The 72089-nt window shown below is 44.5% G+C and overlaps 2 protein-coding genes across 2 annotated transcripts; one reads left to right on the top strand and one right to left on the bottom strand.

Moving 5' to 3' along the window:
* Window positions 1-20927: 20927 nt before the first annotated feature.
* ND-MWFE (NADH dehydrogenase (ubiquinone) MWFE subunit) lies at window positions 20928-31976 on the bottom strand. Its single transcript, XM_075682054.1, has 3 exons — window positions 31768-31976; window positions 28821-28907; window positions 20928-21038 (listed from the first exon to the last, which is right to left on the bottom strand). The coding sequence occupies exons 1-3, from the start codon at window positions 31864-31866 to the stop codon at window positions 21000-21002; spliced, it is 225 nt and encodes a 74-aa protein (XP_075538169.1). The 5' UTR covers window positions 31867-31976; the 3' UTR covers window positions 20928-20999.
* Window positions 31977-32216: 240 nt separating this feature from the next.
* On the top strand, window positions 32217-64191 carry LOC142572735 (metallo-beta-lactamase domain-containing protein 1). Its single transcript, XM_075682053.1, has 6 exons — window positions 32217-32544; window positions 32814-32978; window positions 33300-33462; window positions 42466-42629; window positions 51627-51741; window positions 57379-64191. The coding sequence occupies exons 2-6, from the start codon at window positions 32835-32837 to the stop codon at window positions 57597-57599; spliced, it is 807 nt and encodes a 268-aa protein (XP_075538168.1). The 5' UTR covers window positions 32217-32544; window positions 32814-32834; the 3' UTR covers window positions 57600-64191.
* Window positions 64192-72089: the final 7898 nt, after the last annotated feature.

The following is a 72089-nucleotide window of genomic DNA, read 5'->3' as shown; positions in this document are numbered from 1 at the left end:
CTATAGCTGAACCCAAAGGCTTCAAGGTGGCCACAGGTGCCTAAATCGATCACCGGGCAGGTATTTTCACATTATATTAAAACATGCTCCGTCGTTTCCTTAGCTTTACAGCAGCAAGCGCATGCTTCTTCTTCCTTGTTGTATCTCGCTTTATAATTAAGTGCGTGTTCTAAGGCATCCTGATCTCGCTACGAAAAGTAATGAGCTTCCCTTTGAATTATCATAAATTGTTTCTTTCCTGATTTCGTTTTTTTCTCTCTTATGTAGTTACTCATGGCAGGTTTCTTTTCCACTGCCGCCACCCAAGAGGTCATTTCAGCCTCTCTGACTTTCCGCTTAACGTTGTTTGTTGCTGTGTTGCTCACCCTAAAAGCCGCATACTTGCTGGTAAGCTTCCTAATTCTTTTTCTCCACTATGAATCAATGTTTTTTTTTTTTCTTTACAAATATCAGAGCACTCTCCCAGTCCGTTTACTTTCTTCCATATTCCTCAGTCGTTCTTCATAATCAATTTTACTCTGAGCTTCCCTCACTTCAGAACTAGTCCAGCCCATATCACCCTGCACAGCTTCATTTGTAGTCTTCCCGTGAGCGCCCAATGCGAGGCGTCCCACTGACCTTTGGTTGCCATCGAGTCCTCATTGTAGCCTTGATTTCAAGCAAACAACGGCATTTCCAAAAGTAAGTCCTGGAACCACTACGCATTTCCACATACCTCGGAGCACCTCGTACCTATTGTATCCCCATAGCGCTCTGTATTTCATCATGGCCGCATTTCTCCTCGCTTTGCTATTATTGCTTTTTCCTGTGTTTCCATATGTCTATTGCCTTCTTTTATCCATATATCAACGTGTTTATATTATTTTACCCGAGTCATTTCCTGGCCCTGTACTGACACTGTCTGTTCACTGTTTTCATTGAATACCATAACACCTGATTTTTTAACGCTAAATTTCAGAACTATGTTCTCGTTTTCCTGTCCACGGATATTAGCCAGACGTTGCATACCTCTTTGCTTGTTAGCTAGCAACACAATGTCGTCTGCATAAAACAAACCTGGAGGCTGCTGCTGTGTACCCGCCTGTTTCTATGAGAGATTAAATCCGATATGACTTTCGTCTAGCGCTCTTTCCATCCTTACCATGTATGTACATCATAAACAGCAGTGGGGATACAGGGCACCTCTGCCTCAGTCCCTTGTTGATCTCAGCTTTCTCCTCGCTCCTCACCCCTTCCCATTAATTCACTGCAAACGGCATTTTCTAGTTAAATCTATCTCAAACACTGTATACAATCGTCGCCTAAGCCTTCCGCTTACAGAATATGCCACAAAATGTTGCGGTCTACTATGTCATATGCTCCTGATGTGTCTAAAAAATAGCCACATATAACATTCTTCTTTTTACTCTTGATATTTCAATATACTGAGTAAGGATATATATATATATATATATATATATATATATATATATATATATATATATATATATATATATATATATATAAGAGAAATTAAGGAGGGGTGGTCGGAGCCCCCCAGTCCAGGGTCCCACGGGCCTTTGCCGCCTGCCTGACCTAATTAAAGGGACAGTAAAGTGAAAAATGATTTCTTCTGCATCAGTAAATTACCGTTCTACAACACCAAGAAAACCACTCTTACAACGATAAGACGTTTGGTAAGCCAGAAGAAGCGTAGGAACGAAATACGGGGGGCGACACCCACTTTAGTTTCCGCACCTGGGGGCCGTGACGTCTTGGATTTTGATGGCATCTTCTATGGCCTACTAATTATATATAGTGGTTCAGATTGGCTACATTGTGTTCTAAAGGAACCAAATATTAAACATGGCAAGTTTCGGGAACCTTTATTCAGCCAACGCGGCCCAAATGCGAAAACATTACTTTGGAATCCCTGAAGTCACGCTGACTTACCGGCGCTGCAGTTTCGGCGTGTTGCGTTTCGCCTGCGACACGCGGTTTTGCCGGCGCGACTGCGGCGGGGCGGCAGACATTTTGGCCCGATCGTCGTCGCCGCAACGCTCCCCGCCAGGTGTTTCCAGGCGTTTCCAGGCATGTTCCGATGCCACGTGTCTTCATGTGCGTGTGTGAGTGTATGTGCCATTGTGCCTGAACCAGGCGATGCGAAAGCAGGGATCACCCTCTCATTCCAGTCATTGTGCCCGACCGGCAGCGCTACGACAGTGTGCGTCACCATTAGCCCATTGTACGTTCACGTGCTCGTCTATTGAGGGGTTCCTTCTTGCCCTCAACTGCGAGAGTATAAAAACAGCTGCCCCCGGACGCCAAAAAGAGGGCTCCGATTTCTTCTGTTGAGTGAAGTGCTCTCCCGTCTCTCTACTTCGGTCAACCTGACCGCCAACTCTTTGCGATGTTAAAATAAACAAGTTGTTTTGTTGTTACCAGTCGACTCATGCTTTGCCGGGACCTTCGGATGCTTCCAGTTGTACCCCAGGCCGCCAGGCCAACGCTACCCTTGGGGCTTGCGACCCAGGTACAACCACGGGCGTCAGCGCCGAGTTCCCAACAGATCGTACCAGCGGTGCGATCCAAACAGGCGCGAAATTCAAATACTGATATTTGGACCTTCATTTTCTCATATAATAATCAACCTTTTTTTTTTAAATGACTGCCTACAGGGTTCTGAAACAATGCTTCATTAGTCTGAACTGATTTATTGTTTCGCTTTAGTTTCCCTTTAAGGACTTTTGTCCTGCCAAGTCGGAGCGGGCGAGCTGTGCCTCCCACTGCTCCATTGTGTCATTGCTATTTGACCTATGAGGGCGCTTAGTGCACTCCCAGGTAAAATGTATTAGGGTGGTCATGCCACCGCACCAAGGGCAGTTGGCCCTACAGCGAGTGGGATACATGGCGCTTAGCAATTCTATACGGGGGAATACCCCAGTCTGTATTTTGCGCCAGTCGGCGGCCTCTTCCCCGCTAAGTTGTGGATTAGGCGGCGGGTATATTCTGCGTACTCCGCGCTGATGATCAAGGATGTCTTTGGCATTTACATTTATGGGATTTTGCGAGGGATAGCGCGAGTGGTTGGGGTTAGAAGAGGGCGCCGTCGCTGGGTTGGTACACCCTCGAGCTAACGCGCTGGCCTGTTCGTTCCCTTGTACCTGCGCGTGTCCCGGGCACCAGAGTAGGCGATGACGGTGCTTGAAAGATTTGGGAATTATCGCGAAGCTGGCAGCAGTCACATGCCCCTTGAGAAACATGTGACGTGTCTTCCGGGAGTCCGTGACCACAACCGAGTCTCCTTGCGAGCGCTCTGCGTGAGCGAGGGCGATCGCCACTGCTAACAATTCGGCCGAGGTGGGGGCTCCCGCCGTGGCCGACGCGGTTATTTGCTGCTGGCAGATCGCGTTCACGACTGCCACGGCGTACCTGTTTTGGTAGCGCTTCCCAGTCGCCTCTGCATACGCAGCTGCGTCCGTGTAGTACGTATAGTAGCTAGGGTTATTAGAGTACATCGATTGAATATGTTGTGCGCGTGCTTTGCGCCTTTCCTTCTTGTACTCGGGATGCATGTTCTTGGGAATTGGAGCTACTGTAATTTTGGATCTCACCGAAGGAGAGAGAGGTACGGCCTGTTCGGTGAGATAAATGGGGTATGCTGGCATATTGAGTCAAGCCAATATTGCCCTACCAGTTTTGTGAAGCTAAGACGTTTCCTCTGTCGCATCAGAGTGGCCTGTCTGAGTTTATCGAAAGTATTACGCACTCCCAAAGCTGGCATGCGCTCCGTGGAGGTACGTTCAGGCAGGCCCAGAGCCGCCTTGAAAGTGGTTCGAATTATCGTGTTGACCTGCCTTTCCTCTTCCCTGTTCAAGATTTGGTAAGGTAAGCCATACGTGGTTCGACTAATTACTGATTACTTATTACTAAGATGGGCATGCGAGAAGACGACACCCTGAGGCTCGTACAGTAAGGACAAATAAGTTATTATCCAGACGCCTACCGATTCTGAAGCCATTCTGAAGTTTTCCCAATGTGCCATTTTCATCTGGCCATGCTTGCAGCTTTAATTTATTCGCCTGCATTGCTAACCTTTATATTACAGATGTAATTGTCAACGGTCTATATGAGTGAATTCCATCTCTTTCCCCCTTACCTTTATAAATTAAATTCATTCTACTTTGTCGCCAACTGTCTGGTATTCGTGTATAATTTAAGGTATTTTTCTGCTGCTTTCAACAGAGCTTCCTTACTTCTTGGTCCTAGTTCATTATTCAGCCTAACGGGAACCTCGTCTAACCCTGCGGCTGGCTTAGGAATTGTCTCTTCGGCTTTCTTCCAGTTTAAATTTGACAGCACCGGCTCATTTTCCATCTGGTTCCCTTTCATGCTCGTTTTTCTCAAATACAACCTCGTCATTGCCTTGGAAAGATTTGGCTGTTATTTTTCAGATTTAATCTAATGCTGCGTCTCCTTCCAGTTTGTTTCCATCTTCGTCTAGGCTATGTTGTATTGTTCCAGACTTCCTGCCTAATAACTTTACCTGATTCCAAAATAAGTGCGGTCTTCTTTCTCTCACGTATTTCTCTGACAGCCATTGCAACGTTCCCTTTCAACTTTTATCTTTGCTTGAACCAGTATTTGAATTATAGACTTTTTTCTGCCGGTATATTTCTCATTTTTCTGGCTACTTCATCTTGTGACAACTGCGCCTTTTTTTGCACTGCCTGTGCTCTCGTGATGTTTTCTGTCATTCTCGTATTTCCCTGTTCCACCGGTTCTTTTTCGGTTTCTTTTTTTCCTTTCCTACGAACTTGCTGCTTCTCTTTCCGTATTTCTGTCGTACTTCAGTCATGACGAGTGGCGTAGCCTGGTGGTGGGAATATGAACCACTCGCAAGATGGCTGCCACTGGACCTTAAAGGAGTACTGACACAAAAAATTTGAAGTCGAGATAACTTGTGAGATCGATTTAGTTGGTCACACACACATCGTCTATAAAAATATCAGCGGCGAATATCGCTTAGAACATATTTAAAATCAATTTTTAAGGTACGTGCGCGCAGCCAACCGCAAAAACAGAGCACCTCGCGACATTGACATCACCCGGGATTGTAAATAGCCAAGAAAACGCTACGTCATGTGGCTACGTCACGAATTTTCGTTGGCTGCCATGCGGCTTACGCGTGCTCTTCTCCTCTGTTGCTTGTTCTAGCTGTTGTAGTGGGACGCTCTCCGTGTCGCTGCAACTGCAGTTTTTTGTCGTGTCCGTCGGGATATTTCCCACACTATCAGCTTGACTGCGCTGCACTGACCACGCACCAATTGCGAGTACAGCACCATGCCGCGTACATACTGCTGCGTTGACTTCTGCGGAACATATTCAGGGTTGGGTATAACTATGCATTGTTTTCCCCACGATACCCTTCACTGGCAGAAGTGGACCGAGTTCGCGACTCCCACATGCAGGAAATCGTCGCCGCTGGACGACGAAAAACGAGGGCGACGACGACGATGATGGCGAGGACATGGCAAACCACGTGCAGTCGTAGCAGACGACTAGCAAAAACGAAGTTCGCGTGCCGGCGCGCCGCACGCTGGCTGCGCGCCAGAGCATACGTCATGACTTTTAGCGAACACGTGGCCACTTTGTTTACACTCCCGTTTGGCCGTCTCGTTGCTCTCTGAAACCGAAACTTGGACTGGTCGCTACAAAAAAGACTGCAAATAATTACCTGTCGCGCTCTGAAGTAAATGAGGTCTCGTGCCGTGATTACTGGGTCATTAACTACTTATTAAAGCAGAAAAAACCACGTGGATTTCTTTTGTGTCAGTACTCCTTTAACGTATTCATACGAGAATTTCGTTCAGTGACAACGAGGTCCGCTCACATACACAAATGACGTACGAGAACGCGTTCAGTCTACGAATCAATAATCGCGTACAGAAATTCTTGTACAATTCCCATACAAATCTTTCTCAATAAGGCAGTATTGTTTGAATGTTATGTTACGCAGCTTTGTAGGGTCGGTGCGTCAGACTTTTCTAATCTTTACTTCACATCGCGAGACGAGCCCTAAGTGTACTACATACTATACGCTGAGCCACGACCACAGCAGGTAGCCTGCTTGTACAGCCTGCTTCTTAAATACACAGCATTAAAAAAATCGGTTTCCTTTGCAGTTTCTTGTATAAGTATTTCGCCAGAGAACGGTGGAATGCGGATCATTAGCAATACGACTCTTGGTAATGCAGAGAACCCAACACCACAACTTCTACGTTCATTCCCACTCAGTGCAAAGATTGACGACACGGAGTTTGTTTGTTTCTTTTACATTAGGGCGCCGGCTTGCGCAAATGTAGCTTGGAAGTCATGTCGGAAATAGGTTCAAATACCTGTAAAATCTCTCTGCAGTAGACATGCGGCTGGCACTTCGTCCCAGACGCATACTTCACGCAGTGTCGCGCGATGTGACGGTGCAGCCATTAACATGGCGGCATGTAGTGACAACTCTAAACGCAGCAGTATTTTCGTTCCTCAAAAGAAGACGTAATGGACGCAAAATAGGACATGCGTACACAGTGCAACCTCACTACACAAAAGTGGAAAGGGGAGCTGAAGTTAAGTTCGGTAGCTTCAGCTCGAGTCAACCTCTGATTTTCGTATTCAAATACGTAGTCAAATATATATTCAAATACGTATTCACGTACTGCGTGACTTCTGCGGTTAAAAGAAGTTTCCACGTCCGCCGCCTTCGCCGCCAGCGGCGTTGGCTGACACCCCCAGGGATAGTTTTGTAGCACACAAGTACCGAAGAAAGTGTCCGGGGAGATAGCGCCGCGGTAGCTTAAATGGTGATGCATCGTACGCGGAATGTGGAGGCTGTCGCCCCGACATGAGGAAAGTTATCTTTTCGTCCACTTTTATTGCCATTTACCTGATTATTGCTGCATACAACAATTAGCTTTCAATACGCCTTCTGGGTCCTTCATATTCTCTCACAGAGTGTGCTTATGACTAACATAATATCGAGCCCCTCGGATTGCGTTGTTATTCTTGCTTACTTCATAGGCAGCCAGTGAGTCGATTTGAGTTGGACTTGTGCAAAAGGAAGAACTACGTCCTACAGTGACTGTTTGTTTCAATTAGAACGTTCAACAAAATGTGTTGATGAACATGGGAAGGTTTCAAAATAACTTTAAGCTTCAGGTTTACACTTCCGTTGCCCACGATAAATTCAGATATCGCAATTCTGCAAGCAGCAATCAACAGAAGGCTTTTAAAATACTGCCAAACTCAGCAGACTGATTAACAACTTACATGCAAAAAATAATTTCGGTTTCGAGAGTTTTGTAAAAGTCTTGCTTACAAAAGGTCGACATCTTGAATGCATGGTCATATACAAAATATAATAATTTTGTCTAATGCTCTAGCAGCGGCAGTTTACGAATATATCTTCTCTTTTTGTTTTTTTCGTGGACTCTCACAGTCTCAAACTTGAAATTTACATTCTTTTAAATTTGCAGACATTTTGTCGACCTTCCTTTAGCATAGGATGAGGGTCGAATTCGTACGCTCAAAAGTCGTTATAATTCAACCTTTTTTTTCTCTTAAATGTCGCAATTGTTTTCGAGTTTCGTCCTGTAATTGTCACGTGAGCGCACTTCTACGTTTTACAGGTTATGTGAGTGCACGTGTACAGTCAAACGCCTTTATAAAGAAGTGCTTGGGGCCTCCGAAATCGTTCGTTATACGGGTCACTTCGTTGTAGGTCACAATAGAACTGAGATAGAATTATTCCTTCGTTATACAGGTCATTTCGTTGTATAGAGGCGTTCGCTTTAGAGGCGCCAAATTGTACCGTGAAGGCCAGTGCTAACCTTTCCACCTGATCAACAGCATAGCTCCGACGCCTCCACAACGGTATTCTCCATTGCGCATGCGTATGAGCTTGCCTCCTAGAAAACTAATGTAATAGTCCTATTTAGAAACAAAGAACCCAGAGAAACTAACAGGGCATAGGACATACGCGCTCACTCGCAAATTTTTTTTTTTCAGTGCAAAAGGAAGAAATCATATTTTGCAGCCACAAAACCGAAAACACAAGTTATATCATAAGCGAAAATTGTTCGCAGATTGTTATAGACAGCTTCCGACTTGCCCCCAAGCGTGCTGTCACTTCTGTAATATTCTTTCATATCTAACATAGATCAACTAAGTCTGAAAAAGGAACGCACCCAAAGGAGCGAAAAGCACAGGACGGCGGAAATGGGTATTTTCGGCACCGCTTTCCCGCCATTGTTCCATTCAGTTGCGATGTCCTAATAGCGGCCGCGGCGTGTACTTCGCCACATAAGCGTCATACATCCACTGTGCTGCCCAACAACTTTCCATCGTTTTACCCGCAGAAGCGTATTGAACGTGGCCGGGCATGTATATGTATATTCAGTGATGACTAAGTGTTCTGCTACCACTTCTAATGAGCAGAAGTAGAAAGGAAAAAAAGAAATAAAGCCACTAAACTCAGTGCAATTTTGTAGAATAACGACCCAATTTCCAGAGAAGCTGTTAGTGTGCCACCTTCGGTGTTTACGTCCACTGTTTCTTGCGCCTCTATACTGGTCTTTATTCCGAAGACATACGCACATGTTACTTGAGATGAATACGAATTATTTAATTACACCTTTGACCACCCGAACTTCTTTGCTACCCGCCGTGGTTGCTCAGTGGCTATGGTGTTGGGCTGCTGAGCACGAGGTCGTGGGATCGAATCCCGGCCACGGCAGCCGCATTTCGATGGGGGCGAAATGCGAGAACACCCGTGTGCTTAGATTTAGGTGCACGTTAAAGAACCCCAGGTGGTCAAAATTTCCGGAGTCCTCCACTACGGCGTGCCTCATAATCAGAAAGTGGTTTTGGCACGTAAAACCCCAAATATTATTATTAACTTCTTTGCCGTGCACGGAAGCTTTGATCAGCGTGCGCGGATTTTAATTTTAAGCAAGCTTTCTTCCTTCGGATTTCTTTCTGTCGGATTTCTTTTTTTTTACAGCGAAGCTGTTTATGGGCGGGCCCTGTGCCGTCGTTGTCGGACTTCGCTAAAACTATAATCATCAGCAATGGCTCGAGCGTCGTCTTCTTCCACAGCTGGCTCGTTGCCACTCGTCATTCCATCGTAGAATTTCACTTCTCTTCTATCATCGTAATGGGGAGGCCGCGTTTACGGGGGCATGAGCCATTCATTGTCTTACGTGACGGGCAGATTTAATTTCGAAGCAATTTAATTTCGAAGAATCGCAAGCGGCAATGCCGGGCGAATGCTGCTAACCACGCACCCAGCAAACTCGAGACATCGAATGCAAGCGACAGCGGCGGACTGCGGGCATACCGTCACTGACGTCGTTCTCGCCGTCGCAGCCGAATGCATGTGTAACCTCATTAAGAAACACCAAAGACCTCAATCGTCAAACCAATCCAAGCAATCGTCAAAACGATTGCAGTGCCCGCACCTCCAGTGTCCGCACGCCTTGCGCCCAATTACGGAGCTTTGGATTAGTGGTTCCGCCCGTTGCATCCCAGCTATACGACTATGGGAAGACCACGAGTAGTGCGTATACTCCTGAGGAAGAGGCAGCCTACCGAGAGTGTCAGCGAGAGTTGGCTCGTGAAAGATGTGTACGATATAGACTGCTTGCGAAGTTTGATTTGCATGGTGTAAGACTCGGTGCATATATATATAACTTACACACAGCTTCGTTGTTCGACCATCTTCACGGACTGGAAGGGCGGACATCTTTTTTCTTTCCTTGGCTCCTTACTTAAAACTGTCATGCACTGAAAATAAAAAAAAAAAAAACGAGATTTGTGAATAAAGTGCTGTTCATTGCAGGAAGCATAAGTCGATCCGAAATCGAAGAGACGAAATCTTACAGAAGCGGTAGCTTCTGGCATGCAGGAAACGCGTCATCAAGGCCAAAATAGCAGTAATAAAATGACATGTATGTCGCAAAACCGGCCTCCGTTCCCGCCATCCCCGAGCGCATCGGCTCACTCTTCTGCACCCTCAGTGACTCGACTCGCGGTGCGACATGTGCGAATCGAGCAGCTAGTTGAAATATCGCACGCAGTATACCCGATGCACTCGGTATCTCGGGCTCGCAATCTCGCTCAATTAAAACGAACGTGTTCCTTGTGGTGAAATCACTATGTAGTGCAAGATACACCTGCGTCGTCGGTGCGGCGGTGCGGCGTTCACCCTCAACGCAGCAAGGTTGGTGCGCGCTTACTTTCCTAGTGGCGCAGGCCTTGAATGCACAATGACAGGGCAAAGTCTTTGGCCCGGCTAAGTTCGCGCTTCGCATTGAAATGAGCAAAAAAGGCGTACACGCACGGCAGCTTCTGGCCAGACTGTTCAAACAGAAACAAGTTACAGGATTGTGTACGTCAAACACGAACACGAAAAAAAAAAAAGTGCTAAGCTTGCTCCACTTGGGCACCGCTTTAGCAGCGCTTTAGAACCTTCAGTTAAAATGTACACTCTCGTTCACGCGATTTGTGGGAAAGGAAAAAGAAAAAAAAAAGAAGAAACATCCACGAATGTCAAGTCGTACGTGGGTCGATTGGTCCCTCTCCTTATTTCCCAGCGTGGTTCAGTTTACTTTAGACTGCAAAGTATTGCTGCATACACACTTTACTAATGACACTATACGATGTTTTATGGGATGGTAAAGGATTATCAATGGTCCATAGGATTAGTTTTTTTCTTTCCTGTAAAGCCTGCAGCAAATAATTAACTTCTGCGTGTGGTTAGAGCGGATGGTTCACGTGATTTCATGAGGGGCGGGGGAGGGGAGGGGGGGGGAGGGGGAGCGCGACGTGACTGACTGCGCACTCAACGGAAATTAACAACTTACAAGGGCCTGCTATTACTATTATAAGGTGCAGGGCCTATCACAACGGCCTACTAGAAAGTACACAAGAAGTCATACTATTTCGACTATCGTTTAATGGAGCCTACATCACTTTCCAGTAAAATTACTCTATTTACCAATAGTTACTCTGTTTACCATTGACTCTTCTCGACAATCGAAGCTCGCCAAGTCATAGAAACTAACCTTTTACTAATTATTATAATTATTCTTTAAGCCCGTATGTCTGTGCAGAGCCATCATGCAACGCGGTCAGCCGAGACCTTCTGCGTTCACCTCGTCTCGCGACCGCTCAAAGTTGCCAAGCCTTCTGAAAGCCGGCCCTCCCCACGATAGACAATCCGCATGAGCGATATGGCCTTCCCCTATGTATGCGGCTCGAGTATATTCTTGGCGTAAGTTTGAGACCCCTGCCAGTGTGCTGCTGCACTTCGCTTATCGTCGTATTTATCTGCAGTAAGCCACACGCAGAGTTGTTTAACGGGGCGATCACGTCATCTGCAAATTGTAGGTTGATCAGACATATTTCCCGTTCATTTACGGGCTTTCTTTCTTCCTTCCTTTCTTTCTTTTCTTTTTCCTCGTGTAGCGTTGTTCTCGACACAGCTCTCGGGCATGCCGATTGAAAAACAAGGAAGAGATTGTGTCTCGCTGTCACGCACGTCCTTACTGATCTGTATCTATCCTTCTGCACCGTGCCTGCGCCGTGTACACTATTTATTTACGCGTACACTGCAACGCACTGATTACGAAGTGCCGACGTGAACGCTGTTATGTCCTTTGGGTAATATATGAAGGTCCTGTGACAGATTAGGAAAATGTCTCGCGTTCTTGCCTGTCACAAGGCGAACTCACGAATGACTTCAGTACATATAGCTAACCGTTCTAGTGGCTTGTTAATTTATATGCTTTGCTTTCTGGCTTTATTTATATTTGCGAAACAATTGTCTAGAATTTTTGTCAAGTGGTCGAAGGCATCACGTCACTATCATAATTATTGTCGATCTCTTATCATTTCATTAATTTTCTTACCCCTTAATCCTTCCTAACAGCTTTGTGCAGACAAAGCTATACACATGAGATCGCTCAGACATTTTTCCGTATTTATTTGCCCGTTTATTTGAGCAGACAAATAAATTATCGTACATTACGCACAGCGAGCTGTACAGTTACCCCGTGCAACATATCCACTGTGTCTCCGCTAATAGAACCGAATAGACTGACATCGATTCGAACTGACACGCTATCCCTGCTTCAGCCCCAGCACTTCTGAATTAAGATCTCTGCCCTGACCTTTAACGCGCACGAAACACGCAGGTATTACGGGCGGACTACTTACGGTTCTATTCAGGTACGTAACGCGAATACCTCATACACGTGGACGTATAAAAACGTTCGTTCGTTCGTTGATGTCGCTTAGAGCCCTAAGGCAATGCAGGGATAGAGTTACTTTATATGGATCCTCAAGCCATACACAGGAACTCTACAGAGGGGTAGGGTCCGTCGATGGGTGCCTTGGAGGAGGACATCGAGGCATCCTAGACGATGGATGGATGGATAAGGCTAGATCATTTAAATCGGGCGACGGCACACGCCACCTAGCCGTGATTAAAATATATTTGGTACGACTATGAGAGGCGGCGTGTATCGGTGGACTGCGTAATAATTTGGATCATGTGAGTTTCTTTGACGCACATCCAGCCATTGTTCGTTACTCGAGCGTTTTTCCATTTCGTACCCGTATATGAATGCGGCCGCCGCCGGGAATCGAACCCGTCGACTTCCTGGTTAACCCACAAACGTAAGCAACTGCGTTCATGGACTGTATATGTCACCCGCCGTGGCATTGGCGTTGCGCTGTTAAGCCCGAGGGCGCGTGATCGAATCCCGGCCGCAGCGGCCGCATTTCGATGAGGGCAAAATGAAAAAAAAAAAAAAAGAAAGGACGCTGGTGTATCACGCATTGGGTGCACGCTGAAGAGCCCCGCGTGGTCAAAATTAATCTGGAATCCCCCACTACGGCGTGCCTCATAATCACATCGTGGATTTGGGACGTAATACCCAAAACATTTATTTGGAAGTATATATGTTATTGCGGCTCACTCTATGTAGTTCGTTGAGCTTGCGCATTGGGATGTCGGCTTTCTTTAAGAAAAACAGGGTGGGGGGGGGGAGGCAGCATCTTTTTCCAGGGACGGCTGTTGACACATCCAAGGACGACCGTTGACGCATCTGCGTGCCTCGAAGAAGCATGCTCGATGTGAAATCAGACGGCATAGCATGAGTGACCCGACAACAAAGTGGTTCACAGTGGTAGAACAAGGAATGTCGCTGGCAGCGACATTCCCAGCTCTGCCACCGTTAATCACTTCAACTGCTCCATCTTCCTGAGAACCTCTCTCTCTCTCTCTCTCTGTTGTTTCTGACAACAACTTCTCAGAGGGTGCCGGTATAATTGTTCTTTCATTTACAAAGGGGGCTCGTCTTCATTCGGTGAGCGCGTTGTTGCGGACTCAAACGCACTGTTGCAATGCGTAACCTGCGTACACATTACAAAGGCAACTGGGCGTACAGCGCTAAATTGATGCGTGCTGGTATGCTGCGCTCGGGGTTCTTTTGGCTCGCGTATATTGCAGTTGCACCACTCGACCTGTGAAAAAAATACGCTGCGGTTCGCGGCCTTGTTGCGTACTCCAGGGTAGCGTACCGTACTGCTGCCGAGAAGTAGCGGCGCCTGCCTATCGAAGCTCGACCGACATTACTTATTGGGTAGCGTGGCGTTGTCGGCGGGCTGCAGGCATCCGGTAGACCATGGCGACCGAGCAAGGGCGAGACGATTTGCTAGTGCGAAACTTGCACTGTTTATTCAAAGGTAGTAGAAAGAAAATAAGAAGAGCATGAAGTATGAAGTATGAAGTATGAAGTATGAAGTATATCACAAGTACATTTCGGAGCCGCTTAAATAGGCTCTCTACAAGTGTGGGCGGGATCTTGCTTCCGTCGATGACACGTGACAGGCACAGAGAGAGGGCCCCTCCTCCTGCATTACCGAGCACGGGGAGGAGAAGTCCATCCTCTTTTCGACGAATCCGGGGAGAAGGTCGTGTGAATGACCTCTTCGGCGCCGTGGGGTCCAGCCAAATAGAAGGGAGGGGGATGACGTATCGCCCGTGGTGTCCGACCAAGTAGAGGGTAGGGGGATGACGTATCGCCCGTGGTGTCCGACCAAGTAGAGGGTAGGGGGATGACGTATCGCCCTTGGCGTCCGGCCATACCTAACAGCTTGCACAAATGCTGTATAATAGGTAAAGTCCTGCACTGCGAGAACGCGGTGAACTTTGATTCTGTAGCAAGTGCTATAGTCCTTCACCGCACTTAGAGCTTCGTAGACGTGAGGACATGCTACACATTTTGTTTCTGGTATACATCCACAGTGACACGCATTGTCCGTAGCGCGTCCAAGTCGTATACGTAATATATATCCCAACATCAATGTTCTGTTCTGCAGTCGAAAAGGACACGCACATGCACCGGAGACATCGTTCCGAATTTTGGAATACGTTTTGTGGGGCGTTTCATACGCATTCCATAATGATGTCGTCTGCGATGTTTACGAGGGGATAGGGGAGAGGTATGCACGGAAATCGTCTTCTGCATGTGCAGATAATTTTTGCGATGTATGCTTCCTATATAAACTCTTTCGGATGACTATATTTACCGCATCTTGCTTGGTCTTTCTCGTGACTGGAGGATAGCACGCCATTACACGAGGCCTTGCGGAAACTGGGAAGGGAAACATATGTACCAGGCACGTCCGTCGTCAGATTGATGCCACTCCATGCCGTCGACATCAGCGAGCAGTCTATTCCCGATCAAGTGGTCCCGCTGATACAGCGTTGGATGCCTCCAGTCGATATTGGAACTTGATTAGATTATGTTTATATTGCGCTGCTTACAAGAGATCTTTAACCCTATGTTTGATATTTTAGTTGCTTAATAAAGATATAATGTGTGACTGTAGATTGATTGTACTGCTTTGTGGCACAATGTTACTAACACGAGAAGTGACAGCCGGGCGCGTTGGCATGAATTCATCATTAACCACAGTGCTGCAGAAAGGCAACGGATAAGGACGAAGGGGACACACACACAGCGCTGACACTCAACGACATTTATTTGAAGAAACAACCAGGAGGCAGGGATGCTTGCATAAGCATGTACAGCCTGAGCCCAGAAGGCGTGTATTTAAGCGTGACATCTACTCAGCCGTATTATTATTATTTTGTTTTCTACCTCGTGGATGCTTCTTCAAATAAATGCAGTTGAGAGTCAGCGCCCTGTGTTTCCAATTCGTTCTTGTCCGTTGTCTTTCCGTCGCACTGTAGTTAATGAGCAAGGCATTATTAATTTGACAATGAACATTTGTACGTCCTCATGTTTCAGGATTATAAGGCGTTGTAACGATGTGCGAAAGTTGTTGAGAATCTATGTTCATGATATGTTTGTCGGATCCTATATATGGCTGCACACAGATTATGTAATAATGTAATGTAATAATGGATGTAATAATAAACGTTAATGAAGGACATGACAGAAGTTTGTTTTGTACTACATGCACTGCAGCTTTATAAAAGCCCACTGGTAACGGTAATGGTAAAGCTAACGGTGATACGGTTCATATATACTGCTTATAGGAATGGCCCTGCGCGCACCTTACTTTGTGCTATGTCTAGCTACAGAATACCAGTTCCTATTCAAACCTGATCAAGCATTGAACTGGTGTGGCCCTGCATGACTGCCAAATGGGTCCCGTTTTAAACATGTTTGAGTGCAAAAGCAGGCACCCGTTAGTACTTGTTTGTCTGTCAGCGGGTCCTGTTTAAACTCGTTTGCGTGCCAAATAGGTCCTGTTAAGCGCTATTTGAGTGCCAGACAGGACACGTTTAAAGCATTCTAAACCCGCCTGAAATTAAACAGGATTTCCCAATAGGGCGCGGACGTCGACATTAAAAAAAAAATTATGCAGATCAAATGCCCATTTGTGAATCTGTGTGAGGCTCAATGTGAGATGTCTTGACGCAGATCAGCTGAGACCTCTCGAGTCCGCGCCCTATTACTTTAGCGTCGGTGCTCCTATCCAAATACGTGGGATCGGATAGATCGTTTTCTTTCTCGGCAACGGCTGCACCGAATTTGATAACGGTTATTTCATGTAAAAGAAAGAAGTTAAAATCTATTGGCTGTAGGAAACAAATTCCTTATTTAGGCCGTCAATTTTTCTACAGAGATCCTCGAAAATTGCAAATTTTCAGTAAAGTATCGCGTTTACAACTCGGCACCTCAGCAATGAAAAATGATATCACTTAATTCTTTAAACTGCACGTAAGAACACGTATATAGCGGGCAAAATTGGTGTATCATACACCACTTTGAAATATATACCATGCACCAATTTGTGGGTAAAAGTGCAAAACCCTCGTAAATGCATAGTAATGACAATTTCACATAATCTGTAAATTCACATATCAATTTCTTTCGCTTGATATTCCTAACAGGTGCCCTTTACAACATTGCGATGTGTTTTTGGTGCATATAGTTACGGACTTGTAAACTTCGCGCTTAATTTTTTTAAAATTTGCCAATGAGAGACTTTTTGTAAAAACGTTCAGTGAATTAAATCAAAATTATGTTCGACACAGTCAACAGAACTTACATTTTTTCTCTCAAATGCCACAAATTTTATTCAAATCGGTCCAGGGGTTGTCATAGATGCATTTGTATGTTTTACATGCATTAATGAATGGGCGGCATCGCAGTTGGCCGCGAGCTAAAGCTTTCTTTTATGTTATGTTATGACATTTATGTTATGTTATGAAATTTATGTTATGACCCGTCAGAAGGACATATTTGTACTTGCTCCATATGTCGACCACCGTGTTTAAGAGGAAGCTTTAGCTCGGGTGCTGCTATATAATTAAATACATGTAAAAGCAGAATTCGCTTTTCTCTGCAACCATTGCTCCAAATTTGACGAAGTTTGTTGCACTTAAAAGAAAAACTTACAATCTAGTGACGGTTGGCTTCGAATTTTTTATTTAGATCGTCAATTTTTATTAAAAATTGACGAAAATTCAAAATGTTCAGAGAACGAAATTATCGAGTTTACAACTCTGTAAGTCAGCAATGAAAACTGATATCACATTTCTGTGAATTGCATATAATAGTAAATCTCAAGCGGACAAAATTGATACGTTACGCGTGAATCTTTAAAAATTCAGCAATATGAAAATACAAATTTTGCAGGCCCCTTGTACACAACGTAACGAATTCACGTAAATTGACATATTGAATTTGTCCGCTTTGAATGATCTAATGGATGCCGTTTACAGAACCGCGGTATCTGTTCTTGATGCAAAGCAATTATTCTTGTAAATTTCATGCTTCTATCTTTTTTTTTTTCAAACTGTCGAATTTGTGAAAATCTTTTAAAAAACATTCACATCCTAAACACACATTCCACTTCCAACAGTCACTAGAATTTAGCTTTCTCTCTCAAATGCAACAAATTTCATTAAGATCGGCCGAGGGATTATCTCGGGAATTCTTTTTTTTACGTTTTACACGTACTTGAATAGGCAGCGTCGTAGTTGGGCCCGAGCTAAAGCTTCCTCTTAACTGCCGAAGTGAATTCTATGACAGTTAAGTACTTCACAAAAAGTAATTGAAACAGCTACGTACAGTGCCAGGTGTTGTTCTGACAAAAAGGGTTTGGCAAACCATCATAAGGATGACAAAAAGTAAATTGAAAAACGGTTTTCTTTCTCTCTCTCTCTCTCTTGTTATTGCTTTTTATTAAGTGCGAGAGCGTGAGGCGCAGATGCGCCCTCCAACTCACCACGCGCCCTCGACTCAACGCGTAAAGGAAGTCGGGAAACATAAAGCGGGCGGGGACCTCGCGGCACCTGGTGCGTCAACGGAGCACTGCTGGCGGCGTTCCACCGTTCCACGACCGCCCGGATGGGCGCGCGAACCGATCCAGGCATTAGAAACTCTATGGATCCAGGACTCTGGTAAAGCGGAGAGCACTCGTGAAAAACGAAAAGCTTGGCCAGTCGGCTTCGAGCCTCTTCAAAAGATTCAGTTTGTCGCCACAGACAGCTTTCGTTCTGTTCGAACAATTAGAAGGCGCAGAGATTTAAGTCGTGCAGGACTCGCTTGCCAGATAAAACCAATTTCTGATAGAGTGCGCTAGGACGACAATGGTCGAGTGGGCCCAACGGCGCTCTCCCGCTGAGGCGCCGAGCGCCGAAAAATTGTGCGAAGGCGCTGCGATCGAACTGGATTGGGGCGGAGACGCGCTTCACGGCATATCGGAATGCAGCCGCCGTGACCGGGATTCGATCCCACGACCTCGCGCTTAGCAGCCCAACACCGTAGCCACTAGGCAACCACGGCGGGTCTCCATGATTCTTCTATTTAAGCATTTACTTGAGCATTGAGGCAGCTTCATGTTTATCAAGGATCACACAATTACACACATGCTCAGATTTCTCGAGTGCCATTAAACAGCTAAAGCAAGTCAGTGAAGCTACACCACTCTGTCAGAAGGCACACAAGCTTCAGAATAACTCGACCTTTAATATTAATCTGCACTGGGTACAAAAAATTATGCAGATCCCACACACTGTGGGAATCGATGTAAGCAAAGCTTTCTGCGCTGTTTGCTTTGATTGATGCTTAGTGGTGATTAACGGTACTCACCTACGGTGCAGAAACCTGGAGGCTTACGAAAAGGGTTCTACTTAAATTGAGGACGACGCACAAGCTATGGAAAGAAGAATGATGGGTGTAACGTTAAGGGATAAGAAAAGAGCAGATTGGGTGAGGGAACAAACAGCGAGTTAATGACATCTTAGTTGAAATCAAGAAAAAGAAATGGGCATGGGCAGGACATGTAATGTGGAGGGAAGATAACCGATCGTCATTAGGGGTTACTGACTGGATTCCAAGGGAAGGGAAGCGTAGCAGGGGGAGGCAGAAAGTTAGGTGGCTGGATGAGATTAAGAAGTTTACAGGGACGACATGGCCACAATTAGTACATGACCGGGGTTGTTGAAGTGTGGGAGAGGCCTTTGCCCTGCAGTGGGCGTAACCAGGCTGATGATTATTATTATTATTAACGGCAAATGTTTCATTTCTGCAACGTTTTGTCCAACACAAGAGTGGAGAGTTGATGTTAAACGTTACCTTGCATGCACCACTGCTGTTTGTCTGCGTAGTACACAAAACACAAAGGGAAAGGTGTTTGCTTGAGGTGGTGTTGTGCGCCGCATTTCATAACCTCCGAGAGGGTTGAGCATTGTCATTGCCTGACATGGCACATTGCATTGTGGCAGGAGCATTAAACTTGAGTTGGATTGTGAGGCTGTACGTGCCAAAACCACACCACAATTGGATTAGCAGGCAGGCCATAGGAGCGCACTCTGGATTAATTTTGGCACTGTGGTGTTCTTTAATGTGTCCCTAAATCAAAGTGCACGAGCGTTTTCTTATTTCGCCCCTGTCGAAATGTGGTTGTCTAGGTAAAATCCGCGACCTCGAGCAATGCCATAGCCCTAAAGCTATTGCGGTGGGCACAGAAGTGTTGATTTGACATGTGACCGCTTCCGTCATGTCGCCTAGACCCTGCAGTGTGCTTTAATCAATGCGGGCGGCTCTGCTTCTGCACGCCCTGCGTAAGTTGTCCGCTAGACATATTTGCATGGTTTTATTTTTCATAGATAGCAGAAACGCACTGTACCGTACCTTGGACTTAAGTTTATCCAGTATTTCCTTGCCTTCTCACGTCACCTCCCCCTTGTATTTGTATGGGAACTGCAAGCGAAGAGTGGCAAGGCTGTATTCACTCGTTTCGCGACTGCGTTGGTTCTACCTATTCTCTGCCTCCTCTCTTCCATTCTATCTAGCTTCCCTCTGCTTGTGGGGTATCAAGGGTAATTACAGCTGTCAAGAGGCTAATGTGATGACGACCCGGGAGCTCCAGGCGGCATAGTCCGCATTCGACGCGGTGCGGTCCAAATGAGTTCCTCGCATCTCTTTTCTTTCTGCCACGCTCCTTCCATGTATATGCATGCTCTGAACCACCCCCTGGTGCGGTGTGCCGGACAGCAGCAGCCACAGCAGGAGCCACAGCAGCAGCAGCAGTGGGAAAGTCAAAGGAAAAGGCAAAGAAAGCTTCACTTTAAGACAGCTCTGACCCTTTCAACGCCATGGCAAATAAAGCCTACGACAACACGAAGGTCACAGATCCACCAATAACTCTTGTACGGGACTCATTTTCCATTCTCCAAGCCTAAACATTCTCTCCAACACAACGTACATGCTCTTATTACCCGTGTGCCATGCTCCCTCCCCCGCAACCTGACTGATGTGGAGGAAGCGCCCCCGACTAGGATACAAGCTGGGGTAGCCCCTTCTTCCGTGGGTAGCCCTCACCCCTACGTGCAAGTGGAAGGGCTTCATCAAGGACGATGCCCCCTGGGTCGAACTGTGCTACATACCTGCATGCAACATACCCGGGAGCCTTTGCTAAGATGGTCTGGCCTCTTAAGTGACTGGCATGCTTACTTTAGCCTGTGGATTCAAGACAATGGTCATTACAGAGCTTTACTGGACTTCTGCACGATTACATTCATCTTTAGCTTTTTTTTTTTTACTACACCTTCAAGTGGCACACCCCTAAATAAAAAATAAACATACAGATTGCTGCAAATCTAGCTTTAACCAGCAATGAAAGTTATATATACAGTGCGAACTTGAGCCAAAGATGTGTTATCAGATCAACACATTCTGCATAATTATTTAAACTTCCTGCTTAAGTTAGATCAGTTGCAGACATGATGTGCATGAGGAAAAGGAACATAAGATGGCCATCTACCAGTATTTATATAGAATGGACGCTCATGAGATGCCTACTTAATGCAGTAAGCAGTTTCAGAAACTTGACAAGTAGGCAAATTTCACTGTACAAATGTCATTTATATGACTTTATGCCTACAATGTTCGACATAAAATTTATTGCTTGCTTCTTCATTTCTTCTCATCCTCATCAGGGATTCCTTCAAGGCCCTAAAACAAACAAAAACAGCAAGTAGATGTAAGGCGGTGAATGTATAAGGAATCAAAGAAGCCACACACACAAACAAGTTTTAAACTAACCTACCACAAGAATCACCTCTTGCACCTTGAAATATGAAAGACTAAAGAAAACAAATGCCACGAACAATGACTACATGACTGCAGTGATACCAGATGAGGACATATGGAAGGCTGGATACAAATGGGCTTTCTCGTTGACCTTTCCAGCTTTCTACCATATTACATTACAGTGAGGTAGCCAGTACTTTATTATGGGGGGTGGGGGCTGGGGTGAGCACGTGCCCAATGTGGCTCCCCCTGGCTACGCCACTGCTACCATACTACCATACTATGCTATTACTCCAGTTCTGCTGCAAAGCCATATCTGGCCTCAGGAAATGCTTTGTTAAACTATTCTGCACAATTGAATATGATTACCCACAACAAACACCCATGACAATATGGTATTGAAATTAGTTTTAAACAACACAATGAGAAGAAAGTACATGGGCATAAAACGTGCACAAATATGAAACAATGTATATGAGAATGGAACATGACAACAAATATACAGTGTTATTGAGATAAACAAGAAGCAACAAGATTACCATGATTATTATGCAACCTGGCACAGCAGCGTACAAATGCAGCTAAAGGCTTTAAATGAAAAAAATAATCCGCGGATTTAATGCTATCAGCATTCAACAAAGCTTTCTTCGATTTTTATGTAAATGTTTTCAAAGTAAAATACTATGCAAAACATAATGCTAGTCACACAAATGTTTGTGTAAGTTGACAAATACAACGCAATGTTTATGCTATTGTAACACCAGTGACAAAAAAATTTCAACGACGATTACGATGCTCACTAATGCGAATTTTAAGTGCAGCTGTTTAGGTGTTTTGAATTTGCACTATATTGTGACAAAGTGTTTGATTCTGAATGACGGGGTGTTTTTGGCAGTGGCGCTGAGCCTCTGCTTGGCCAACTTGTCTAGCAGCAGCACCCGACGAAGCATTTTCATCGACTGCGTCGCTCACTGTTCAAACAGAAAGCGTGAACATGGGAACACATGGCTTGCGTAGAGCGCATTCTCTAGCGGCGCCGGCGCCGCCGCAGGCGGTATAGCACATGCACAGCGGATCCGAAGCCCATGTCAGCGCTTTGTTTCTGCGCTTGCCATATGCCTGGTTGCCGCCGGCACTCCGCTTTCCTCCTCACCCTTTCACCATACCCTCCTCCGCCTTCTGCCTCCTGGCTCCACTGCACCCTCATCTCCACTTTCCATGCGCCTCTTTGCTCTATGTGCGTTTTTTCATCCCTCGATGCGCGCCACGTTCGCTCTAATCTCTCACAGTGCTCGTTCACTCAGTTACAAGTGACGCCGACGCTCGCCGCAGGAACGCGCGCCCAGGAGCTGCACTCTAAAATGCATTGCGGCAGTTTAAGCATAGGCAACATATTGGGCCAATCAGCACCTCTAGTGTGTGGGAAGCCTGCTTATAGACTATTGCATGTGTTCTAAGGCTCCTGCTCAAGCGCTTGGTATTCTAACTTAGCACACAGGAAAGAAAACAAGAAAACACAGAGTGAAAGTCGTGTCACGTTTTAAGAATCACAGCATGCTTCCTAAAATGGCCTGAGGCACAATTTTAGCCTGGAAGTTACATAAAAATATTTCAATACTGATGATATTCGTACAAATAAGATTCAGGACAGACTGCAGTGGTACACCCAGAGCACACTGAATTTCCAATTTCAATTTCAGCAGTGAAATACTGTACCAGCTGGCACAGGACCTTCTAGAGTTCAAACATTATCTTAGTGTTGCATAAAACAGCATCCTAAATGGCCCTGAGACCTTCTAATGAAGCTCCAAAACCTTACAGACATGAGGGGACAAAGCTTCAGAAATCTCTTCACAAAACAATTTTTCAACAGTGTTTTGCATTAGCATGGTCAAAAAGAGCAAAATTCTCCACAGAAGCTTTCATATTCTCTTAGTTTTTCTCTGGAAGTGGATATGTTCTGCCCACTGCAGCTCGACTGCGGTGCGCTTTAGTTTTTATTTTATGCTTATTATACTGCACATCACACAGCTTTTCTTCTTTTAAGTAAAAGTGTGCAGTGATGAAGAAGTTAGAAGTCACTGAAGTGAAACGGAAGACAGCACATGTATTAATTCCTTATCTTGCCTGGTATCGAGCAGTATTGGCGGCGAGGAGTTACGGAGTCGCCCTCTATCGGAAGCGCCTCGCTGGCGTAGTATGAGGGATCACGTGGCGCGCTCCTCATAGGTTTTGCTGTCAGCGCTCACTGAAAACACCACGCGCGAGCTCTTCCGGACATTTCTGTAAGTACTTTCGAAACGAGAGAAGTTTCTTACTGTCTAAATAATAACCTTGGGCAAACTGAAAGCACACAATCGTTTACAGCCGCTATCTCTTTACCGAATACGTACAGTGAACGCCACTGCGCGCGGTCGCCGTTATGGAGTCTCCCGAACCGGCTTCTTGCGTGAAAGGTAGGTAAACGCTGAGGACAAACTATGTGAAATATGTTCTTATAGTGTTTGTATAACTAAATGCAGCGTAACAGAACGAAGCCTCAATGCAGCGATCGCGCAGATTCGCAGCGACCGACTGCGCGTCTGCATGCTTGTCCGCGCACTGTTTCGCTTTCTCCGCGCGCGCGTTTTCGCACCGTGCCATGAGCTTCAGGCCGCAGAATATGAGCATTTGACAGTATACAGGCAACCATTGTTGCGTGGGCGCTATCAGAGCTGTTCTTCATTCTAGAGACTTCGACGCCTACGGGGACTGTGATGTGCCGTCGCGACGATGCAATCTTTTTTTTCTTCTAAATTCTTTGACCTTTCAATACTATTTCTCGAGTTGCGTCGCACTGTATGTTTATCGGCGTCCTCAGCGTGCAATTTCCCGCTGCTCCTTTTTTGTAATCCAGTGCATTAATTCATAACACAAACATGGCCATATGCCATGCTTTCTTTAAATGTGCTTCTTGCCGCTGCCTTTCCACTCCACTGAACTTGCCAGTATCTATAGTATCGACAAGTTCATAGACCAAACCGTCATGACATTAGTCGGGCAGCGGAATCAGGCGAGCGTCTCAGTGCGCGTTTTCAGAACATCGCAGACCGGGCGCCGTAGCAGAAATCTTCCTCGCGTCTGTGCTTGTTGCATACCCGAGTTGTAGCCGATGTCTGTTTGCCGGTTTTATGTTTCGCGAGCCAAGCTTCACACAGCTTGTCCAGCGGCTACGTGTGAATAAGGCTGACACCGGCCTCCGTTACGTGCGTCCGGCCCTGCGGCACCGAGCAGTAGCCTACCATGTTGCGCGCCTTCAAAGGCAGCCACTACCTATTGTAGTGCTTTCAAGCGTTGTAAAGGAGACACTCGAAGTGGGAAAATTTCGCCACTAAATGAAAACCGCAGCGTACGAGGGAATTTAAATTCGTTTTCAGCTCGCTTCGGCGCGCCCGAAGCAGCCGACGCGGCCGCTATGTCCACGTGATCCCTCCTAGGACGTCACGCCGACGGTGGCGCCAGCTTATCCAGTGGTGGAGCTCGAGGCCAATAGCCCCTTGAGATGCCAATTAATTCTTTGCACAGAAAATTCAGTTTCGTGAAATTTGTCACATTTTCAAAATACAAAGCATACAGCTGCAGAACAGATTAGGAACATTCAGTTCTTGGGTGAGTTTCACCAGTTTTACAGAATGGGGATTCCATGTGAGAGCCCTCTACAATGGATCAGTTATGAGAATACCAACTATATTATGTCTATCATACTTGAAAAGCACCTATTCAGTCACTTGAAAAATATGCCCGATGCGAAAACACACTGTGAAAAATCGCAAAAGCAGTAGCTACATGATGACGTATTGTCACCAATAGCAAACACCTAGCCATGGACAGTCTTTGTTGAAAGTGTCTGCATCCTGCGACCGCTAGGCTGTCTACAGAATGTTTTAAGGGAGTTACTGTGGTGTGCCACAACATCACACACACTGGGGAATGAAAGAACTCAGTATCCAGAGATGCGAAGTGCAGGGAGCACCACAGGAACAGCGCCACACAGCTGAACCACATACATATATGGTCAACGTGCAGAGTAGCCCGTGCACTTTTGACAAAGGCTGTACATCTAAACTCATGTTACTAAAACATTTTTAGACATACTCTTCAATATTGCGGGACAGGTGCAATCAGGAGTGTTTCAAGATGTATGCGACACAATTTAAATGCACAATTATTTCCATCAATGCTTTTGCTTTTGATGCCCTATCTTGGCATGCACTATTGTGCACACCGCACATGGAAGGGATAGGTTCACTGTGCTTCTGACCTGAAAGATTACGCAGAATGTTTGAATATTCACAATATCCACTGAGCACTGCTGATCACCATTTTTGCACCAATTTACCAAATGATTCATAATCCCTTGTAGTTCATAACACTGCAGAGTTTTCAGTAGAACATGCATGAACATGTCCAAATGCTTGCACTCCTTCTTGCATCGTAGCATTAGCATGGTAAGACATACAGGGACCCCTTGACCTACTGAGTCCCATCATTGTACGCATGTTTCTTTTTTTTCTTTTTCAGCGTCTGATTTCTTTTTTTTTTTTTTTGCCATTTAACATGCCGAACGTTGCTTCTGCTCTTTTTGACGTGACAGCAAGTGGTCATAACAATTACAGGGCTTATTCGGCCAACGGTTGCTGGTGGCCTTGGGGCCATGATTAAAAGCCTACTACAATAAAATGTTTTCTCACGCAACACCATAATCATAATTAAAGGCATGCTGCAATTAAATTTTTTGTCATGTAACATCAGTGTCATGATAAAAGGCCAAGTGCAATGAAATTTTGGATCATGCAAGAAACCTAATTTCAGATAGTGTAGATAGGTGTAATGTAGGTGCTGTGTAAACTTCCAGGTTTCTCCCAGTTCGGGATACGAGTGGCTGCATCACATAAAACTAGCAAAAAGACATTTTCCAGACCAAGACTGAAAAAAATAAATTATGTAGATCCCACACACTGTGGTAATCTGTTTAAGTGAAGCTTTCATTGGTTGGCATCTGCGTGAAGTGCTGTTCCTGTTTAGCCACCATTTGCAATTAAAGCACATGACCTAATTGGACTCCCTTTCACCAGGAAACGCCTTGCTCAACATAAACTTATGGTGCTCTAACGCTGTGTGCATATCCAACAAGAACCTGAGTCACCTCATCCTCAACTCATCCTGCAAGTGGTTCTCGTATTACCTTCTTTCACACCTGTTAACAAAATGGTGCAGTTCCGCTTCTGTCTCACTTTTTCTGAGCATGCCGTACCACAGAAGCAATGCAAGCAATGTCCATACAATGTCTTGTAAAAGTTATTTAGAGGCTCACGAAGGTGACTCAGTGATGCTGCAGGCCAAAATTGCTGAACTTTCGGAAGACAAAGCCTTTGATGGCTTCGAGTGAAGTGCCACAAATGTTGCTTTTTGGCACCTGAGAGGTGTTTTCGTTGCAAGTTTTCTTTTTGCTAGGATTATTTACGGCTCATAAAAATGTCCTTTGCGAAAATTTAGTGCCCCGAAATGTGTAAGTACGGCATTTTGGGATGATTGTACAAGTGCGCACAATCGCACCTCACCATACTTACAGAGTAAAAAGTGATGCGTTCTATACAACTGCACAACTCACATACTAATATTCCCTTTGAAATTTGCAAAAAATGGGGTGTAACACTTATCATGCGGAATATACATAGGAGTGCAACATGCACTCGATCCATAGCCATTTCTTAACTACAATGCAGTCCACAAATGTATGCTCGAGAATTTGAGTTAAGCCAGTGCTGTAATTGTGCAAACAAAGCTGTAAGCGTTAAAAAAAAAGAAGAAAAAGAGAGAGGGCTGCCATTAACAACATAGTATTGGACAGTGTGGGGAACACAATCGAAAAGAAGGCAACACTGTACATATTGTAGCACATTATAGCGAGCACTTCCCACTGGGGCAAAAGACTACACTATTATGCCACCATTGCTTCTAATCTAGCTTCTTCCTGCATTTTACCATCATCCCCCTTCACTCACCCAACCTCTCATCTTTCCCTTTTAGCCCATAACAATTTGAAGACGCTATATGCATAAGAAGTACCATACGCAAAGCGTGTATGTACACAGTAGACGAGGATACTGATGAAATAAAAAACCTAATTTTGAAGGTTGCGCCAAAACCACACTCTGATAATGAGGGACGTCACAGTGTGGAAGCCTAGATTAGCTCTGACCACCTGGGGTTCTTCAATGTGCACGCAAAGCACAGTACACGGGCGTTTTCACATTTTGCCCCCATTGAAATGCAGTCGCCGTGGCCGGGATTCGATCTCGCATCTTCAGGCTTAGTAGCACAATGCGTGACAACAATGGAATTCATGCACGATGACGATAGATTGATGATGTTGATGCAATAATGGCAGAACATGACAGCATAGCAAGAGAGTGACAACAATGGAATGAAGGCAACGAAATGATAATGGTGGCAAGTTTGTAGGGGAGCTCACATTTACACTTCCATACATCAACCACTGCCCAGGGACGACTCGGTTTGCATTATATCTGAGACAGGTCCATAGCGCAAAACAGCGGCCAGCACTCACAAAGCGGGTGGAAGAGGCAAGGAAAGCTTCTCTTAAAAAAAAAAAAAAAAAAGAATGTGGCGCCATTATGGCTCACCAGAAATGATGCAGAAACCAGATTGTTGAGAACCAGATAAGTGCCTGAACATGACTTCGAAGATCTGATGGTGGTGGCAGTGTGCTGAAAGTCTCGGAGGCCATATTCCATTTGTATTATTTTGTACAATATCCGCTAACAATCAGCTACGTGCATAGTCTGCTAAAGTGCTATTTAAAGGCTATTAATACAAAAATTAGACAGTTACCAGCCCTGCAGCTTTCCAAAGTTTGATTCAACAGTATATACTACTAATTTATAACTATTTTAGCTAACGCAGTCAGAATTTTAGCAGTGCAAGAAGACGTGATGCAGCTCTGCTGCTAACTAAACCAGCATGCCACTATCGGAACATCAGGTAAGCAGATATTCAAGTTACATTAATGTATCAGCAATCTTCAGAATGACACTGCATGCTCCATGCTGTATCTAGGCAAGTAATATTTTATAAAGGGTGAGCATCATGAAAGCACAACAGGTACTGGATGTAAACATATTAATTACATTCATTTGTTACTTTTAAGAAGTGTTGCATCTGTATTGGAACATGTACAGTACTCGGCAAATGAAATGCGATACTTGAAGCGCATGGCAGACGGCGTTTCTTGCGTTTTTTACGTCACCTAAGGGTGCTGTGGGCACCAAAATGATGCACTATGGTGCAAAATCAAAGTGAGGACCTTTCTGATGCATTGTGACAGCATCTGGTTCCCCAGCAATCACCCAACGCACTCCGGGGGCACAAAACACACCGGCCACTATGCGGTATGATTATCATGTTTCAGTCGCTGAGCACTGTACTTCGAAGTCCAAGGTGCCACACCATTTGAGCTTACATTACAGGAGAAGACATGGTAACCATCTACCTCTACATCTAATCCAACACTGCTTCAATCACCATCAGCTATTTCAGTAACGGACAAAGTAATAGATAAATCCTCCCGACCTCACTATGTACACAGCTCGTCTGCTTAGTTCCACTAGAAACATAGATCTATAGGCAAGATGAAAGACTTACGATGGTCGTGTATATATGCCCACTCAGCCGCTCGTCCCGCATGGCATCCTCCCGATATCTGTAATCATGCAGGACCCGCCTGTAAGGCTGCAATGGTGAGACATAAAATGTAGCAAAACATCATCTTATGTTCCAGGCATGAACATATTCAAAATGCCATAATAAACATGGTGAATCACTTCACCAAGCACAGTCACGAAACATGCAATCTGCAGTTCAATATATTTCTAAATGTCATAAAATGGTGTTGACACTTTGCAGGCTGTTCTGCTTTGCTAAGTGAAATTGGCTCAGTTTGCAATACCTAGGTTAGCGGAAAATTAAATTGTGGGCTCTTACGCCCAGAATCTGCAAAGTTGCTTATAACAGGTGCCATCGTGGAAAGCTCCAAATTAATTTTCACAACTTGGAGTACCTAAAGTCATAGTTTTCTACAGTAGTTAGCAAAGGGAACTCTGGTGCTGCAATGGTTTAGCCGTCATGGGAATGATGGTTAGTACATGGATTTGTCTGATCTTCGTGCTTTTGAATTCAGACATTCTTATGGCTTTTGTTATAATTTATGTGCCTTCATTGTGCTAACTTTGAAAGCAATCTACACTTCTCTCAATGTAGAAGACTCTCAAAATACACATTCTTACTAATTGTAGTCGTTCAGCATTTTGAGGTGACCAAATGGAAACACATTAAGCATATCAACGCACTGGCTTGCCCATGAGAAAGTCATAAGGATGTTATATGCCGCATGTCAATGCATTTGTCCGTGGCATAATGATTTCAATATTGGGCTTCTCTGCTGGAGCTCCTATGTTCGAATCCTGCAGTCAGAAAATCTTAATGTTTATTGAATTATTTATAACACAGTACTTGGTTGAAAATGATGAATTTACAAAGTCACAAAGCTGCTCGAAGAACGAAGTTTAGGCAAATCCATGAATGAACTTAAATTAAGCCCGTGTTACAACTGCGGAAGCAAAGCTGTTGGTGCAACCATGTATTTTAGCTGTTTTCACATTGTTCACATTTGAATTTGTTTATAGTGCATTCAAATGAAAAAAAAAAAGCTGCCTTCAACAGTCAGTGTGTGTAACACAACAAAAAGAAACCAACATTATATATTTGTAGCATATTGCAGTGAGCACTTCCCACTGGGGCAAAAGACTATATTTTGCTGCCATTGCTTCTAATCTAACTTCATGCATTTTGCCTTCATCCTTCTCCACTCTCCCAATGTGTCCATCTTTCTCTTTTAGCGTGTAACAATTTGAAGAGGCTATATGCATAAGAAATAGGTACATCATGCAATGTACGTAACAAAAAACCTAACTTTAATTTTCCGGGGTTGTGCCAAAGCATTCTGATTATGAGGCATGCCATACTGTGGAACACCGGATTAACTCTGACCACCTATAGTTATAGAACACGCACCTAAACCTAAGTGCATGAGTGGTCTTGCGCTTTTCCCTCATCAAAATGGGGCTGCGGCAGGCGGAATCAAATCAATAATTTCAAACTCAGCAGCTCAATACCATAGCCACTGGGCTACTGTAGTGGGCGCTATGAAGAAACAAGTAGCTCTTGTAGTCTTACCTAAATCCATGTTAGAGCTCGAAAGTTTAATACACTCTGATTACTCCACCTTTGAATTCACTCTTTTTACCCTATGGGTGTTCCGATGATGTGGCTGTTGAATGATTTATCCAGGCAAGACTTGAAAACTGGCAAATTCTTGCAAATCACGAGGCTCAACTGGCAACAGTAGCGAAAAACCAGATGTGTTAGAACGGACCATATCAAAACTGTAGTCCCATTTCGTTGCCACCTTCCAACAAAAAGGCAGGGTTTGCAATGTCTTGGTGTCTAAGCAGGAATAGTCAGAGGTCAGGGCTAAGCACGAAGAAACACGCAGTTTGATAAGTAATAGGGTGTTCGTTGTAATCATCTGGTGGTGTCCGTGCACGTTTGTTTCTCACTCTCGTCACTAGTGGAACCAAACAACAGTGAATTCTTGGAATCTCTCCCGATTTCCTGGCGCCGTCATTTGTAGCAGCATAATTAGCATGAACTACTCAAGTTACTCCCACGCCTGGGCTGCTACCCGCAGCTGTGGGTCTTGCTTGTTAAACCAAAAAAATTTCAAGCATCCACTGATGTCTGTGAGGAGACAACAATCAGCAATGACGACGACTCAGGGCTCGGCTGCTGGGTACCCAGGCAATTCTCTGCTTTCAACTACAAGAAGCAGGCACGAAATGGCGCGTCGCAACACCCGATATTGATGGGCTACCTGAATTCGATGCCAGCTCCGGTTTCTGGAACAAATGGTATGAAAAACTACGATCCTTCAGAGTTTATTACATCACATTTGCTTCCAAGAAAAAAGCACATCTGCCAACGCTCAGCACCCTCAGATCTGAACCCTCATTTTAAGGCTCCTTCAATCAACCATCCTGTGAAGTTGTCTACATGATGCGCTTTCAACATGACACGAACCACGGAAACGGCCACTGATCCTATTTCATGTCTACTTGAATGATGAAGTAGACAAAATGAAGGCACCTGAGCTGTCCTACAGGGTAGTATACAAGTACTTGGTATGACGTTCCGCATAGGCAAAAGCTGAGATCCTCGTCGCTGAGAGCTCCCACAGGGGCCCAACCATACGTTTGACGTTCGCCACAGATCACTTAACGACTGTTCTTCCAAGGAGTTTGAAACGTGCAAGCGCTGATACCACATGTCTCACTGCAACATATTTGATGGTAGGGGAAGTTTGCTGCATGGATGCGCTCGAAGATGCAAAGCAATTCTGCTTCTAGATTTTGTTTTCAGGACTAACTTCTCACCAAGGCGAATGCTGCAAGCTACGTAAAAATGAGAGCACTTATAGGCTGAACACTTGCGCCGAGTTCCGTAATTGCAACCCGAAGGTCATCGGTGTACTAACCTTGCCGTCGAAAAGCCACGATATTGGCTTAGCGGTCAGATTTGGAATTGTCATCAGAGCGACGATGATACCCATGGAGGGCAGTATTTCGTACCACATTGTTATAAATGTGACTTTAAAACAGAATACGACGGCGCTGTTTGAAGAAAAACGGGCTCAGACGCTCAAGCGGGTTTGGCTTCGCCGCACAGCGCAAAAAATGAAAAAAAAAAAAAAAAAACCGAGATTGAATCATTGAACCGACTAGAGGACCTCGGGCGGTCGTTTAGTTCGTTTCTTAAATTTTAGTAAGGCCTTAAATAAGACCGTAAAAACGCAGAAAGTAAAAATATTCAATTTTGACAAGTTTTGCAATAACTACTAAAATATTTTTATAATATATTTTCATAAAATAGTTTTTGTTTTGAGTGTGGCGGCATTGGCTTAGCCAATGGGAAAACTCTAAATGTTTTGAACACGTTTAAAACATTGCTTGCAGTCAACATTTAAAATAATTCGCACGTGACGTGATGTTTAGATTATAATATTTGGCAATCATACTCCGCAACATAAAATAATATCCTGTCAAAACACGGTCGCCGCGACGCCAACGACGCGTCAACCTCGCGTGTGTTGTTCAGAAAGGGTTAGGCCGAAACCGCAACGAATGTATTTATTAGTGGGTGCGCGAACTCCGCACGGTCTGCTGCTTTTGTAAACCGCGAGACTAGTTCGCGTTGCTGCGCTGAACTCTATTATCATCGATTCAAATAGCCTTTGAGCGTCCACAGCAGTCAAGTAAGTCCATGCACCAGGCATATATATTTTAAACCTCCAAATGGACCTAGACTGATGGTCCCCTGCCAATGCCTCTGCATGCATTGTTCTCTTTCCCTTGTAACTGCTGGCGGGTTTTTGTTGATTGTTTACTCGAACCCACGATGGCATGAGTGCGCACTGTTGACCGCAATCGTGGCGTGTGACGCTGATTGCTGTGACTGATTCTGCTGGTACAGCACGTGGCAGCACTTGATAAGCGCATATGTAACTGTTCCATTCATTCGCAGGCGACCGAGCGGAGACGAGAGATGCGAAGCGCCTGCCGTAAAGAAGCGGCTCACGCCGCGATCGCTATCAAGGATCCTGTCAGGGAAGCGTTAGTGAGCGAGTCTGGGAGTTGCGGAAGATCTCCCGTCGTCGATTTTTTCGTCTCTGCTTGGGAGAGACAGCCGGTGAGCTTTACATTCGGCGACAGCACATTCATGTTAGTTACAAGCTGATGTTTTAAAGCGCCTCACTGGAAGATTCAGTCTGCCAATCAACTGTGTGTCAGCAGCCTAATTCTTTCGCGTAATACGCGCAGGACGGTGGAAAGGAGCTGTCGACCAATCAGTTTCACTGGCAACAGCAGTTCTACAGTTCATGTTTATTGCGCGCATCTCGTTTGACTTGACACAAGTGCACTATAACTTAAAATTTCAAGTACGGTAATAGTTCTGCAACTTGGTGCACATCAATAGTAATATTTTTTTTTGCTTTTTTCATGTTCACAGAAAATGGACTATGACATAAACGTCATAAAAGAAGGATACTCGTTGTTGAGCAACGATGGACGCACCATGGTAGCTAATGGGACATCCACCCTTGTACGTGGACCTGGCTTCAACATCATTGTGGATACACTGTCTGCTTGGGACAAGGACTTCCTTGTGGAAAGTAAGTGCCATTCTGCCGCATCTGTGGTGAGGGAACTAGCGCATAAACCAGGTACTTTGCCGTCGTCTTTTGTACAGATGTTTATGCTTGCAGGAGTATCTATCAGGAATATGTGCCTTGCATTTATTTGCCAAGTCTGCGTTTCTCTGCTTAGAACATTGGAACGCCATGATTAGCATACCAGCACTTGTAGAGTTTCTAACTATATTACCTAGAAGAAACTCTGGTGCTGCTGCACTGTGGTATGCATGGGAATGCAGGTATATTGTGACTTTGGATTAGCATTGTTCTAGGAGAGCCAGGAAACCTTGTAGACATGCCTGGCAAGCGCCGTTCTGTCTGTCACTGATCCGTCTGATTGATTCTCTACAAAAACAGCACCTAAAAGGCTGTGTTGGCTTCATTATAACACAAAAACAGGTTTAATTATGTATGAGAGCTTGTTTTTTGCATGTACAAGTATATGAGACAAAAGGCCGCTAAAGTTTGAGGATGGACGAGATTCGCACTTGCTTTGGAACAGTTCATTGCCTGTTCTTGCTTTTCTTTGCTTGGTTATGCATTGTAGATTAATAAACTTCATTGGAAGATGTAACATAGGTGAATGAAAATGCTCTATGAATATTTTACTTTAAGAGCACATTATTTGTATAGCCATATCCACATTTTAAACGAGACCTCTTACAACACCAGCCAGTACAAGCCTTGCAGACAGTTATACCATCATTCCCATGACGGCCTAGCACCCCAAAGGAAACTCCCATAGACGGTGGCGCCAGATTTCCCTCTAGGTGCAGGGGCGTAGACAGGGGGCGGGCTTATGGGGCTTCAGCACCCCCCCCCCCCCCCCCTCCGAAATTTTTTCGTGCGGTCATGCATCGCCGACCGAAACAACCCTGTCAACGGAAATCATTCTGGATTTTGTCTGGAATGCCTTTTTTTATGCTCAAAAAGACATTTAAGCACAAACATTGCGAACTCGGGTTGGATTTTGTGGCAACTCCCATGCACCTGGAGTCACATAAAGCAAGGAGCCCCACCCGAGCACAAAGCTTCAAGGGTGTTTTGATGGCGAACGGGCTCGTCGTAGCATCGCGCAGAGGCCGCGGAACCTACAGAGCGCATGGATTTCAATTGCGAAACTTTATGGGCATAAAATTCTTATAAACATTTGATACCAAAAGTGTGTTTACTTTTCTAAAGTCGTACGTCGGAACATACAACGAGACAAGCCACATCAACACACTGTCATACAAGTGGGCAAAGCACGCAGTGAGGTCCTATGAGGCGGAAATGTTGTGGTGGTTCATTTGCGCCGTCATGTAGCAGAAAAGAATGTCAATGTGTTTTTCACCTGTGCCAAAGCATTGATGTCAAAGCAGTAGAACCAGCGAAGGTAACTACTTTCTTGTTTATTTTTTCTACTTTGACTTTTATTCGCGAGGACACATTCAGCCTCTTCAATTTTCTTGTTCTCGCTACTAACGGGCTACCAGAGCCAGCCAGAACACGTGCATTTTTCTCCAATTGCCCCGACCACTGCACGGCGCACTTTGGTGTGCGTTCGTTTTTCTCTAACCGATTGGATTTTAGCCTGCCAGAGTTTTGGACACTTTCTGGCTAGCAGACGAGAAAAATAAACAATGGTCGCTCGCCACCATCACTGTGGGGACTCAATGGATTGCAGCGCCTCCGCTTGAGAATATCACCTTTACTTTGATGTTATTGCAACCTCTCCGGAACATCTTTTGTCTCGCCAGTGTAGGAGACTGAGCAGTATGTGTATGGCTCTCTGTGGACCAAGTGTCTCATGTTTCCTTCGATATTTCTTGGGTAACCACACTAGGTGCCCAAAGTGGGCATTCGATTGTGGCCAACATGCTTTCATTTGCATTTTTTTTCTCACTTCGGTGCCCCCGCCCCACAAAAGAAAACATTGTTGCGGGGCAGTGAATGGTTGCATGGTGAAAGTTCGATTTTGTTACTTCTTTTCAGGAAAGTGATAGGACACAGGACTCTGATACTCTTATTATATTGCTGCTAAAGCAATTATATGGACACTTCAGGTGCATTGCTGCCGTGGCCGTCGCCGTCATGTTCCGTTTAAAGTCCAAGAGCTGAAATCGAAAGTTTGATGGCAGCCCGTCTGTCCGGAAAAATACATGTTGAATAAACGCGAAATGACTGCGTGATTTCAAGGGCTGAGTGACTATTAATACAAGGAAGAATATCGGAGTGCAATGCTAAGGTCCCTATGCTGGAAAATGATACCTTCTATGCCCGTCGCCAACTAGAGTTCCTGTGCCCTGCCGAATTTGCTTCAATTCAGCTACACGCTAAGTTTCAAGCAAGCGGAGAACAAGAAATAATGACATCATGCGCCATGCCAAGCTGGAAAGGCTGCGACCATACTGAAACGGTCCGTCCCGAAGTTTACCAAGAGATGCTGTACATAATCTTTTTTCCTATAAACCTGACAAAGCGGAACTCTGTTCTGAGCCTTGCTCTAAACTTTAGCGCAGGGTCCACATGAGATACGAAGTAGCTGATTTGTGTTGTTGAAATGGCTCTAAGCCAAGTCGACGGCACTAGACATGACGAAGCTCGCACGCATGTTATTAACGAAGGCTTCAAAACCCTTCTAGGCTTCAAAACTCTTCTTCGAACTCCGCGCTGTCGCTAGAGGAAAATTAGGTTATCGACCGGCTTCGAAGCAATCCTGACATTGTAATTCTTCCGGTCGACAAAGGAAACGCAGCTGTTTTGCTTGATAGTGGTGACTACACCAAAAAAGTACTGGCACTGGTTAGTGATGCCAATACCTATAGTCGCCTGACGCGTGATTCAACAGGAAAACTGCAAAGGGACTTCCAGAAGCTTCTGGCTGACAAATTACATTTGCCCCCCCCCCCCCCCCCCCCGCCAGCATAAGTCACTCTATTACCTGCTATTTTGTAACAATGGATAAGCTCCTGCACTTCATGGCCTACCAAAGATACACAAGCAAGGTGTTCTTATGCGGCCCATTGTCGAATACACTCGCTCACCTCTGTACAAGCTTTCCAGTTTCTTACACAGGATCATGTCGCCATTCGTTGGAAAAAGCGGCACTCAAGTACGCAATTCTGGCAACTTTATTGAACAGATACGGCAGGTTGTTTCTGCTCATGATGACGTCATGGTCTCATTTCAAGTTAAGTCGCTATTCACAAGCGTTCCAGTAGAACTGGCTGTAAAAGTTTGCATCGCTGCCCTCGAAGCTGGTGGGTCACTGCCCAATAGGTCTCCGATTGACGTTTCAGACCTGTCCCGTCTTCTTAGGTTCTGTTTGTTGAATATATACTCGTCTCACAACAGAATTTTTACCTGCAAACGCATGCTACGGCTATGGGTGCATCTATATCAGTTTCTGCTGTGACTCTGGTCATGTAGGACGTCTAGCGTTCTCAGCTTTTCCCCTTCTCCGAAGGTTTTCTTGGGATATGTAGATGATTGCTTCTGCATAATCCACGAGGATACCCTCACTGGCTTCACTGCTCGTCTTAACAGCGTGGAACAGGCGATTCAGTTTGCTGTCGAGCAAGAAGTATGCGGTTGTATACCATTTCTTGATGGTGTTATCAAGTGCGGTGACTCTGGCCTTTCTTTCAACGTCTACAGGAAGCCCAGACATACAGGCCGGTACCTGTATTTCAAGTCAGTACATCCGCTTTCACATAGAAGGTCTGTTCCCGCTACGCTGTTCCATCGAACAAAACCATTTGCTCAAGATAGGAGGACTGCACGCGTGATATTGGGAGCATCTGCCAAGATTTAAGAACCTGTGGCTGCCCTCCATCCTTTTTGTCCTCGGTAAGGAAAGGAGTGTCACTCCCAGATAGACAGCATTCTGTGTAGTCTCCGAAGAAGTGAACTGCCATTCCATATGTCCCTAGCACAAGCGAGACCATTGCTCGTATCATGCGCAGGTACGGCGTCAAAACTGCGCATCTGTCAACCCGCAAACTAAAAAACGTTTTAGTAAATGTAAAAGATATATTGACACATGGAAATTTTCTCGGTGTAGTCTATGCCATAACGTGCGAGAACTGTGATTACAAGTATATCAGCCAGACAGGTGACTTCAAGAAACGTGTTAAACAGCACGAGTATGACGTCAAGAAACGGCACATAGCCTCGAGTGCCCTTGCTGAACATATGGAATCTACAGGCCACAATATTTACAGGACAAGTGCACATGTCCTGGTCAAGGAAAAGAAGCGTCAACCCTCCACCAAGAATCTTTGCACGTACAGACCAAGCGCACACGCTGAATAGGCATGATGGGACACTTCCGATGGTGTACACTCACTGCTTGCCTCACGTACTGAAACGTACTTAAATACATTGTATATCTGTTATCAGTTTCATTGCGGACAAGTATCCCGTATGGGGTGCCGGAACGTCATTAAATTTTCAGTTATCTTGGTCGGTGCATCTTTTCGAGCTTATTGATAAAACTTCAAGGGCGATAATGTCGTCACCGCGCATCCCAAGCTGTACGTGTGAGTGAAAGCGTAGGGGGGAGGGGAGATAGGTGAGCCGACGATGGTGTGCGCAAGGGAGAAAAGTGGGGAGGAAGTGCGCCGCCTTTCGTCACGCGCGATGCATCGGGGGAATGGAGGTGGGGGGGGGGGGCTCAGGATTGTGTGATCTGTAATTGCACAACATGCTTATTTATCTTGTTTGATGCATTATATACAGTGACTTTTGTTTAGATACGTAGACTTGTTGGTGACTGATGTGTATATATAAATAACTCGTTGCGAGCTTTTGTGTATACATGCAATGAACTTTGTTTTCAGTGACACTTTTTTGCCCTTTATCAATCTGTATCTTCGCATTTGTATATTCCAATCTAGCTTCACATATCTAATGTATATTTTGCAGAACTCCTGCTTTCTATATATACTCTGCCTCGGGACTACAATTTTGGTGCAATTAACCATAATACGCGACCGGTGACAGCTGCTCCTGCGCAAAACATTGGAACGAAGGACAGCGCCATTGAGAGTTTTTCCTGGCCGTTGCATATGTAGAAAAATGTAAAGAAGGTTTTTGAATTACAAAGTTTCATTAAAGTAGTTGTCCTCAACTTGTTCATTTCATGGCTTCACATTTTTCATATGAGCGGCATGCACTCCTTTGCTAGTTTCGAAATAATATATTCCAAATTTCTTGCGATATTTTCTTTTAAATAAACAAGAAAGGTGGAAGTATTCATATCAGTTATTTCTGGCACAATTTTTTTGGACATACGAATATATTCTTTTATGAAAAAATACATATTTCACATGTCTTGAGTGCGTAGCTTTCAAGTATTCGTTTGCAGCATCTTTGGCAATGGCACTGCAGTTATCGTTGATGTATTTGACCCCTCGACAAGTTCTATAAGGAGCAGGCCGAGCTGGAATGTGAGACCCCCCCCGAAGAAAATTTCTGGCTACACCACTGTCTAGGTGTTATAGTGAGCAACTATAACACTGCACTACAACCATTATACTCGCCCTGGTGGCCAAGTGGCTATGGGGTTTTGCTACTCAGCACGAGGTCAGGGGGTCAATTATTGAAGTATCTTACGATACAAATGGAAAGTACTGTATCGGATGCAATAATTGCGGTAGTATCTTGTATCATATCGTGATACAGTTGCAAAGTATCTTTGCCCAGCCCTGGACACTGGACACACATGAAGTGCAGACTATCAGCTGTTTAATTACAATGACAGAAAAACATAAATAGTGAGAATAAGCAAAATGCATGGTGTTGCATGGTGTTTCCTCTTGACAACAAGTTGCATGCACGTAAATTTCTTATTCGGAAGTGCAATTTCTTTGTCATCTAGTGCTGTGGACAGTGCACTAGCACATGTGCCATTTTATCGTGACACAATGTGGAATGCTTCAAAGATTTCTCTATCTATTTGTTTGTTGTGTGGCACTTGCTGACGGTAGTTACTTCAAGTTCTGGCTGGCAAGCACTCCTTGAGCAGTGCGCAGTGAAGTTTCCACATGCTGTTGACATTTTGCAAGCATACTGGTTGTGTTCTTGTACACTTTCATTAAAACATTGACCAGTCTGTCCAATGTATGTCTGCCCACAAGACAAAGGAATGTTTTAGACCGCATTTCTTTTTTTTTTACATTCTTACATACTTGCAATTGTGTTTGATGCCACATGTTGACCTTCCTAGGGGTAAGCCTGCCCTTTGTGCCTGCTCCGTCAACCATGCACGGAACTTCAAGGCAGTCGCTGTCTCGATTGTTCCGCAATGACCAACGAAGCAATGATGGCACAGCAGCCACAGGCACCTGGGATTTTTTTGCACCCACAAGACTCGGGAACCATTTCTGGTCCAGATGGCTTGGTTGTTGAAGACTGGATTGCCACGTATGACCGCGTCAGCAACCACAGCAGGTGGGACCCCATGCTGATGTTAGCCAATGTGATATTTTACCTGAAAGGAACGGCACGCATGTGGTACTGAATGCAGAAAGAGCATCTGACCAGTCGACGCACTTACAAAGCGAAGCCTCATGAGTTTGGCAGGCTGAAGAGAAGCTCGGATCCAACGTCCAGACGTCGACTGAATCGTACATTTCCTACATACAGGATGTGCTAAGCCTTTGTCGAAAAGTTGGCACCAAAATGACCGAATCTCACAATATTTCTCATATCTTGAAGAGAACAGCACAATGTGTTTAATCTACTTGTCTTTATGGAATGTACCAGGGTCGATGCTGTTGTTTAAGAATGTCAACGCTTTGAACAAGTGAAGAGTCTCCGCATCACCTGCTATGTTCTTGTGCTACCCAGCACCTTCGCAAAAAAATATATTATGAGGATAGTGTATATTCTGAAATTACAATTAGCTTCTGTACAATTCTACAGTAAACACAAGTAGCTGCAACGGATGCAAGGCTCTTCTGTGCCTCTTCTGTGCCTCTGGCCACTTCATTGCTGTCATCATTGTTCAACCGATGCTGCCAGCCCCTTCAGTCTTGTGACAATATGTTCAGATCTTTGGCATAAATGTGTGGCACTTAACGTTACATAAAATCATGTGATGCGTGCCTATATCTTTCTTTCATATATGATGCACTATTTTTGGTTGTGAATGCGAGCAGTGAGAGAAGTCTCTCTAGCTTTCGTAGCATAGCCTGCTAAGTATGAAACAAAGTATATACAGTGTTACCCAGGCTTGAGGTGGATAAGGAAGTGCAAACGATTCCACACATTTCCAAGCTTGTGTTGTGTTTAACAGCAGTGCTGCGGTTCAATTGACACATAGGTCTTGCACTCAGTGTATAATCTCCTGATTGAAGAAGAAACAGGTCCACAAAGACGCGGACTAAAAGAAGAACATGTGCGACAGACAGGCGCCATCGTACATGTTCTTTTAAACTGTGTCTTTGTAGCGCTGTTTTTTCTTCAAGTTTGTTAAACCAACTCGCCCACATCAAGCTTCTGCTTCAATCTCCCGATTGCACAAAAGGGACTGGCATTCAGTATTCCAGCTTGCTCAGATGCAGATTTCTGTGCGTGTCGGTCTTCTTCAAGATCACCAGATTCTTTTGACATTGATCTTAACTTGCGTTTGTGCAGATGCATTTGTAGCACATTCTATGGCACAGGTTGTGAGCCATTAGAGACAATACTGAAAGTAACCCAAGGGTAGTTCCTCATAAAGAGGCCTGTTGGCAAGCTACTTAATAGGACTTGTGCACCTACTAAAGTGGCTTTCTTTTTCGACATTACTCATACAGGTAGCAACATAAGCACGCTTTCTATGAAATATGTAACGAAACACGATTGCTGTGTATTTCATCATGTATGCCTCCATTATTGGTGACTTGGCAGATATGGCATTATACTTCAGAGCATGAGGGTTTGGGTTCTGTTCCCAGCCTTGGCTTTTGCTTTCAAATTAGGAATGCAGAACCACTCATGTGCTCAAGTTTATAGGTGCATGTTAATAAATGCTAACCGGTTAAAATTAACCCAGAGTTGTAGACTGTGGCACCTTGTGTACCTTATAAACTTTCGTTAAACCAGTCAGTTCAATTTCAATGAAGTCAATATGAGTTCTAAGGGCATCAGTCAAGCACATACATGTTATTAGCTCGTCGCACTAGGCACTTTACACAAGCACAGATCTAGTCATCCCACTTGTCGTGTATACGCTCTGTTTCTGCATTTTATGTGTAAACTGCCTCTGTAATGTGGCTTTATAATGCAGTGGGGGCCTCTGTGAGATGGTCTGAGACACGCATCTGTAATTCAAATTCATTTCAGGGTTCCCTTAAAAATATTACAAAATTCATGCTGACTTTAACACGTGTGTACTGTCTGAAATGAGTATGTTTGCAATTTCAGACTATGCCCTCACCAAGGCAACACCACAGAGGCAGTGCATTGGGTGTATTAAAAATCCCAGGTGGCCAAAATTAATCCGCAGTCCCTCACTGCGACGTGCCCGACAATCGCATCATGGTTTTGCCATGCAAAACCCCAGAATTTAATGAAAACTTTTTTAACAACAGAAGGACACATGTTCCTTTTCACTGTTTAAAACAACACACGTTGGCTAAGAAATTGTTGCTGCAGAACCTGCTTGTGCTTAAAATGAAATATTTCTTGGTGTGCTTACTCGAGTGCACAGATTTCAACAGCCAGATTATATAGTGTGGTGTGTGCATATTCAATAAACGGTTAATGCATGTGTACAGCCAGTGCAGTTCATAGTGTGAACATTCATTTTCTATGTACTAATCCGGCATTAATTTAGAGCAGCCTTTACACAACAAAAATAATTCATGGCTATTTCACCGGTTTCCTGTTTGACTTGCAAATGGCTTGTCAGAATATATTCTACTGCAGCAGTAATTCACAAAGTTTAGTTTTGCTAATGACTGGTACCTTCCATGTTTGACTAGTTTTGAGCATGGTCACTTTTGTTTCCAGGTCTCGCAAGGCTCGGTGTCTCCTGTGATGAAATCAACTATGTGGTCTGCACCCATGGTCATTCGGACCATGTCGGAAACCTAAATCTGTTCCAGAGGGCCACCCACATCATTGGCACCACAGTGTCCAGTGGAGACGTGTACCAGCTGTGCACATTTGAAAACGTAATATATTCATCATTCTTCACCTTGAGTCTGCTGACTTGCTCAGGTTGTGAGAGAAACAGACTACTATAGTTTCACTGCAAAGGTGCTATAATGTAAAGTTGTGGCAATCTGTTTCTATTCCATTTCTGCCATTAGCCATCCATGATTAGTCAAAATGTTTTGGGCCATGCCGACCTTGCCAGTCCCCCAGAGATGTCTCCGTCAGCAGGCGTTTGGTGTGTTGCGACACCACATACCCTAGCACCCGGGTTTGACCCTCCCGCGTGTAGCTGTGCATGGCTTAGCCATATCTGGGGAAAGGGAGATCCTGGGGCTTGAGCCAATGCTGGTGTTAGGACCTTTAAGGCCCCCCTGATGGAGGCAACACACCTCTTCGGCCTCTGCTTCACATAGCAGCACCTCCAGATTGACCCGCCTGGAGGAAATCGGCAGTCGCCTTTTCCTGTCCTCCTCTTCAATCTTCGTCTTTCTCTCTCACTTTTAATCTTTGCTGACCTCTCTTCACTTCTTCTCACTTGCAAGTTTCCCGGTGGCAAAGGTTAACCTTGTGTGGCTAGCCAGTCTTGGTTACCTATGCTGTATTGGGTTATAGCAGTGATGTATGGCTGGCATTAGCAGGGCTTCCCTTGCAGGAACTTCTGTCACATCCCCTGGTGCGCTCCATGGTGGGTGGTTGGCATCGCTGCCGAAAACCCCATCTGTACTTACGGAGGATGCTTACCATAAACTCCTTGATTGCTCTCAAAAACGAGGGCGCACCGAAGATGTCTTCCAGTTTTTCGGATGCCAAATCCAGAACTTCCCTCGATTCCACATTATTGACGCTGAAAACTCAAGACAAACCAGTGTGAACTATTTCACCGTTCCTTGTTTCAAAGTCTTTGACTGAAGTTCTTGGTCCAGGTTATAAGGCGTCGAGGATGGCAAGCGACAATGTCCTCTTGGAGCTCTGTGATCAGAAGCAATATGAGAAACTGCTGAAACTAGTGTCATTTGGGGAGATCCATGTAACAGTAACCCCGCACCATACTATTAACACCACCTGCGGCGTTGTCTCGTACGATGATTTGCTGGAGCTGACCGAGGCTGAACTATTGGAGGGCATCAGGGAACAGAATGTCATCAATGTTAAATGAATTAAGATGAAGCAGGATGGCAAAGAAATCCAGACCAAGCACCTGATACTTGCCTTCGGCTGAAGTGTCCTCCCCTGAGTCCATTGAGGCCAGGTGTATCAAACTTCGTGTTGGGCCATACATGCCCAATCCTCACAGATTCTTTAAGTGCCAAAGGTTCGGCCACAGTTCACAGAACTGTCGAGGCTGGCTGACATGTGCCAAGTGTAGTGACAATGAACATTCCTCTGAAATGTGCCAGAACACTCCACACTGTGTCAACTGTGATGGCAAGCATGCCGCATACTCGCGGTCCTGCCCGTCTCGGAAAAAGAAACAGAAATTGTCACAATCAAAGTAAAAAATATATCTTTCAAGGAGGCACATAGGTGGGTATCATACCTGCTAAGAGCAGCTTTGCCGATGTGGCGAGTCGGGGCAGCGCTGCAACGGCCTCCGGCAGTCACGTCACTCGCCCCCTCTGCGGCTGCAGCTGGCGCTGTTCCGCTGTCCGACAAGAAGGGGCCATCGACCTCCGGCCTGGTGGCCTCAAGGGCCTCATCCCTTGAGAAGAGGCCTTCTTGACAAACAAATCGCTCACAAGAGCGGGTGTCCAGCGCTTCACAGGAGGCGATGCAGACGACATCTCGTCAAATGGTGCCACGAGAGCCTAAGGAATGGTGAGAATCTCTCGACCACTCCAAGAAAGAGAAACGTCACATTACAGGACCGGAAAAAGGCCCTGTAACCTAACTTTTCTCGCTAGACACACAGCATTAACTTCGTTCTCGTTATGGATACCCAAATATTACAATGGAACATGGGAGGACTGCTCCACAGTCTTGACAATGTTAAAGAACTCCTCCGCAAATTCACTCCAAAGGTGCTTTGTGTCTAAGAAACACACCTAAAATTAAGACAGACCAACTTTCTAAGGCAATATGCCACTTTCTGCAAAGACTGCAATGATGCACTCACCTCTTTGGGGGGTGTAGCCGTAATAGTGTTGATGAGGGCGTTGCATGCCGGCAAATAAAACTCCGAACTTCCCTTGAGGCAGTTGCAGTCCGAGCTGCGCTCATTCATCCATATGATATCCATTTCATTCATCCATAAATTATATGACCACTGCCCCACTTTTCCATAACCTACCTGCAGCGAGAAGGCCGTTCTCTTTGCGTGTGAGGAACCTCGGTCAGGAAATGGGTGTTCCAGTGCTTGAACATTGTCCTATGGCTCCAGTGAATCTGTTACTGCTATGGCAGTGGCAGCTTATAGAATGTGTTACATCCTTTGTAGAGGTCACTAAACATGCTCCAGGGGCACATATTGAAATGCATTTCCTAGAACTCCTGTACAAGTACTTGTGCATGGAGTGTTACACAGATGGTTCTAAGTCGCATGCGGGGGTGTCTTATGTAGCCGTTGGTCTATCCTTCTCAGAATCTGGTGTAATGCACATGGGAACAAGTATCTTTGTGGCTGTGGCCTAGGCACTGTTGTTGACTGTGAAGCATGTAAGGAAATCAAAACTTCAAATAACACTTATATTTACAGGCTCAGTAAGCGTCGTAAAAGCCTTGAAGTCGATCTGTAAACACAAAAACCCAGTACTTACTGAGCTCTCTTCTGTTCTCCGTAGAGCGTATGTTATGGTCATTTATTACACTTGTCCTCTTCATCTGTATATTACATCATCATCTTGCATTGATTGATCCTCACCTTCAATTCCATGTGTGATCATCATCATCGGGTGTGTGCCTTTGCTGGTTCGACACTCGGGCCAAATAAACATCACTCCGACAGAGATGACATAATATATCTAACCAGTATGCCCTTATATGGTGAGTGCCTGGCCATAGAGGCATTGAGGTTAATGTACTAGCAGACCAAATGGCCCCGCCACTCACATTGCAAGCTATTATTCTTAGCACTGCTGTCCCTGTCACAGATTTGAAGCCTTTCTTACGAAACTGTGAAGCGACTGGCAACACTTGTGGGACATGGAAACAAAGAATACGCTTCACTTCATTAAGCCACAGTTAGGTTTCTGTCTCCCCAAAACGAAAACACGGCATACTGATGTCCTATTCTGTCGACTAAGGATAGGACAGGCCTATGGCACCCATAATTTTTTACTGACTGGAAATGAGCCTCCAACCTGCAATAGATGTGGTGAGAGGCTGACTGTTCTCCACGTCCTCCTGGAGTGTTGGGAAGCCAAAGCTGAGAGAAAGAAACATTTTCCTCTTGGATACCGCCAGCACACCCCTCTCCATCCTGTAATGCTTCTTGGTGCAGAACCGTTCTTTGACACCAAAACAGTTGTAGGATTGTTGAATGATGTCGACTTGCATGCTTTTAGCCCGATAAATTCATAGCACATCCTCTTTCCAGAGGATGCCACTGCGCTAGTAGTTTTGTATACCACATGCCTCCAGGCCCTTGCATCTCAAGGACTCTGTTAATTAAGGCAGTAGTGCTTCTTGCAAATGTTTATCTCTGACATACTTTTACTATACCATCATTATTTCGCAATGTATCTTTCATGTCCGTTGTACAGCTCATTAACCATTGGCATAATTTTATCTCATATAGGTTTTATGCAGTTTACAGCGACTGTTTTTTAGGCCCCTTTACAGCCACATAACATCTACCTCTCGTTATTCATAGCTCCACTGCGAACTCAACACCGGCCTGGTGCCCTTTGGTCATATTTGGCCCTTGCGCCACAAAATGCCACATTCGTCATCACCCTTACCTGTCTGTCACATCATGTCACTAAAGCACTGTTCATGTCACACTGTTTATGGATGATGAGGTCAAACAAAAGAAAAAATTATTTCTGCTTCTGATTAGCCTTCTGCTGTTCGTGAAACATTTTCAGACTCTGCCCACTTCGCCTGGCTGTCATGGGTGGTCACAAACCCATAAAGGCTCATCATGTTAAAGTGATGCGTAAGCACTTTAGATTCATTAATATATACCCAACTCAATTTGGGGGGGGGGGGGGGGGGGGTGATAGCCGGAGAGTGTCCCATTCTGAAAAGAATAGAAGGCTGAATGCCAATTGCTCTTGCACTGGCTAACTCAAGCTGTTAGGAAGATTCAAAATCTTTCTGTATTATAAAAATTTTTGTGTGGCAGTATAGCTTTGCCGATTCCTTTTGCTGTGCTAAGTCTTCTTCGCTGAGGATTCATTGTAGCGACGTATTTATGGGTGACCCTGCACTAGAAACGTTTTTTTAATTCTTGATCTATTTTGATGAAACTTGCTAAGTTTATGTATTTCAATGTGCTAACTTTAAATATACATTCACTTTTCTTGCAGAGTAAATAACTTTATAGAAATTGAAGGAATTCAGCTTTTTTTTGCATAATTTGCTTTTAGGGGAGCTATCTACAAAACTATATATGGCATAATAAAAATTGCTATATGAAAATTATCAGGAACTAACCAAGAGTGCAATGAAAACATTGAAAACTTCAGAGACAGCAATCCGTCTATTAAAAAAAGAGACATATTCAAAAATTTTTATTATAAATGCAACAATGTTAATTTGTAAATTTGCACTCTACACAGCATTGCCTTTCTGGTAAAAAAAAAATAGAATTACAGTGATAGCGCAAGTAGAAGCAGAAATAATGCACCTCAGATACGGCATTGTCATTAAAATTGTAGTTTTGAGGAAACAATAAAAAAATATTTCACAGCTGATACATTGAAGTAAACCTTAAAAAAACTGCATCAAAAGCCATCAGTAGACACCAGGTATCATTGATGGCCGTTGCCGGCCGACAACATAGCACGCACTGCGAGTGCATTCACTTCAAAAGGATTGCATGTGTTCTGGCCCTCAATTTCCTGCCAGCTCCATCCCAATGCAACTTCACCACAGATCTTGCAAACCGCAGTCAGTTTTGTGGAGGGGCCGTAATCCTGATTGCTCTGCAACCACCGCAAGTATTGCATGAGAGAACGCCGAGGAGACTGTTCACAGCTGAAAGTTCGATGACAATGTACAAAGCAGCGGGCTCTGCGACCGAGGCCGATGCACTATTAGCGGTCAGATCGTCAAAAAAACGCCGAATGTTTTGCTCAGTGGCTGGCACAGATGCGGTCTTGTCAAGCTTAGCTTGCTCCTGTGCTCTCATTTTATCCACTTCCTCTTCAGTTACGACATCCCTGTCAATTCTTACGTGAGTGGAACCGGCGTGTGGAGATGCGCAATCCGGCAGAGCAGCTGAGGTGTAGATTTTCGGCGGCGGTACAACTTCAGCGGCAAGCTGCCGGGTATCGTGTGCTGACTGCGACAACGGAATCGCTTTCGAAAATTTCTTGCGTCTTGCACGTTTCTGCTTCGAACGATTCATGGAGTAAGCTGTCAGATCTCCAGCATATCTAGTGTCGCATTTGCAAGATTTGAGACAAGATGTTGGCTGCTTTCGTCGTGTGGGTGCTCATGGTCCTTGAAGCCAATCATCGCCCACCATCTTGGTCACATGCTCAAACTGGCCAGTAGTAGCACCTGCAATGTTGCGGACCAACAAATAAAGAAAGCCAGGAACGTGAACTTTCGAATTATAGTTATCGAATTATGCGTGACAGAGATCGGGCGCAATTTGTCTCCAATTTAAAGGGCAACACTTGCTGACTCTTTTCTAGATGCGGCATTTTGTAGCCAAATTTCGAGGATAGGTGTGGAAGTGTGTCAGGAATGCAGTAGTTAAAAATAGAAAATTCGAATTTGGACCGATTTTCAGTCCCAAAGACCTGGATCCACCCTCGCTCCTCATTGCACACCGCCACGATTTTCGACATCTCACTGCAAGCTAAGCAAGGGGAAGTGGGCCAATCACAGATGCTGGTACCAGTCGCCTCACCTGGTTATCTAGTTTCTCTATGCTAGCTCAGCCCCACCAAAACCCTCTCCACTTCTGCATTATCCTTACTTCTTGTAAGGTAATTAGATAGGAAAAACCTCCCAAGGTAGGCAATGGTGTTAGCTTTGAAAGCTAACAGAAGTGACTTCCTATAAATCAGGAGAGCACTTGATTGGGCTGTTCAAACAATGCTGCGGGTCAAGGCTGTTAGGATTGGGGGCTCAATCCCACCGTTCGTAACTCATTGTCAAGATTGGACTCGGGCATGAATTAGAAGGTAGCTGGCCCATGCCGTCGTCCAACTTATCCACGCTGAGGACATTGTTGAAGGGAAGGACTGATTCTCATAGACAACGAGAAATATGGGTTTATTTACTGTATCTACATAAGGACGTTGCAGTTCATCAGTCTAGCATGACTGCGAGAGAGAGTACACTGAGCAGCCACACAACAGCCGTTTATAAACACTCGGTCCTCCCTCGATCCCAAGGAGAGGGAAACATTCGACCAGGAGACGAGCCGCCTCTTCGTGCGAGGGATGACACGCACACACCCGCACAGGTTCATGGTCCCCCCCCCCTGCCAAGGGCAGACGGCCTTCGCAGCACTCCCGCCGGTTGACCAATGTCTTGCGTCTTGAACGGCGTGTGGGAAGGGGCCTCCGTAGACGTTCCTGCGGCAACTTCCCCGCTCATAGCAGATCAGTTCGGCGGTCGCGGGTTCAGTAACAATAGTTGGTCTGCCGATCGCGTTTAGTTACAACGGCAACGAGGCTAGAACGTAACGGTGGCGTTCCAAGAAAAGTTGCCGCCGCTGTCGCAACTGGCTGGCAAAACTTGCATCTCAGCTGGTTGTTCTTAACAAGGCCGAATGCTTGCATCGGCAGTTGCATAAATTTGATGTCAGGATATAGGAATAATGTTGTAATGGAATATTTTTACGTTATAAGGCCCCAAGTCTCACCAAGCTGTTGCTGCAAGAGCTGGCAGTATTTTCGGCTATTAGTGACCTGAATAGCAACTGTTGTTCAAGCTGCTTGGTTTGCTAAATATGCTTTTTAGTGTCCTCTCTCTCTCTTGCTCTCTTTAGTATTTTTTTTTTCAACATACACGCTGTCATACCTCAATTTAAGAAAAACCAATCTAGATTTTACAGAACTAGGTTTAACAAAATGCAGTGTTGTTCATTCCTGTGCAAGTATCTACACTGGGAAACGAGCCTCCACCACTGTAGTGGGGGGGTTTATGTGGTAGCACATATGTGCTGCAGAGGAAAACGACATAGGCACGTGGCTTAAAATAAATGTTCAGTCTGCTCATGAGCTTCAGCTAGATTTTATTGCCACAATGGATTCCTCAGCACGTACACTATACATACATGTATGTAAATTGAACATTTCTTTTGCCAGTAGCAATGTGTGACAACTAATATATGCTTTTAAAGGGTATCAGATATAACAAAGATATTTTTTATTGGAATTATGACTTTGTTCTAACTAAGTTTGGCTGTGCAAGATCTTAGAGCCTTATGTGTTGAAAACACTAAAGAAACTGAAGTTCACTCAATGTCTTGCTTGACCTAATGACGTTTAGGGGCGCAAATATAGCTAAGATATAGGTATGCCAGATTCCCATTCGGGTGACAGGCACCTTAGGCCTGTTATGGTTTGCCATCATGAAGAAAAACCTCGGAGACGCATTCAATGAGCTCACTGTCTAGGATATGCACAATAAGTGCAGAGGCAAGTAAAAATTACATCTGTTGTATGCTCAAGTAAAATGTTATTCATGTGAGTGTATTAAATGTTTTCAATGTAGTGCATCCCAGTTTAATTAAATAATTATCGGGTTGCATAAACTTGGGTAAATCGAGGTTTACCTGTATTCAAATATGGCAAGCTAATGAACACAGGCAGAAACAGCTGGTAGATTACAGATTACGGCAATCCTTAGCACGTGACCCAAGTTTGAGGTCACCTAGCAACCAATAGTCAAGTGTAGGCACTGTTGCACCAGCAGAAACCAAGCACCTACTGCAGCGTGAGCGTTGGTGAAGTTTGTCCGTTAGGAAAATTTAGAGGATTTAAAGTTTATTGAACCAGACAAACCAGCGCTCACTGAAGCTACTGAAATTCCACAGGAAAAAAAAAGGCAATTTCCACTTCACTTCCAAGTGAAGTGGGAAATTGATTTTTATGTATTGACTGTAGGTGGGCTATTACCTAAGTTATATTAAAAAAGTAAATTTGAGTTCAAATTAAGTTTAACTGGACTGTTACTTGCTGTGTGTTCTGTAAATCCAACACAGGGGCTTTGATGTCCTGCTAAGCAGAAAGTCACATGGTCGATTCTTGGCTACATCAGCTGCATTTTGAATGGAGAAAATGCAAAAATGCTCATGTACTTATTTAGGTGCACATAAAAGAAACGCAGGGGATAAAAATCTAATCTGTAACGCCCAACTACAGCGTTTCTCATTATTCACTGTGTAATTTCCAGATGTTAAACCCAACTATTTCTTTATAAAGGGGGTGAGGACCTCACACCAGCCTTTCAAAGGTTGCGAGGTTTTGCATGAGGTGTAAAGAACAGTGACTTTTGAGGCCTAGACGGCAAGTGGACAAGATCTCTGTTGAGTGCGTAAAAGATTACTGCTTGCTGTGAAATGTCCAAAGTTGAAAAGAGCAAGGGATCACGACACCTACAACACACCAGTGCAGTGGCATCGTGTCATATCTGCTTCGACAGAACATTCCTATCTTGGTGGCAATTGTCATTAACTACTGTGCATCTTTAAAGGGGCAGAGATGTTTATTTCCTTTGCTTGCTATGGATTTTTGTTTAATCCTTCAACGGGCTTAGTTATTTTGTGTTCATTGCGGTGTTATTATGTGATGCCACCATTTTGAAATGATTTGAGAAGTATGATCTCTGCTCTGAATGAAGAGTGCACAATCAACATAGGATCTGGCTTCTGGTGTTTTTTTATCTTTTAGGATGAACCTTATAGGATTGCAACTGATGTCCAAATCATTCCCACACCAGGCCACACCTTGACTGATGTCAGCGTCGTGGTGAAAACAGCAAAGCTGGGCACAGTGGCCATAACAGGTATGCATACTAGGCTATATTACTGTGACAGTGATTAAGAACTCAGTACAGTATAGCGGACCATGATGTTAGAGCGAAAAAGGTCCATTATATCCGAAGTCCGTTCTGTCCAAAATTAGGGCCGCGGTATGTTGTGAAATGGTGTAAATGTGCACATACCACTATCTAACCTGTAAAGCGATTGCGAAATCAATAAGAACGTCGAAATTAAAGTAAATAATTACACAGAAATGAGTTCGGCGGTAATTGTACAACCATGTAGCACAGCATCTTCCTGTCCGCCAATTTCCCGACACTGCGTACTGACAAATGGCAGTCTCCCCGTACTAGAGCATGCACACCCCACATAATGACAAGATTAACAGCTGGTGCAGTGGCAGGAAGGCATCTGGGTATAGGGCCTGAGCGTATCGTCACCGCAAATGGCAAACATTAGCTACCATTCGTTCTGCATGCAAAACAGTGGCTGGTAGTATAAACCAAAGTCTTCATTTTATCTTTCGTGACAAGCAATGACCACTGTCAAATCTGTAGCACGAACGAGAGCCACAGTATAAGGCAAGTTCAACTCGGGGCTGCGTCTCGTCGCTGCTGCGCGCAAAATGGCTCGACCACTGAAAGCTCGACCGCTGATGGCTTGCGCTGAAAAATAAAGGACTCTCAAACTTGTGCATTTTGTGATCGTCGGCCGTTGTTTTTAAAACGCCATATGCTGCGAATTCGCTTTGAAGCTGGTTAGGCCTAGCTGCACTTTCAGTGCATGCTCAGCGCTAGTTCGACAGCAGTGGCCAGTAATGGTCCGTTGGCGTGGTTGACACACTCTCTGCCAGTGGGGCATTGTATAGCACGCTGTTGCCAGAAGCTTGCTTCTAGTGTAGTCATTCCTTAAGAAGCAAGAGTGCATTTTCGCAGGTTCAGCAAGCAACCAGAAATAATTGCGTGCAGCAATGTGCTGCACGCATGTAATGCTGTAGATAAGTTGTATTTACACCACACAGACAAAATTTGCCCAAAAAAGTGTCTGTTTTAGCCAATAGTCCTTATAGCCGGGTTTGTTAAAGGTCCAGTCGGTCAATTGATAATATAGGAATACTAAACTAAGCAAGAAGAATAGTGTGTTATATCAGAAAGTATGTCGTATACGAATCTTGTATTGAGCATGAACTGTGCATGTTTGGCTTTGTCTGTTCATCTGTCTGTTCTGTCACACTGTAGTGTTCGTTGTAGTTCCGTGATCCATGATTAATAAGTAGGGGGTAGTAATGCCACATTATCACACAGTAGCGACAATGAACGAAATGTTGCCAAAACTGTGCGTTAAACCTAACTCTCTATGTATTGGAAACTTGTGCTGATAAGGGCACACAACACTCAAATCATGACAGTGGTGAGCACAGTCATCGATTTTTGAATCTAATCTCATGGGTCAAGTGCGTCCACTATGCGACTCGCCTTGCATTCCAGAGTAGACGCTGGTGCTCGTGTACATTTAAAAATTGACACCATTCACGACGTGCATACAATCTGACCAGACATGCCTCCTTTGCTATAGAATTCATGACATGCTCCAGAAATTTCGGATATTGTAGGTATGTTCTGCTGCAAAGTGACAAATTCATAGTGGCGATAATTCGTTGAAAACCGAACACCTCAAAAAAATAAAGTTATCATGTGTGGCAATGTGCAGCATTTTATTGGGACAGCACTGAACTCATTATTGGTCAGTTTTTCGTTTTGTCTTCTTTGTTTTCCATGGCTGTTTCGAAAATTGTATAATTCGGACTCGCCCTCTGGTTCCAACAGGTGTATGCATCATTTAATGCAATAAACTCTCATAAATTAGGACGCATTCGGTTGCGCATCGGTTAGTTCTGACAACTTTCGGAGCTTGGTGAATGCAGGGCGCTGCAAATGTGCAACACAAAAGATAAAAACGGTGCTAGCTTCAAATCGAAACGAAGCAGCGCAGTTCACATCGTGATAGTCATCGGTGGAATCGTACATGAATGACAGCAACACCGAAACGCTTCATGCAGGGCCATTCTGAGCCAACCGTGGCACTACACTAATGCTCATTTCTCTTGAAAAATGGCAAAAAAAATCCACATATCTATATATAAATATAAGCATTAGTTCCACACTAGTTGCAAAATTTATTGGGTACGTGAGGGCTATTTGAATTTTACGAAACCGTGGAAAAGCAGGTGCAAAGCAAAATCTGCCAAAAATTAACTGTCTCGTGCATTCTTCAAAATTTGCATTTCTGCATTGTCTGAACATTTTTTTGATTAGAAAACAGTTTCACAAACTACTTTTGTGTTATTTAACCCTGAGCACGGAGGTAAAAATGCACAAATTATAGCCTTTTGAGGAGTTTTTCAACAAGAAATGGTCACGGAAGAAAATATGGAATTATTTTCATAGAACTGTTCCTAAAACCCACTATCTCCTAAAATTTTATTTTTCCTTCTGTGCTGTGCACTAGCTCTAAAGTGAAAGCCTAAATTTGTCAGAAACGCTATTTTGGCCTATGTTTAGATGTTGGTAAAACACTAGGGTGGCCTATGAAAAAATATGCAGAAAAGTGGATGCAATTGAGAAGCACAACTTTTGCCATGGAAATTTTAAGAGAAGTAATTTGCATTTCCACTGAGGAAAAAAAGTTTTGCATTTGAGCCCCACAATTGCAGTACTAGTTTGGTTCGCACTTCAACTGCAGCTCGTAGCATATTGTCAGGAAATACAAACGACTATGGCAGAGATGCTGGTGTGTGTGGAGAGGAATTAAAACCGTGATCACCGTAAGTTCGTAAGAACCTAAATCGTGAAGGTATGCCTACTCAAGGTAGATTGACATTGCACACGTCTGTGCATATGAAAGTATACATATGCGGCTGCCTATGTGTGAACTGATAGAGTGGGCCACAAATCGCATTCAGGAGCGTGAACTAGGAGCACCACTTGCACGGCAAACGTTCAGTCACCGGGAAACCAGCGAAAAAAGACTAATACATTTTGTGAATACTGTTGATAGGCACCTTTATTGAGCATGTCCCTAGTTCCGTGATATGTCTCCTGTCATTTCAACTATTTGGGGCCAGATCGACAGTAGTTATCCAAGTTTTCATTGGGACACACAGCCCAGTACATTTCAGATGTGAGGCCTGAAGAAACCAAGTACAGCTGTTTATTATTGAGGGCATCAAAATTTTTTTATAAATTGCCTATGACCGATCGCACAACTCTAGTCCATGAGCTGGATACTCGTAGAGGCGGACATTACTTGCACAAAAAACTGAAATGCATAATCGACTAACCAACAAAAATTAACAAATTAAGTTTTTAACTAATTACCTTATGGCACGTATTGCAATTCACAAATTTTAGCCAAGGAGTTTGCAAGGCGGATCCATTTGGAACGAATTCTCAGGATGACACCAGTTTTGAGATATTAATTGCCAAACTTTTCAGAGAAATGCATTGGCGTTCCAGTTACTTTTCTGCTTCAGTGCATAAAACGACGTTTCATTGAGAAAGTAAGTGGAATGACAGTGCATCTTTACCACAAGTTTTACGGCGCATAGCGCATACCTCGTAAATGTTGTAATGCACACAATTCTTTTCAAGTAGATGTGCCTTGCAGTCTCACCTGCTAGAATTTGTAAGTTGCAATACGTGCCATAAGGTAATTAGTTAAAAACATAATTGATGATTTCTTTCTTGATTAGCCGACTATGCATTTCAATTTTTTGTGCAAGTAATGTCCTGCCTGTTCGAGTGGACCAGCTCATGGACAAGAATTGTGTTACCTGCCACAAGCAACTCTTAAAAAACTTTTGTGTGTTTGCGGAAACACCTTGCATATAATATACAAAGAATACAGTACGAAAAAAAAAAGAACCAAAAGTCACGTGCTGCGGATACATTACCTATTTTTTAATGCATCAAATTCAATTGGTTTGTTTTTCTCGCCCACATGCTGTGAGGTGAAGTCAAAGCGCGAACCAAAATATTGCAATGGAGGGGCTAAAAAAAATTCTTTTCTTGGTGAAAACGCAAATTACTTCGACTAAAATTTCCATGCCAAAAGTTGTTATGCTTCTCACTTACAGTAAACGACTGGATTTTCGTACATGCGCGATAATTCAAAAGCCTGTGCTGCACCGCCACGACGTACCCCATAGAATCAACGTATAAGAACGTCCGAAATTTCGGACGCATAAACCCTTTGCCGTCCGATTCTCCAGACTTTTTGCCATGACCGCAGGACCAAAACTGCGTTGATCGAAGCCACCGCTGCAGTCATTTTCATTACTTTGCCGCCGCGAACAGGCACTCTCGCACACAGATCCGTGTGTAGGTGTAGCCACCACAGCGGGAACACTAAGCCTAGAGCCTAGCTACATCGACGTTCGCTAACACGTTTCTTGCCGTTCGGTGTTGTGGTCTTCATTAAAACAATTCGTCACTGTTAGCAACGGCGCCAACTCCGCCTTTGTAATTCTCGCCAATGGCTTCGAAGTTCATAAAGCACGACGCGTTGCATGATGGTGCTTCTCGAAAGCTAGCTTCGCCTCAATACAACAGTGCTACACGGCGAAGCAAAAGCGAAGTATTGCGGTTAAGCGCACCAAGAGTGGGAAAGTGCAATTGTCGCGGTACACTGTACGTATTCCTTAATTATAGACGCGTGCACCTGCCATCTCATGTCATAGTATGAGCACCGATATGCCTAATAATTGTACTGGCATGCCTTTCGGATGTGCCTGTGGCGATTTGAGTCCTTGGGGGCAGTAAAAGGTAGTGCTTCGAAAGGTCGGTCAAATATCGGTGACAAAAGTGTTTTACGCCAAATCGACTCGTGTCTATTTGCAAAGGCCACATGACACACAGGAAGTTGACAAACTGCCTCACAATGAAAGCGAGTGTACAGGATGGTACGAATGTTGTTCTCGACCGCCATCACCATCTTTGCGATACATCCTATGGAGGCATTTCATCTTGGCACCATTCATAGACGCATAGTGTCTTGTTGAGTTTCTAGCATTGTTATTGGGCATAATACACATTTTTTCTAGTGCGGTAAAGCACATCAAAGCACATCTGTCATTTGGAATGCATGTGAGACATTTGCCATCAGTTTTTGTTCTAATAAAAAGCTTCACCAAATGGGTACAGATTACTGCTGTTCTGCTCCAAATGTCCAAAAAAGACAAGTTTTTCTGCCCCAAAACTGCTCCAAAATGCTGGTGTGGCTGCTCCTAAGCTGCTCCATGACGACATTTTTCCTGCTCCAAAAATTGCTCCAAATACTAAACTGGCTGGACCACCACTGAGATAGAAACCAATTTTCACAGTGGCCACAATTCAAAACAGCATGCAACAATACCAAATCTAAAGTGCGCCAGCTCAGGCACGCACACTCTGCAGTAGACAAGGCAGAATCGTAAAGCCGGAAATTGGCTCTGGTGTTAACCAATGGGGTGATCGTGAAGGCCACAGGACGTAATGGTACAAAGCACATAATAGAAACAGCAGTTTGTAAAGTGGTCCTAGTACGAAAGCCTTACAGCCATGAAAGTGGCATGATGACTGAGTGTTTCCCAGGAGTTTTCCTTGGCACTTATTCAATTGCAGGCGACCTGTTTGAGAAGGAGGAAGACATTGACAACCCCAAGCTGTGGAAGGAGGTAGGTGGCAGCGAGGACCCGCAACAGCAGTGCAGGAGCCGCCAGATGATCCTAGACGTAGCTAACTACATAATACCCGGCCATGGGCCCATGTTCAAGGTTACCGAGGAGATGCGAGAGAAGCATGCAAGCCTCTTGGAGTCTCACGGCATCGAGGACGGCAATTGACGCCGCACCCAATCTAGGAAGTTGTGTTGTTAAGCCCATGTTCAGCTTTAGTTAATAATTATTATTGACACTGTCTGTGATGATGAATGTAAAGTGGCAGGCATCAACTTGTTCATGTCACGACAGAATATGTATGCCCCTTTTTCCTGTGAGTGATTTCTGTGTCCAGGCTGACTGCAGAATGCGCTCTTAAAGCAGTATTATTAGAATAGTTTTGCAACAAAGTATGACAGATTTGTACACCTGACCGTATACATGTTATATAAAGATCAAATTGAGAACCCTAAAAGGGAAACCAATGGCACTCTCCAGGATTTTTTTTAATGCTTTGGTAAAATGTAAAACAGGTGAAAGAACTAGTTCCTGAACAACTAGCTCATGCATTGACCTGCCCACTTGCATATCGCCGCAATTGCAGCAACGAAGTGTGTGTTGCATTTATAAACTAAGATAACCAAGTATAGTATACCTCATTTTACAAATGTTTGTGTGCTTTATAGTTTGCCTTTAACAAGGGCTTTGCATGCACTGTAATTCTATTTTGTTTTGCATGCGAATGCCTGTGCTTTTCTGAGATTTTGTTCTTGTGGTTATTACTTTAAGTTCAAGTGTAAAAGAGTACCCCAGAATGACCTGAATGTTTTTTTCACACAATGATGCTCTATAGTTCCTTTATGCTGCAGTATCCACCTGTGAATCAAGACATTTTGCGTCAACCTGAAAAGGTTGTAACTCAATATAATATTGTTTCCTTGCCAAAAGTGAATGTAACACTCTTCCGCCTGCCACACTTTACAAGTTCATTTTTGTATTTCGAAGAAGGCAAAATTTTAGCTCAGAACAATCCACCACACTGTTGACTAGTGACTTTATGAGAAATTCTGCACTAAACCAGGCATAACTTTATGTTAAAATTTTGGCACTTAATGAAGACAAGGGTAGAAAGGAGACCACACGACACGAGTGCTAACAATTGAACATTCATTTTCTAAATCAACACGAGCACGAAATTTCGAGGTGAGTGCATACCTACTCGCTCTGTATACCCTCTTGAGTATAATTTCATCAAAAATCTAAGAATTCATTTTCATGTGTCTTAGTCTTATTAATTTAGGTCAAGTGACTAAATATCGGCAGATTGTTGTTAAAGTAGCACGCCCAGTAATGTAATGTGATCAAGCGCAAACTAGGGTGCTCTTTCCTGTTCCTTTTAAACCAGATAAGGAGAGCGCACACCACTCGGCTTACTCCAGTTCGGCCTAGGCTTCTCGCGCTCCTTTCTTCTTCATTTTTACGGCATGTAACATTAAGTAGCTAGCGATGCATTGAACCTTCACCTTTAGCGTGGGTTTTTATGAAAAGCAGCCCACAGGAGCAAGAAATTTTCTAAATAACTGTTGTACTGTTTTTTGAGTTTTGTTTTTTGAGTTTTCGTTTCGCTATTCAAATACATAGGACATTGCCAGGATCAACAGAGCTGTTTGAATTATCTGTGAATTCAAATTAAGACATTTAAAATTATTAGGATTTCCTTGTATATAGTATCGGTGCTGTGGTATCATTCTCTGCCTCTAGACGTTGCTACCACCTCATCAGTGATGCGATTTCTTTGTTTGGTTCTGATAAAGACAAGGCATAGGAATAAAATCCGAAAAATTCCAGCTGGCTACCATCGTGTTAATGTGCTTGGAATGGGCAAAAGAAAATGGTTAGCTGGGAGTTGAGAAAATAACAGGCAGTATTTTGAATAAAACTGTAGGCTTCTGTCTATGAGTACAGAAATAATCTTAGCTCAGATGTTCAGGAATGGCAGGCATTGCCCAGCATCTAGCAAGTTCTGTTTACTATATTAAAAAAAATATTGTTGTGGGGCCCCTTTAAGACTTTTTTTTAAACTTTCACAAAGATACGAACCTAACAATAATGAAAAAGCAGGTGTAAGAAAGCAATTTCATGCACCCTCCTCTGCTCATTGCAATAAATAAATGAAAATCGTCACACATATTAAAGCGTACCTATAAGATATTGCAAGCAATAAGTGAACAGTTCTGCTCGACGTTTTGGTGCACTTACGCAGGAGGTCTTATGCTCACAATATAGTTGACATTGCATTTGAAAAATGTTTGTGTTTGCGAGGTTTTCGTGATGCATGTACCGATATTGCAAAAGTAAACTTTTGCTCAGAGGCTGCTTTACACCTACACTATTTGAAACTAGGCTTTTTATGCTCCAAAATTTCGATACGATTGGCCTTTAATGGCTTTGCATTTGATATTCTTTGATGTTGCTACTGAGTGTAGTGCACTTGTGTATGCATGCTGTCTTTTAAAAGCATGGCTAAATGTCGACACAGTGGGCTTTGGGACATTACAAGTTTTGCTTGCTGTTATTGTACAATCTGCAGTATGTTTTCTGAGGTAGCATTTGCTACAGCCCTCCCCCCTCTCTTTCTTTTTCATACAATTAGTCTATGGTGGTCTGTGCTTGTGATAAATCAAGTTCTTGGTGCTAAGAATAAGCAAATTTAAGCCAAAAAATTCTGCTCACGGAAGAGCAAGCTGCTGACATTTCACTCAGTCTTTCAGTTACTTTGTGTTATAAATGCATGTAGTTAATGCTAAAATGGGAATACTATTTATGTATTGCTCTTCTTGTGTGTGTGTCCATAGGCATGATTAGAATGCAACCACTCAAGTTAACAGTTACTGCAATTACAACCTGTTTTCCTTTGCCCATAAAGTGCATCAGTATTGGTTCACGGTGAACTAGAGAGTTTGATAGCCTGTCTTATATTGTCTGTGAATACTTGATTTCATGCCCTGAGATGTTGATCGTATGGTTGGTCTTTTATCAGGGAAAGTGAAGCTGCTGGTTTGACACAAACCTAAAGCAAAATCTGTTTCAAGTTTAGTTACGTATCTAGTGATAGTGTTTGGGTTCGCCATCTTGTGGCCATGCTTTGGAGCAGATTTGAGGCTTGAATGTGCTGAACATTTTCTTGAGCCTGTGTTTAAAGTTAGTGTGTATACTGCATAAAGTTTATCTTTAATGTGCATAACTTGGTATTTAACACATATATCCTGGAGGACTTATGGCTCACTGTGGCCATTAACTCACTTCAAGCTGGAAGTGATATCCTTTTTTTGCTAGCAGGCTACTAGATCTCATTTCAGATCTCATCACTTCAGGTCCCCTTCTCACCTTCACTATTAGAAGGTGCCTTATGTGGTTTTGTCAGATGAATGAGAAGTACCTGGTTAGATTTTCTCTTTTCTACATTCTGTGTAGTTTATTTCTTATAGTTTTTCTTTTGTGGCTGTTTAAGGAACATTTATACTAATTGTGCACTAGCCTCTCTGTGTTGTTTGCACTTAATGCCCTAGGTCTACTTTCATTCTTTGTGTTAATGTTCTTTAACGCATCACACAAGGATTACTCTTGTTCCATTGTTTTGGATGAAAATGTAAGAGGTTGTTGCAGAACTTTATTCCTCCTGTTTTTGGATATCTATACTCTGTTTCACATGTAACAGGCAATGCTATGAAGGCTGGAGATAGTTATTTATTATGATTTATTTATTTGACACCCACAGGGTTTATGCAGGCATTACAGTTGGGGGATAGGCAGATTTTTTTTGTGTTGCAGCACTGGTGCTTGATTGTTGAGTACAGAGCTGCTTTTGCTTTGTCATGTATGTCATTCTAACGGCAGGGAAACACTGCAAGCATAATTTGGCTGTGCTAGCCTGAAGGAGCACTAGCCTTGAATGCTCATCCATAGTGGCCACTTCAGTTAGCGTTTAGGAGATTTGGCAGGACATTAACAAGTGTGTCTAAACAGATGGTGTTCTTTCACAACTCCATTTTTGTTCATTTCCTTCATGGTAGGAGATTGATTACTGGAAGACAAAAAAATTAGCATCTAACTTCCATTTTTCCTTATTTTACATCGAAACGTCAGCACTAGTACATTAGTGTCGTGTCATAAATTTAAAAGTATTTTTTTTTTTCATATTAGAGCCTTTGTGGTCTGATTCGTGCATCACAAATAAATAAGTAAAAATAAACAGTGTCGTGCAGTAAAATTTGTCTAAACTTGCAAAGTTCAATTCTTGGCTCCTGCAAAATACAATTTAGTCCATTTTTTTACTGGTAAGCAATTAACTAGGCTTGGGTGCCGCCCTCAAAATCTGTGGTTATGGCGGGCTGGTGCAAAAACTTCAAGGCAATGTCGTCACCAGTCTTTTGCTTTTGGTTTGCCAAGCCTCCTCTCGCGATAAGAGTTGCTTCTTTTGTACTCCAGTAGGGTAGCTTGCTAATACAGATCAGCCTACGTTTCTCTTTTGTGTTTTTATAACATGTAAAAATCGCTGTCAGCTGATTTATGTTTATTGCTGGATAAAGCTTTCTCACAGAGTTCTCCAATTATTCCTTTTTTTTCTGAGCCAGCCAAACCCAACCCTCTAAGTTTGCTAGTCTTTTCACTTCATCTAATCCTTTGTGTCAACTGTATTTTCTCTCCTTTGCCACTCATTCTGTTATCCTTTTATAGCTATCTGCTCTACACAGTACATGTCCTGGCTAGTTTATTTTTCATCTCAATTAGAACATAGTAAAATAATTTGCTCTGTAACTCATACTGTTATATTGCTATCTCTTAGTGTTATGTCAATTGTTGTGCCGTTGTTGTTCATCACTCCTTGTGCACTTCTGGGCTTCCTGGTTATGAATTAGGGATCCTACACCGTACTCTGTCCAGTCAGTAAGACCTCTGTAGCAGAACACATGACCATTACCCAGTACAGTGTATGCCTTACCACTCCTCCTAGCCTCACGTAGCCCTATGACATCCCAAGCAATGCCTGGAAATGTTTCAGTCTTGATAGGTTTGTTTCACTCTCTAGGGTTGCATGACATGTTGCCAAGTTCAGTTTGCAATGGCAACCTGTCCAGGTGCAAAGATTCTTGGATCCCTCTGCTACGTAGCAGGTCTGACTGCCACCTTGATCTGGGGCTCAAGCTGTGCGGCCACTCGGGTCATACGTTAAGCGTGAGGGTCATGTTGTAGGTAGTGGCCAGTTACTCTGCTGGGGTAGCCTGTCCTGTTTGGCAAGGGGGTGTCTTTTGTAGTTCAGTGGGCCTTTTGAAGTATGGCCATACTGACCCTCCACAGTCCTTTTGCTGGATCTAATACCATGAATTGAAGTGCAAGCATGTCAGTGAACAAGTGTATGACTTAGCATTTTCTGCATGTGGATATTAAAGAGGCACATCACGTTTAGCAGTCAGTCAGGGTTATAATTTTGGCGTTAGCTTCATAAGTACTGCACACTGCAGTGAGCCAGTGAGGTAAACATGGAAAGAAATTTTCAGCAGACTTGTGAGCAGCACAGTGCCTTCCCTAAACTTGAAAATACAGTCACGTGCAATATAGGCTGCAACACGGTGCCTGTGCGTGTTCAAAAGGGCCACAAGGCAGCGCTGGCACAAATAATTGCAGAACTAAACACCTTTACAGTTACTAAGATTTATTACACCAATTTTTAGTTTATCAACGCCACCGTGCATTCTTGGGGCCCTTTAGAGCACACGCACCATGTTGGCACTTACATTGCACACGACTGTGCATGTAATTGACAAAAGGATTATGGCAGAACTGAGCCAAGACTCGGATGTGCATGAAGCGGTATTGTATGTTAATGTTTTGCATCGCCATCTGACTTACGGTGGGGGCCGCTTGTATGAATGTGTTGGGGTCTGCTTTCCACTGTCTGGTGGCTTAGCTTAAGAGAGCTGAGGAGCTCTTGTGGGTGAAAGTCCTTACTTAGCAATACGTTCCAGGCCCTGCCTTGTCTGGTTTTGTAACACCTTGGTGCTGTTCGTTCTTCAGTAGTAACAGGCAAAGTGTACACCATGTGATTCCTTATGGAGTCTGAATTTCTTGCAGTCTGTTGCAGGCACTGAATTTTTGGGAAACTGTCACAAATGGGCTTGCTGCATGTGCTCACTTGCTGACCACATTGCAGTCTACCTGACTTGTTGTAGTGCTGTTGTAAGCACTAATTTCTCATGTGTCTCTGCCAAGCACGTTCCCTTCTACAGGCTAGTCGAGGATATATTCATGTAACAAAAATTGGTTACCTCTGTGTATATATGACACTGTAATTTATCAGAAAATTGGACCCCTCTGTGACACTTATTCATCTAGTCACAGTGACTTAGGGGGTCTAGGTGTGTGTGCATTTTGATAGTTCAAACTTATCAAATGGCTCTTGTGCTTGCTGTTATTGCAAGTACAGCACTGCATTTTACCTTAGCTAGAGGAAGATTGCTTTAAGCATCCTTTTTGAGGCTTGTGACATGCTTGTTTATATAGTGCATTCTACAAAGGATTTTTCGGGATTGTACCAAGATATTTCCAAGTATTTTTGCATTTTTCTAGCATTTTGTAAGTGCGTTTCGCAAGAAAAGAAAGAATACGCAAGAAATGCTCACTGAAATGATACTGCATCTGATCTTTGAGTCATTATTTGTGAACCATTGTAACTACAATTGTGTACTCTGAATAAAAATATATTAATTGTCGGCAAGTGGCTTAGTCTCGGCGTAATGCTGCTGTTCATTAATGCTAAACTTAGGTACCAATAATTTTGCTAATTCATTTTGCAAATCTCTTTAGGAGCAGTTACTGACAGCGACAGACTTATTCTAGGATGTTGCATGAAATAAAGTGCAATTTTTCAGTACCGCTAGTCCAGTGCAAAATTGCCTCCCAAATCGACTTAGCTCATGAAGAACACCCACACGACTCTCTCGAATTTACGCACATTTCAACCTTTTAGCTTCACAAGCCTTGATATTTTATGTACCCCTCCCCTGAAATGGCACTTGTGCACCGTATGGCCTCAGTGTAGTAAGTTACTAGAGCTCACTGCGATCACCGACTCCAGCCACACGAACCACAGCTTTGATTCCGGGTACCATCCAGCATTGAGAGGAGAAGCCACACAATTACAGAGGCTTGAGGTGTTCACGTGGGAGCTCCTTCCGGGGATTATCATCTCTCACCCCCCACGTGAGCGTCAATGTGATTAATACTGGTGTCACACGGCTACTTTCTATCGCAATCATGCCTGATCCGGATCAAAATTTGGGACCGTGATTGGTTCCCTCGCGCAGCTTGCGGAAAGGAACCAATCGCGACCGAGAAATTCGATCCGGATCGGGCTTGATCGCGATTAAAAATGTGCCGTGTGACAACCGTATAAGATCCAGCAAGTTGGTTGTAGGTGTTCTGTGGTCTCGCGCCGCCACTGAGCAGATGAAAGTGCGAAGGCTAGGCACTTGTCGTTACATAGCAGAGGGTAGGTGGAAGGGGACGGAGGATTTGTAGCTGTTTGGGAAAGCGCTCTTGAACGAACGTCCCCGCACACGCGCACATCCATCAAGCCATGCTAACGAGAGTGTATTATCGTCGTCACGTGGTGCACTCCCTTTGCAACGGGGAGACAGATTTGCCCCTTGTGTCAATACTGGCCCCTTTAAGCTTTCATAGGAGTCCTTCAATAGTTTCATCTTGGCCATTTTAATGTCCCTGTATACGAGTGTATATTGGGGCATTAGGCCGTGTTGGCAGCCTGAACTGTAAGTAGTGCAATGTGGCAAAGATAATTGAATATTGGCTCTGTGTGTGCAATTTACTCGCAAGTGAGACCAGCCCGTGACTGCATTAAGGGTGTATAGACCACTGGCCAACTTCTGGAATACGCCCACCGCGGTAACCCAGTGGCTATGCCATTGCTGGCTGAGCTCGAGGAGACTTGGGTTTGATCCTGGCTGCTGCAGCTGCAATTCGACGGGGGCGAAATGCAACAACGCTCGTGTGCTTGTTGGTACACGTCCATGTCAAAAAAACCCAAAATTGGACCAAATTAATTCGAAGTCCACCACTGCAGGGTGCCTCATAATCGTACCATGGTTTTGACACCGAAAGCCCCAGAATTAAATTTTTAGTTTCTGGAATATTCTTTGTCTATGATCAAAACGTGCTTGCTCGTAGAAATACCTTGCAGGTTTTCTGCGGAATTGTGAGCTCGACATGGTGACTTGTCAGGAGTGCTTTCATATTTTTCCCCCTTTCCTTTTTACATAAGCTTTCTTATTGTTGATCACAGTTGGCATCAATGGTCTATCTTTTGTTCCCTCCTCCCAGTTTTTCCTGTCTCGTGCCCCTGGCTTGAGTTTGAGACTTGTGCTCTAGCTGGAACACACACCACTATTTTAAGCATATGATTCACGCGAAGCGACAGTTTGAGGTAACCATTTTTTTCTGCACAGTCACTTAAAAATAATTCGAAAAAGGTGGTTCAAGCAGAATGTGATGAATTGTATTTATTCATCATCGTCAGATACCCGTATTTCATGTCTGCCACTAGGTGGAATGCCTCTTAGTGTCTTGCATCATCTTGCTTTATATCTTTCCATCGTTTGAAATCTTGCTTGCATAACATAACCATAACTATAACATTGACCATAATGCCCCACCACAGCCACCACTCTTATACTAAATTTGATCTCTGTAGCGTTTATAGTTATGCCCGGGCAGTGGCACAAATTCCGTGTTCGTAAAACACACTTGCAACGCACCGTATCGCTTGCATACATAGTTTACTGCTAAGGCCGTAATTAATCCACATACTTCGAACTTCGCCTGCATATTACCCATAAACTGCACCCTAACTATATATATATATATATATATATATATATATATATATTTTATTTATTTATAATCATGGCCATAGAAAGCCAACAGACGGTGAAGCCAAGAAAAGCATCGAGGAAGGCAATTGTGGTTGAAATTGGAATGTAGAAAGTAACAAAGAAAAGGGAAATGAAAGTGGACGAAAATATAAAGTGCCGCCTATGGGAGCCGAGCCCACAACCTCCGCATTACGCGTGCGTAATTGCACTGCCAATTGTGCTACGACGACCGCTATCAATCCGTCCACTAACTTAGGTATTTACGTTTACTAGGTCTACCCCTGGAAGTGTTGTCTAGCGCTACTCAAAGCCATGGTGGGCGGATGTGGAAGTTTTTTTTTTTTTTTTTTTTTTTTGCCCGATGGCGTCATTTAACGCGTGAACTTGGCGGAGCAGGCACCTGGCCAACAAACCCTCGCGTGCTACCCAATGACATCAAGGCTGCCAAATTAGATATATTGTGAGTGCAACACTTTCCCGACTTCAATCTTCGTATCATCTTCATCTCTACATATCATCACCCATTGTATACCTTCCTCATCTGTATACATAATCAGCTGCACAGTTCGATCTTCGTGGTGACAGCACGAGCTTGACTGGAATAAAGCGAAATATATATGTAATTAAAGTAGGCGTAACATAGAGTTATCTCGGGACATTGCAAAGCAGAACTGCATGATAACGGCGGTATGACACTTGCAAACACCTGCTTAATCATTCTTTTTTTTTTCTGGACGATTTTATGCACACGCATCTAACTTCGTACGCGGATAAGCCATAGCGTTCCCCGAATTTCTGATAAACTTCAGCTCAGTGGCATTTGTAGCTCTGTCAGGTCGAAGGTCACTAAATTCTACACCACTCGTAAAACACACTCATAATTTGCTCTGGAGCGCTTGCATGCGTAATTTATCGCAAGGGCTCTAATTAACCCACCCGCTTTCAACTTTGCCTACACATCAAACATTACCTGATGTTGTAATCGCACCGCTGGCGCGAGTTGTTGGGAACTCGGCGCTGACGCCCGTTGTTGCACCTGGGTCGCAAGCCCCAAGGGTAGCGTTGGCCTGGCGGCCTGGGGTACAACTGGAAGCATCCGAAGGTCCCGGCAAAGCATGAGTCGACTGGTAACAACAAAACAACTTGTTTATTTTAGCATCGCAAAGAGTTGGCGGTCAGGTTGACCGAAGTAGAGAGACGGGAGTGCACTTTACTCAACAGAAGAAATCGGAGCCCTCCTTTGGCGTCCGGGGGCAGCTACTTTTATACTCTCGCAGTTGAGGGCAAGAAGGAACCCCTCTATAGACGAGCACGTGACTGTGCCTGCTCGGGCACAATGGGATAAGGTGACGCATACTGTCGTGTCGCCGCCGGTCGGGCACAATGGGGAGGAGAAGGTGGCTCACACTGTCGTGTCGCCGCCGGTCGGGCACAATGGGGAGGAGAAGGTGGCTCACACTGTCGTGTCGCCGCCGGTCGGGCACAATGGGGAGGAGAAGGTGGCTCACACTGTCGTGTCGCCGCCGGTCGGGCACAATGGGGAGGAGAAGGTGGCTCACACTGTCGTGTCGCCGCCGGTCGGGCACAATGGGGAGGAGAAGGTGGCTCACACTGTCGTGTCGCCGCCGGTCGGGCACAATGGGGAGGAGAAGGTGGCTCATACTGTCGTGTCGCCGCCTGTCAGACCCCCTCGCTTCACAGTTGTTGGGAGCTCCTCTCCCCGGCTGCCGCGCTTCGACAAGCGTGGGCACCAATATGCACATACACACACACGCACATGAAGACACGTGGCATCGGAACATGCCTGGACGCGCTTGGCGGGGAGGCGTAGCGGCGACGCCGAACGGGCCAAAATGTCTGCCGCTTTGTTGCAGCCGCGCCGGCTAAACCGCGCGTCGTAGGCGAAACGTAACACTGACCATTCCTTTCACCAAACATAAGTAAGGTGCCTCATTTAGTTCACCGAGCACGCAAGGTGAACCGCGTAAGAAGCATGAAATTACCGAAAATATGAGGGTTTAATAATTATTCGTAACGCTCTTAATTAACCTTCAAATTTCTCGATACGTTGCACTTTCGATGCTTCGGATTTCAATTAAATATAAAATTTCTGCTGCCCGGTGTTCCCTCGGCACACTGGAACAGATAGTGCAAAATGGTCATACTATGTATCTGAGCCCTTGCTAAAGGATTCCTTTGCGAAGGCTGTAGATGATCCACATGCATTTAACTTCGCACACAGGTTGACAATAGCGTCCTCCAATTGCACGCTTTAAACTAAGCACTTCAAAACTTTGCCTACACGTTACCCATAACATGGCCGTTATTTTCGCCAAATATTCTCAGGTAACCGAGGAAACCGCTTTGACAAGGTATGTACGAACATGAAATACGAAAAAAAAAAGGTTCAGTAATTATTTGCAACGCTTCTATTTAGGACAGGAACGTAAATGTTTCGCCGCATGTTGCACTTAACATTCCCATTTTTATCACTGTATGGGAAGCTGCGAAAACATTACGGATAAGGGCAGTATACGACGCTCTGGAACTCTTGGATAAGTAAATTTCTGCAAGCGCTGGAATTGTCCTACACAGAGAAAAAAATTTATCGTTAGTCAGTCACAACATGCTTTCTACTTCAACAAAACAAACAACGTGCCTCACATAGTTCACCGTGGAGATTGGTAAAACGCATCTACATGCCGCCTACAACGCATAAAAATTGGGGGAAGACAAATATTCAATAATTATTTTCAAAGCACATAATTAGTCTGCACATGTTAAACTTTCGGTTCACGTTACCTGTAGAGTGAGCCTCATTTCCTTTAATTCAGAAATGTTCGCAGTTTTTTTTGGTCCCCCGGGGAAGCGGGGAAATTTTGTAAGCAAACGGGCCGAAAACGAGGGTATAGTAAGTTTTATTTAGTACCTAGCGGACACACACACACTTCAAAATATATCGCGCATATCAACCCTCACAATCCCCACATTTCCTAAATATATAAACTTATTGTGTGATCTAGTATTTTTTTTCTAAAACCGTGAAAACTGACATGAAACATCTTCCTTTTATTTTTTTCCTTTCTTTTGTGTTTTTGAACGGTTCCAGTCGCATTGGCATTGTTGCTGTGACATACTGGCAAGCGAGTCTAGATTTCGTTTCCCAGGAGAAGTACGTCATGACGCAGAGGATGGTCACGTGAGAGGAACATCGTGACGTTCGCTTCAGCTCGCTTGGTTGTGTGGTGTGCTGCTTTACTGTGCCGTTCAGCGAGCAGCATCTTCAACGTGCACTTCCTCATTCTACTGTATGAAGTACCAGGTGATGAAGTAAACTCCTGCGCTTCTAACACAAATAGAGAATCATGCTCTGCACCCCCTTCCCGTTTCTAACAGAAGAACCCTGCCGCCGATCCTGTCGGTCCAGCTGCCAAACTCGCACCGAGCTGTGAAACGTCGCTGATCTCAGTCGTAGGTCAGGGTCCCGCATTCGGCGCGTTAAACCTGCATACACTTTGTGGCAATTGTGTGCGATGCGGGGGAAACGCAGTGCCTACGGAGCATCTTTACCCGAAACTGTCTATGCTCACCGTCCTAACAACAGGGTTTTAACCGGTGTTTCGAGCCGCACTACCGAAGTCTACGAATTGACAGGAAAATCGCGGGGTCCCGCCAATACGGAGGAAGATAAAAAGCGAGCGAGGTTAGACGCGTCGGAACAAAAGAAGCGTGCGATCTGCCTGCCCGTATATCCGTCGCCTTCACCTCTAGTCTTTCAGGCTTCCACGGCGAAAGCGCACCCTTTCATCAGTATACACAAAAACGGGCCGCTCACGTTACGCTATTCCACGCAAAACTACCCAACAAGAGCGAGGGAAATGAAGCTCAAACATTCCGGCTGGTGTCGTCGTGTCCCTAATCCAAAGCCAATGGGCCGCAGCCCGGAAGTGAGCGCGTAACCCTATCGTCGTGCAACCCCTTCCTTTTCAAATACCCGGCGTGCGTGGTTATTTGCTCGCGCATAACCGCAGGTTTTTCGCGCGCACGTACGTGAACGGCGGTTGTCGGAACTGTCCTTTCTGCCTCGTTTGTTTGTTTTGGAGGAGCGAGGAAAAAGGGTGCATTGGGGTGGACACGGGGTCGGGTGGGGGGATGGGGGGCTACCGATAGGCTAAGCGCCCTGCCGCACAGGGTAAACGGGATGTGCTCGCATGGCCCACCTTGCAATTGGTGCAGGGACGCTCCCTGTGTAGGTCCCATTATAAAGAACTAAGCTCCAAAAAAAAAAATACAGAAAATGAAATTGTGGGAATGACGCTGTATGCCCACGGGCACGGTTGCGGTTTCAAGGTCGCCTCCTTTATCGATCAGCATGTTGTTGGCAGCGTACTAGGTTTTCTCTTGTACAATTTCTCCGTGGTACTATACGCGTCGGCTCAAATGTGAAGCTGAAAAATAAGCTGAACCTTGATCGGGAATATTCTGCGTAAGACGTCACGCAAAGTAGGTGTGGGTGTACCTACTCTTCCTATATGGGGAATGTGGCTCATTTATCCGGGTGAATCCCAAGGCTTACGAAAATAACCAGTCAAGCCTGCTGTGAGTGATTGCAACAAGGGATACAAGTGTCATTTACTCATAAGTAAATTGCAATCGTTATGACGTGAATTTATTTCGAAGAAGGGAGTGTCAATATTGTTTTATTGCGTTAGCAGTTACACAGACGCTCAATGCGCATGCGCATCTCGTCCGCGGAGGGAATAGAGGATCACAGGAGACGCGGAGTGCGTTTGGCTGTGAAAACGAACGAAGTGAAGTGGACGCACGTACGGTATCGGCTTGCTTACGTATAGCTTGGTGGCGGAGCTAGGAAAGACGTCACTGTAACAGCCCCTTGCCTTTCGCCACTGGCACGAACTTCGTGCACACGCATGTATAAGCACACTAGCGTTTCCGCTGAGTTGCCGTATGTATGCGCGGTGGGAGCGGAACGGGTAGTAAAGGTCACGCTAACGTTGTCGAATAGTTCTAACTGGGTGCTGAAACCCACGGTTTTCCCGTCGGTATCATCTCGTGCACCATCGACGTTTGGCTCCGGTAGCGCTTCTCATCGCGTGAGCATTGTGAGACGCCTGGTATATTTGCCAGGGCGCTGTTCCTTCTGCGCAGCAGCAGTTGCCTTTCGTGCTGCGTCGCGCCAACGCATCGCACATGGTTAGAATACCGTCCGAGAAGTTCAGCGCAACCGTGCTATCGCTATCAATGCTTCGACTTTTCGGCGAAACTGGCGCTTTTTTATTTTATTTTAAGCGCTGTGCCGCTGGCAGAGTGGAGATTTATTGCATTTTCCACGTTTCTTCTGCCTTGTCGTAGCCTGCTCCTCCGTGTTAATCGGGCGCTCTCCTGAGAACTATGTTTATGCTATATTTTTCCGGCTAATCAAAATCTTTCTGTGCACATTCAAACTATCACCCTCCCTATTTTTTACTCTCCCACCTAGCAAAAAGTAAAGCTCATGCACGACACACTTCGTGCGCAGAGGTTGCGGGTAACGGCTCCGAATAGCCGCCGTCCTGCGACTTATATCAATTATTTAAATCGAGACGGCTTTCGAGGGTAGCTCTCGTTCGTTCCGTCCACTTTCGACTGCAAGTACTCGCACACTTATGAAGCTACACAGTTGCACGGAGTTTACCGTTAGCCAGCCAGGGGAATTGGAAGGATCGGT

The sequence above is a fragment of the Dermacentor variabilis genome, chromosome 2 (assembly GCF_050947875.1).
Source record: "Dermacentor variabilis isolate Ectoservices chromosome 2, ASM5094787v1, whole genome shotgun sequence".
NCBI lineage: Eukaryota > Metazoa > Arthropoda > Arachnida > Ixodida > Ixodidae > Dermacentor > Dermacentor variabilis.
Note: the sequence above shows the minus strand (reverse complement) of the source record. Positions and strands in the feature narration are given on the sequence as shown.

Bases quoted from the DNA above. Each gene is read 5' to 3' on its own strand.
- ND-MWFE (XM_075682054.1), bottom strand. From the start codon at position 31,866: ATGTGGTACGAAATACTGCCCTCCATGGGTATCATCGTCGCTCTGATG. The intron at 28,908-31,767 runs GTTAGTACACCG...TCACCATTGCAG, and splicing joins CGTGGCTTTTCGACGGCAAG to CCTTACAGGCGGGTCCTGCA. The intron at 21,039-28,820 runs GTAAGTCTTTCA...TGTTTGTTTTAG, and splicing joins GGCATATATACACGACCATC to GGCCTTGAAGGAATCCCTGA.
- LOC142572735 (XM_075682053.1), top strand. From the start codon at position 32,835: ATGCGAAGCGCCTGCCGTAAAGAAGCGGCTCACGCCGCGATCGCTATC. The intron at 32,979-33,299 runs GTGAGCTTTACA...TCATGTTCACAG, and splicing joins CTGCTTGGGAGAGACAGCCG to AAAATGGACTATGACATAAA. The intron at 42,630-51,626 runs GTAATATATTCA...TTTATCTTTTAG, and splicing joins AGCTGTGCACATTTGAAAAC to GATGAACCTTATAGGATTGC.